The sequence below is a fragment of the Sinohyriopsis cumingii genome, chromosome 10 (assembly GCF_028554795.1).
Source record: "Sinohyriopsis cumingii isolate HCF-2022 chromosome 10, ASM2855479v2, whole genome shotgun sequence".
Lineage (NCBI taxonomy): Eukaryota > Metazoa > Mollusca > Bivalvia > Unionida > Unionidae > Sinohyriopsis > Sinohyriopsis cumingii.
In genome coordinates, this window is record NC_142970.1 from 67,032,217 (window position 1) to 67,104,305 (window position 72,089).

Here is a 72,089-nt window from a genome sequence, read left to right on the forward strand (position 1 = left end):
GTTGTCAAGTCCGAATACGTTAATACCTCCGCGAAGTAATTCACGATTGTTTTCTACAAATTTTTCAAGATCGTGTACGCGCACCGGAAAGGTTATCCCGGTTACGTTTATGACATTCTCATGTCCGCGGTAGTTTTCAACCCGGGAAGGATTATCTTTCGCGGGAAACAGCGCCGCTAAAACGCTCCACACCAGACACTTATCATCGTCGGACTTCACGTTGACGCAACAGTGAGATTTCTTCACAGCATCAGGTAGTTCAACAAATCCACCTGCGCGAAGTGGATCATACCTGAATACATCAAACCGTATCTCGATGAGTTTGTCAAATACCCAACCGGATCCAACTCCAGTGTATTCTTCGACGTCATGCAAATACGTTCTTGTTATCGCAGATGCAATCCCGGGTATGTCATCACCGGGTAGTACAATCCGAGGTCGCTGCGGTAACACAACCTCGGCTTCATGTTCGGGATTTACCGCAGATGTGAAATTTACTAACGGGGTCACAATTAATTTCATGCTGGGGACATCCCTAGTAATTATCCTAAGAAGTTCTGGCATAGCACCACTAACACTTCCACGCGGTTCCCATACGTATACGTTATCGTAATTGCCTAGCGCGGTTCTGATTCGCTGAAGATGATAACGGCGTTGCGGTGCTGCCTCATATACCGATCGAGCAAGTGCTGCTAGTGATTGTATTTGCGGTGTCGCTGGCGCTGTCGCTGGCGCTGTCGCTGGCGCTGTCGCTGCGACAAGACCGCGTAATCTTTCCAAATCTGCATTCGATCGAGGATAACGAAATGTGTTGCCTGTTTGCGCATTATAGCGCCTTAGTAATTCCTGTACTTGAATGTGGCGTAAACGACGTGCCATTTGTATATACACTACTATTTATTCAAATGAAAAAATTAATTTATTTTGTTTGAATACTATGTTTGCATTTCTGGAAATGCCTTGCATTTCTAGGATAAACTTTAATTTTGATTTAATTAAATACAAATAATAGTATAATGCGTGAAGAAATCAATTGCAAATGGTTACTTGAAGGAAGTACTTCACGGTGTGGCAAACGATGTCGCGGCGAGTACTGCTCGTCTCATGCATTCGCGATTAGAAAAAATCCTAATTCAGGCCCGCGTCCCTGCGTTGTATGCAAGCAAGGTGTACGAGGACCTTACCAACTCTGTGGGCCATGCGGCGGACGCGATTACCGGTCAATAATGATTTATTATAAAAAACGATCGCCAAAATACTACCAGCGAACATCACCGCCAACTATTGAGGAATTTCTTCAGCGACGCGCTCGGGAATCTTCGATTCCTGGAAACGCTAGCGTTGGGAATGCTTTGCATTCCACGGAAACCTAAAGTCTTGCACGTCCGCGAAGGAATCTGCGATTGTCGAATCGGAGATTCCCATGTTTACTAATCATTGGTTGTCATTAAAATCTTATTTTGTCTGCGGTATTTGTTTTACTAATCATTGGTTGTCATTAAAATCTTATTTTGTCCGCGGTATCTGTTTTACTAATCATCACCTGAAAGTCCTCAGATTTCCCCGCGGAGGCTTCCCCGTGTCCTGTTGGGTTACGTTAAAACTTAATTTCCCTCGCAGTATAATACAATATTTACCATACGCGCCCCGGTTGTGTTTTTGTTGTTAATTTTGTCTTACGTAGAAGGCTTTGTTTTACCTGATAAGGCTTTCTCGTATGGAGTGTTTTACTATCCCCTTTCTCCCATACTACTTCATCTACATTGCACAATAAAGTGCATTGGACAAATGCTATTGATATGTTTGTACTTTCCTTAAGGAATGCATTCTGGGAAAGTGTTTGAAATGAATAGTTGTATGTGATATACACTCTACTATGCTATGTACTCAGAGACTTTTCGATTTAGAGTATTAGTACATATCATTAGTACTTTCTTGACCAGTACTTCAGAACAGTCTTGGTCGAAATGGTACGAACAATCAATACCTTATCAGACAGCGCAGTTGATTCACAAGGGTCTCAATAAACTCAGTAATGTTCAGTAATGGGCAGTAATGTACATTAATGGGCAGTGATATACAGTAATGGAGTCATTAATACAGTATTGTAAGCTAAATTCTAGCAATGGATCAGTCAGCAGCATATCTAGGATATATTTGTGTCCCTATTGAAAGCTTACCGATAGGTCCCTGACTAACCTAAGAGTGAATAATTCGTGGGCCACTATGATTTGCAAACTCTTGCGATATGATAGTTATGCACCGGCAGATAATATTTAGGATGGGTTTTGATAAATTAGAGACATATCAGTTTTTGTACAGTTTGTCGTTGTTCACCCATTGACTTTAATAAGCTAAATGATGGAAATAATGTGGTTTAATATGTCGTAAGATTGACTATATCATAGTGGCAAGTATGTATGTATGTATGTATGTATGTATGTATCTATGTATGCATGTATGTAGGTATGTATGTATGTAGGTATGTATGCATGCATCCAGACTGAAGTCACTGGTTTTATTTTTCTGAATACGTTTTAAAATCCTTTTTTTAAAATAAAAATGTGCGAAAATAACATTATGTAAAAGAAACTACAATAATGGCCTATGAATATTATAAATGTATTGTATGGACTTAAATACAAAAATTACAAATAACACATATGGTAATTATGTTGTTTTTAATGTTCAGAACGTGTTTTAATGATCATATTACTAAACCAAAATATTTTATTGAATTGAAATTTGTTGGTAGTAATTTTATTATTTGACAACGTTACTGTTTGCTTATTTATACGCTTTTCTTTCATAAATTTTCGAAATAATGCTTCCCGTTCATTTTCTGTTCTTTGGCACCACACGTCAATAGAAGCTATGTGGTGCATATAATCGGATTTCTGCTTGAAACTGCATCTTCCATTCGACGCGTGTTTATTGGGAAGTGAGAATTAACTGAGGTACGAAAATAAGATCTGATTTTTCTTTAAGTTGGTCCCACTCTTCAAATAAGTATGGGCAGACTCTATTTTGTACACTGGCAGGAAACTTAAAATGATCTTTCAGACTTGGTAACATTCGTTCGAAGTATGTTTGAAAAGCCGATGCATTTTCCCAACGGACATCAGTTTAATGTTTTGCGCTAGCTCCTCCTACTAGAGAGTCATCGGCCTGTGAAAATTCCTTCGTCACCGAAAAGGGTATGAACAATTATCTTTGATTGTTGACGCCGAAAATGGTTTTGAAATATTCATGACATTTTTCTTCCAACGAAGTGTACGAACAATCTTTGTCGCTCCAGGGAATGACTGCCGTAAACGTTTAAGAATCACAGTTTCGTCATCTGAACCGACAATAAAGTTTTCTATTTTTTTCATCCGTGAAATGACTGACAATCTGTGAGAAGAAAGCATTGTACATTTCAAAATCACCCTTTTGGAAACGACGGGCCGAAATAGATAGGAATCTGTTGAAGTTAAGAGCATACCACCCAAGTTTAAATGTTTTGTTCATATCTAACACAGTAGAAACCTTCGTGCAACAGAAACGTTTTCTATTCTGTATCTGTATGTCAGAGTACAGTATGATGGATGGACAGAAAATCAACGTGTCGGACAATGGTATTGAAAGACGATAACAATACACATTTTTCTCTGCAATTATCATGTGGTCGGCAAGATTGCTGTTGTAAACGTTTCTGCAGGATTGTCATTCTTGTCATTTTTGTCGGTTTTTAATATTGTTGGACAGTCTTGATATTTTTCGGAATGTCGTAAATATTTCCTTGGTTTAATTTCTCGTACACGACTTTTGCTGAGACTTGTTTTACAATACTTGCAGCCACCGCTTTTACGCTTTGCATAGTTTTCATGCATTCTTTATTTACTTTAGATTGAAGTGCAATTCCATGAATTGTCCTCTCAGGAAATGTACCAACATATTCCATAATTGAAACAGTTGTAGACGATGCTATAGGCACATTACCTATCCAAGTTTTATGTCTCTTGTATTCTAGAGTTCATGTGTTTTCTATATGCCATATGCACAACCAACACGACCTGAAAAAAAAAAGCCGTATAACGCACTGAACAAAAAGTTCGATATCACCTTAAATTTACGCTTCATTCCAGTCAAATTTAATTTAATATTAAGCAAATGTATGTCATTGTATTATATTACTTTTATTGCAATTTCGTTTGGATTAAGGCTGCCTCCATTTCTTTACCTACTCACTAGTGCTAAAAACGTTATGCAGCGAAGTGTGATTCACAGTAATTAGTTTTAATTACTGTTGAATTTATTTTGTTTACAGCAACTGCAGCTGGTTCAGTCACCTACCCCGTTCCAGTTTCTGACCAGATGACAGCTCAAATCGGCGACGTTATAGGATGGTGCGTTACTTTATATTGGTCTTTACAGTTACATCTTCACACACACATACACACACACACACACACACACACACACACACAGACACACACATGTGGCCGGCGCTACCATATAGGCAAACTAGGCAGCCGCCTAGGACGCTGATTTCAGGGGGCGCATTTGTTTAGAAACATCATTGTGTATAAATTTTGAAATTGATATTTTCCGGGGGGGGGGGCAGAATCTAGCCTTGCCTAGGGCGCCAGATAGTCTGGCCTAGTCGGCGCCGGCCCTGCACACACACACACACACACACACGTGTGTGTGTGTGTGTGTGTGTGTGTGTGTGTGTGTGTGTATGTGTGTGCTCTATGTTCTGTTTAAAACGACATAGAATTAACATTGATCCAATAATAACATTGACCGAGCATGAGCCCTTGAACCCGTGGTCAGTCTAGTTTTGAATTCATTTTTGCACTGAATTTTGACAGAAAAGTTGACCAAATAAATAATACAGGGCTAATGTTTTATATTTAATGTTATTTTTGCGAATTACTTTACAAATGATGTAAACCATGAACAAATATTTCTTCAAGATTTCTCAAAATTAACCTCTTGTGGCAGTGGAGGCTTGTATTTTCCGTGTAACGAATTATTCGGTTTTCTAGAGCATTAGCACGAATTAAATGTTTGATTTTCAATTGACAAAGAAAATGTTAGACATAAGATAGTTTTTATTTCATTAAACTAGTTATAATTTTCACGTCGCTGAACTCTTTTGATGTTGCATACTACTTCACTCCTAGAAGCTCGCCCACATTAAGAGTTCGTGTTCAGTGTTTGATGCGAGGCGTAATGTTTTTGATTCAATTAAAATCTTTTCAAGTCAAGCTCCAGATGTTTAAAATAGACCTACGTGTGAGAAAAAGTTTAATGAAATAATGAAATAACTTTTTTTAAATTGGCATCATACAGTTAAAGCTCGAATCACAACCGATAATTGCTTATTTGGAAGTTTTCTGTTGAATTAAGTTTCGAATTCATGGAAGCACAAAGGTACAACTCTCATTTTGTAAGTTTATTGTATTAAACACATATCTTAGCATACATACATACATACATACATACATACATACATAACTATGCTCATGCATACAGACAGATTACAGAGTATTATAAATATTGTAAGTCGCGTGCTGCTGGGATGGAACGTAACGTAAGTTTCCACTGGTCGATCGAAATGGAGTCTGTCCGTCTTAACCCTGTCACTCCGGGCTCTACTTACAAATATACAGCTAAAATAAATACATACACGATCACACTTGATCACAGAGAATGTATTAGTATCAACGCACTTCTAGGCAGAGACTTTATAGTTTATCCGAGAATTTTAAACCAGAAATCATGCCTGCTGGTATTGATTCGGCTTGAGCGTGGGCGTATTAGGATGCAGGGGTCAGTTTCTATGTACAAATTAATGCTGCAATCAGCGACCTAGTATTTAAAAAAATCATAACAAATCAAATACACAAGTGAGGTCATAAAGGTCAATATTTTGGGATACCTATATTAAAACAAAGAATAAGACTATTGTCCACTTGACCAAAGAAGTCAATGGCAGTTCATAGCAGAACAAGTATATGCACCCCAATCCCAAATTTCCACCTGCAAGTTTCATATCCGAAGGTCATTTTTTTTGACACCATGTGATGGTCACAGTGCAATTCAAGCCCTTTTCCTAGATGACAATTAAGCATATCATTGTGTACTAAACAGGCTGATGCATTTGGAAATAGCTGTCATCCAAGCCGTTTTTGAGATATTTTACAAGCCCCAAACCCATGCGTTTACTGCTTTTATTTCACCTGTATCAAGATTAATTGATTTAACTAGTCGTGTTTTTTTATACATCTTCCATTTGTCCTAGTTTGCTCTTTTCACTTTGGTGATTGCTTGAAGGTTGTCTAGCCGATTGTCATTTATATCAAAATTAATATGATCGATGACAAAACCGTCATTTATCACACCGTTAAAACACTCATATATACATTTGTGCGAAAAATATTTCAAATGTTTTATTGTAGCAAATAACAATAAAAGAGAAGCCCATTTTATTGATATTTTAACCGGGTTTTTTTTAAGAAAAAAATTTCCAATGACATCGGCTCAATCGACCTCGTAGTTTCCGTATATTGGATGTTTTCTAAACTCGTCAATATCTTTTTCAGTTTTCTCAACATATAAATTTCTTTTCACTAATATAGCATTATTTTTTAGATGAAGAATCTCGCGTCTTTTATTCTGATGTCATCAGAAAATGTTTGTTTCTCGTAATTTCGTTTAAACGCACGATATTTTCGTCCACAACAAGATACACGTAATTCTTTTCCACTTTGACTCCAACTCCACATTTCTAACATGGTTTTGGTCCAGTACTGCCACGGGGAACAGTGGCCAGATGATATCCGCAGTTCTCACCACGACATTTATTTACACGTGGTGTGACTGATCCGATCATGAGCCATTGATAACTAGGTTTTTCTTGATGCATATTGTATTATATAGTAAAGTTCAATTAGAAAAAAAAATATTTGTCTTATATATAACAATGAGTCATTCTACTGTTGCAAAACAATTGCGAGAGCATTATTTTAACCTCTCTGGCGAGAGCCAGCTTTTCCAAGGTCAAAAATTGTACAAGAAAAATATTAAAAAAAAACATAAACGAATTATTAACAGTAAGTTATTTTGATATATTAGCCAAGATCGAACAGAAGTGCATCACCAAATTTGACCTCGACAGATTGCCAGCTGAAGAAACATCATCCACTATTCGAATTACAACTACACAAATTAATCAGAATTCTCAAAGATGAGTTTGCACAAGATCGAGCTGTTCGTGCTTGGTCAACATTTCGGATAGACCACGAAGATGTATTTATGGACTCGACTATGAACACGCATGCTACTATGATTGCTAATAATCTTGCAGATAACAAAAAGTGTACTTTTAGAATACAATTTATTGTACAACAGAATGGTGGTCAGGATGGCTGAACTTGGATTATTCGTGATAAACTCGACCATGTTAAGGAATCACTGTGAAATATTAATGTTGTGACAGTGGACATCAGGTACGTTTACCGGCATAGACAAACCATATTATTCAAACGCGTATCCAGTGTCCACTGCAGTTGACGCAACGAGTAAATGAGCTTACCGGATCGCGAATAAAAATTGTTGCACAATGGGAAGAGTCTCTCATCAACGGATCCAAAATGAATGACTTAGCTGTAATGGAAAAACGATGAAAATTTCAGATAGTGGTAAAAACAATAATCAACGAGATTTTGAATAATTCCTGCAACTGTCGTAGTAAAGGTTTTCCAGTAGCAAATATGGATTATACTTCACACGCGTGGACTGAAGCAATAACACAATTTCCATGAAGAAAAACAACAAGATTTTATAACAGCGATATTTTGGAAGAAATTCACAATATTAGTAAGCGTGACCCTATATCGGACTGGCTATTTCACAGCGACGGATTAGATAGTGAATCATTTGATTGATTTGTGCTACCTTCTGGTGTACTTTATCAGAAAGAATCTCTGCAACAAAATATGAAACAAATAGCATCGTCTGCTGTAGCTCCTATAGCTCAACAACAAAAAATTAATGGCGTCCAACTCCAAAATAATTTCTCGACGATACATCACGATTTTATGTGATCTCTGGAACACAACATATAATTACGCCGACATGTTATATGTTGATAAAGTCGCGACTTACCCAGCTAGTTTTCGTAGATATGGCGACTATTTGCTACGGTTCCTTCAGCTATAATATATTCTTGGCTCATCTGGTACAGGCTTGAGGTGAAATGAATGTAGCATTTTGATTGCGGTGTTTGTATTGATATTTATGTACAATAAAATGCTAGAATGACAGGAGATTAAAGAGAAGAACGAATAAATGTGTGTTAATTATGATGTAAATAAATACAGAATCAATTATGTCCTACTTTTTATTGTGTTCTCTTATTTCCTTTATCAAATACTCGCAAGATCACAATTACATTGTCATACAAAATAATAATTTTGCTTCATGACCATATGAACATCAGCTAACAAGATTAATTTTCAATACATAATTGTTCAAGTATACTTTAAGAAACAACGAATTTAGCATAAATGTTTAATAAACTAAATTTGATAAAATGAAGGTTATGTTTTTATGACATCAAAGTATACTACTATTAGTGGAGAATCCTACTAACCATATTTTTTAGAAACTCTCTACAAAATAAACCTTCAAATGAAAATCGGGTAAATTCCAAAAATTTTAGATAAACCCGAAATGTGCATCAATCAAAAATTTGGACAAATCCAAAATTCGGATAACGTACAATCTGGACAAGTCCGAAATTTGTATAACTCAAAATCTGGGCAAATCCAAACTTTTACATTGAAATAATATAGCACTTCCAGAGATGGCTTTTATCTGAATAAAATAAGCCATGACTGATAAAAATGTGGACACTCGAGTTTCTCCGATTCTGGTTAGAAACGGTAACACTACCACCTCGCGCTCAGCAACATAGAGTGCTGAAAACAATGGCGCCATTACAAATAATTATATTTTCGTACATTATGAACTTGATTGACTTTTCAGCTACACCCGAGCAAGCTTCGGCTAAGCAACCCAGCTTTACCAAACTATAGTCGACCTGGTATAATTGGTCTGTGTTTGCTTGGTAAAACTCAGTTGTTGCTCAACCTGCAACGAGATGTCTCAAATCAGACAAACTTTATTTAGTAGCGCCATCTGTGGATTACCAGCAATTCTGTAATGCTCTTAAGGAATTCAGTGAATCGGCAGCGGGTTTGGAAAACAACATTTATCGCTGACAATAATGATGCATCGTCCGTTGAAAATATTGATGGCGGCGTCAATAGTCTTTACTATAATGTCATGCTTGACAAACAATGAAATCCAGCCAGAATATTTTCACGAAGGAGGCACAAAAATGCAGACGTCATTTACGTTACACAGATTGTACACTCTGATCCCCAAAGTTATGAGAGATACCTGTACTTTTGGGGTTATTTTTAACGTTGTTGATACACATACACTGAGAAATATTCATCAGACTTGTTGTCCCGGTTACATGGACATAAATAAGATTAGGAACTCATTTCATATGCTCAAGAAACCCTATTGGATTAATCACAATAAGTTTACACGATCCAACAACACTATATAGAATAGGTCTGACAAAATCCTTTGTTTTTTTTTTTTTAAAAAATCGCATTTACTGCATAATGAAACAAGAAAATATTAACGTAATTATCTCTGAGATTGAGCAATTACAACTAGATGGACTTGCGGTTGAACTTGATGTTGAGAAAAAATCAAAGACGATTTTGAAATTTTACAACAGCGACCGGAAGAGGGTAGATATACACTAGTGGTAGGATATCACGCTATCAAATTGCTCCAACGCGAATTGGAAGTGTCCTTTGTTGGTTTAAACGATGAATACAAGATAGCTAAATTTGTTCACTGGCATGTACCATTGAGAAAATACGATCAAAGCTATCTCAGCAGTATGAAACTGTAAGTGCTGGTGCGAGACAACTAAAAAAGAAAGCTTATAGTGGAATCCAGGGCGGAATATCAGTGCCAACAGTACCCTTCCAGAAAACGAAATTAAAAAGAAAAATAAAGACAAAAAAATTATATGTAATTTTTTGTTGTTGTTATTGTTGGTTGTTTTCGTTTTTATGGTGTGTTAGCGTTCAGGTCCTGTCACGCACATACAATGTAACAGTTCAATAAATTACCGTCTTGGTCGGTTACATGGATTATGACATCGTAAATAAACAGGATTAGTTGGCATTGATACAATCAAATGTCTCGATGGGACAGCTTAAGAAAAGCTATAAAGAACATAGGCCTGCTTGGCGTGACCGTAGGATGCTTGCACAGACGCGATATAACTACGATCGACTGCGTTACAAACGACATTTACTGGAACGTCGAGGCGATACATGGCGACCACCAACATTTAGATTGTTACCTCAAACAATTACCGGCAAGGTCCCTGTTTGTTTTCTTCATGTGGCATAAATCTTCGAAAAATATTCGATATTTATGTCATTGATGTCCTGCTGTAATTTATCGATGTCAAACCTTGGTAGTTTGAATATAGGCAGCTGGTCTTCTGTGACCTGAAAATAATAAAAGAAAATATTTTTGCACGGTACTCCTCTCATTTCCCCACTTGTAAATTCCTAATTTTGCAGAGTTTTCGGAAATAATTATAAACCATATTTTGTCCCGCGCAGTCCATGTATTAGCCCAATAAGTCTTCCTTTTAAATAATTAAGAGTACGAGATTTTATCAGACATATATAAACTAAGTTCATTTATCAGAATATTTTTATATTCTGAAAAGTTCCGTATTAAACTAGACACATTCTTCTAAAATATATCCAAATGCCAAGCAGGCAATTCCACTGGTTTACTAAATCATTTTTATGACTCTAGTTTCATCTGCCATGGTACCACTATCGCACAGGATAAATACTTGATTAAAATATCTCAACCCGAAGAAGAAAATAACTAGGTACATCAAGACGATAAACCATGTGCCCTGTATAATCTCGAAATGTTTTTCAACTGTTTTTCTTTTTCTTCTCTCGAACAAATGATCAGATTTTTGTGGTTCTGGATGTTATTCAACAACTGTTGGTGCTACTAACGGCCATCCCAACACATTTCTGATCGACGACTTCTATATGTCAAAAACGTAATCAGGCGTTGATATGTCAATGGCGGCGCTCAGCGTTGACTCGTGTACTTCGAGAGCAATCTTAATTTTTTCCCCGTTATTGATTTGATTCTACGCTGAAGTTCATCAATGAATTGTTCAATATGATATGATTGAGTTGGAATGCCACCGAATTTCTAGTCAGGGGGAGGGTAGCCCATCTCCTTGTTCTTATACGCGAATGCCAGTTAATTATTTATAGGAGTTGGAAAACTAATAACGGATTCTGGCTGCGTTGACGTCGCTGATTTTGTGGTCGGTGGCGGTGTTGTGTTAGCAATAATCTGTTCCAGTCGTGTGGTTATTTATGCGGTCATTATCTTCTATACGGCAACGTCAGCGGGGGTATGGCTGAGTTCTTGTGATACCGATAATAAATATCACTAACTGCATCAAATTCCCTATCTGATATTACACTGTCGTTTAACCACGTTGACAGTATCGATGATATATTTATGCACGCATGAGTCGCCGCCCAAGTTATATCTGTGGGTTTATGTAATTTGTTACCGGCAAACGTAGATAGTTTTTTGGCGATAATATTAGGGGTATCAGCAAAGTTACAACAACAACAACAACAGTAACATCGATACCAATCACGGGCGATATCACGTGCCTCGCTGATAAGGTACTGATTGACATTGTTGTTACAGCGACCAGTGAGGACACCGCATAGACAACATTGTCGATGACGATGATACGTCTACGGTATTTTTGTTTTGTTTTGTCTTATGTTCATCGATGATTTATTCAACGTACATGCTTGATTATATCTGTAAGACTGTGTGGAATTCATTATGTTATATGCTAAGTAATCAAATGAGGTGTTGTTGCGGCGAATTCCAGACACCACTAATATGTTGCTGAGGTTAAGTTTTTATCTACTGGTTCAAGTCTGAATGTTTCCTCTGTTACGTATATCTGATTTAATTTATATTTATTTTAATTTTATTGCTTGTTTGTCAGTTTTAATTTTTTATTATTATTCAATTACATAATATCATAATATAATCTTGTTTACGTGATTTCAATTTTATTTTTCTCCAGAAAATAGTTTGACCATGACTGTTCGATTGTCAACATTTAAAGTTGACCTAGTTCCCGACCTTAATTCAAAATTAGTAACAGCCACGTGAACAAGTTATTTTTCTATTTATTTTTTTTCGTTGGAACATTAAGGGTGAGATCGAGTCTATATTGGATACGTGACCCTAGACTTGTAACTAGTTTTATTGAAGTAAACAACTTTTTACAAATTTTATTCATAGAGCAAAATTATTGGTTTTTGTCATGGCCATGTTGAGAGTACGTGATGTAAACAAGATCACGGGACCCTCATACAGGTACTTATTGTGCGTCTCAAAATTACTGTATAATCATTGGTTTAGAGGAATGATCAGTCCGGGCTTAAAACCATTGATGTTCAGTCGTCTTGTTCTGTTGTAGCCAGTTTTCGAGTTATATGTTATTTTTTCTTCAGATTATTTGGATTCTAAAAGATTAATTCGTTTCTCTGGAAATATTTTGAGAGCTCATACAGATTTCTTGAACAAAGTCATTTCTTTAAAATGTTATAAGGATTTCCAACACCGGAGTGTTATTTCTTGTGTTTCTACAAGTAATGTAGACAACAGCACTGTACAGGATACATCATACGTGATCGCCTTCCATCTTGGATTCTTCGTTGAGACTCGAACTTGAATTCATTAGAACATTTCATTATTAAGACTTCTAAAATTTTATTCGTGGATTATTCTTTGATTATTTTGGGATTTGATTCTTAAAACCGTAAGTTTTTATTTTTTCAGTTTTACAGTATTTTTCCAGGGAAATAAATTATTTGTCAAATTTGTCAAAGCTTGTTGTTTTTATTTTACTCTTTCTTTTCTTCATGTTTATTCGAGCCTAAACGCGTAATATAAGACATCATTATTTTCATTTATGAAGACTGACACGATTCCACAAAATCTGTAGGTGGAAATGTGATAAATATTCTAAATCGCTTAGCGCTGAACACGGAGAACCTGTTCACCCCGCTGACCTTTGCGGTATGTTTAATGGAATGGTATTGTTCTGACCATGTTGAAGATTCAGACTCTACTGTGTATATTGCGTTCATGAATGGATGTTTTCTTCTATTTATGTGAGCTTAATGCCGGCGACCATTGGAAGTCTATTTGTTGTTCTGCAAAAACCCATAAAGGTGGATACGCAAGTATTACACTCAGATCTGAACGTGGCCAATCCATCACTGTCTGTTATTAACGAGATCCGTATCGCGATGTCGTTTTTGTCCAAGTATTTCTTCATTATAGTCATCGTCTGATGTTGGTTCTTTCATAATAGCAGTGCAATTTCCGCTCATTTTGAGTCCCACAACAAACTGTTTGTACCGCCCCGACCCATTACTGTCGCCTTTATTCCTGGTTCGGCCGGACCCCCAAGACGGCCAGGGCCCCACAACATTCTTTACCTGCTTCCACTGTAGTTATACGCACTGTTTTCCTACCAAATGAATGATCTCAACTTGTGAATTGGTAATGTACACATCCTATTTCTTTCTAAATGTCATTCGTGCAGCAGAGCTAAAATTATTTAGAGCGCGTAAAAGAAAGGATATGTACTAAATACAAAACTGTACTGGGGAGGGGGATTCGTTTGACACAGCTGTTGGCTTCAATGTATCCCTTTCACCATATCAACCCCCCCCCCCCCATTCAGGACAAAACACGCATGCAGATTTTTCTATATATCACGTCAAACATAAATAACTTGATGCAGTTTAATATCATGCATTGTGAAGTCTAATTCTATTCTCTGTATTTGAACTTAATGTAATATAATACAGTATCGTGAAGTATAATACAAAAAGGTGAAGTATAGTAATATAAGCAACTGCAAAGGTAATTAGGTAAATTAAATTATTTGAAGTGAGATGATGTAATGAAAAGGTAAATGTTGTTGCTCTAGGGTTTAACGCCATTTTTCAGCACAAAATAGGCTATACATGGCGGCCAGTATAACTGGTGGAGGAAGAACCCTGGAAAACCCAGGGAAGAACCACCGACCAACAAAAAGCTACTGGCAGGCTTTCCCACGTACCCACGCTAGCAGAGCCTTGGACTCGAACTCGCGCAGACAGAGGTGAGATGGCAGTGATTCGGAACGGTTAGCGCTTTAGACCACTCGGCCACTCGGGGCCCCCGAAAGATAAATGTAAGACTAATTTGAATAAATTGATTAAAATGGAAAGTGATAAGATTACAGTCTCATAATTACATTCAAAGGTGGAGTTCGACCAATGTGGTGCGTCACAAAGATGGCAGTGGAGAGAATAACGGAAATCTTTACCAACTGATTACGCCAAAACCAACAACTGGAATGAACACAAATTGGTCCACAAGTGTTGCTACAAAAGTTGATAGCAGAACTTACGCTGTGCAGTACACACTTGGATCAAGTGAGTGAAACATTCAGATATTCAATGGCAAAATGTGATGGGCAGTAGACATACCTGGACAAAGTATAGACGTGATTAAATACTCTGACAAAAAGTGTGCTGGACATCTTACACATTTAAACACAGATACTGCGTATACTAAATATTTGAACACAGTACGCCATCAGAGACAAATGTGTGAAGTGTTTAGTACAGCACGCACACTCAGGCATAACAGTACACACATTAACACTTACATACGGTAGCATAAACGAATGAATGAATAGTGTGATGGTAAACCTTTGTAAATCGACGGGATGCTTGCAAGATAAAATTTGCTTGTTATTTCATATTTAGACGTAATATATATTGTTTATAATTTCTTTTTTATCTTGCATTTAAAAATGTTAGACACCAATTAAAAAGTTACCTATTATTATTGTTTGGATCGCACGTTTCAATGAATGAATGAATGAATGAATGAATGAATGAATGAATGAATGAATGAATGAATGAATGAATGAATGAATGAATGTAAACCTTTGTAAATCGACGGGATGCTTCTAATATAGAATTTGCTTCTTGTTTCATATTTAGACGTATAATATATATTTTCTAATTTCCTTTTTATCTTGCACGTAAAAATGTTAGACACCAATTAAAAAGTTGCCTGTTCTTATTATCGGATGGATCGCTCGATTGAATGAATGAATGAATGAATGAACAGTGTGAATGTAAACCTTTATATTTTCTAATTTCTTTTTTATCTTGCATGTAAAAATGTTAGGCCCCAATTAAAAAGTTATTATTGGATGGATCGCTCGTTTTATATGTAAAAATATTTATTTATTTATTTATTTTTCAGACTCGAATCCTTCATTTACTAATTTTGGTAGCCCGGTCAACATTTACAACTCCAACGCCACGGGTACCGTTGTTCATACTGTTAGTGTCACTGACCCCAACACCGGTGACATCGCCACGTTAAACGTCACTAGAACGAACACCAATTCCTTCTTTACTTTTGATTCTACTAGTAGTAAGTATTGTCGTCAAACTGCTCTCACAGGTGGCGCTTCCGCTTCCCTTGAAAATACATTACCAACATAGTTTAAAGTAAAGGAGATAATTGCAGAAATCGTGTTCCTTGATTTTTTCTTAGTCCATTGTTTGAAATTTGTTAACATTCAGTGCAACTATAACTTTAAATTATTTGCTGATTTCACTTCAAAGTTAAAAGAACTTTTACTGAAAAGCCGGTTTTATGACATGTACAAGGTAGGTATTTTTTATTTTTTGTAGGAGACATTTTTTGTAAGCTTTTATCTTCACAATCGACAACATGTCAGACACAAGGAATGTAATTACTAGTAAATGCTCCGTCCATTCCAGTTAAGAGATGTGTTGAGCGTTTATTGAAAAAAAGACTCAACATTTCGGTAGATTTTGGCAAGATTTTTATTGAAATTTGAATGTAATTTCATCTGAGTTTAAAAAGTATACGGATTATTTTAACAGTGTCTCAGAAAAATGTATCTTGCCGTTGTAAATTGTTATAAAAGGATACCAATATACCTGGAACCATAACCTGAACTATTGTCCGGTTCATGCCTTCATCTAATAGCATTAGGTTCATCCTGTTCTGAGCGATTTTATTTTCAAAACTTCCCAAATCAATTTTATTACCTACTTGAGTCGGTTGATCTAAGTATCGGCTGTGACTACGTGACTTCAGAACCACTTTTATTCAAGATGGTGAACTGAAACGAATGTTTGCATTGTTTGTACTTCAATATTTAAACTTGAAGGTCTGATACAAATTAAAGTCTATAGATTTTAAAAGAAAGGTGATATTTCCATAGACTTTAGAAAGGTAAGACTTAAACGGAGTAATCCTTTATTTAAATTTTGTCACTAAAGAACTTTTTGAATTCCAGTTTTCATGGAACTAAATGTATGAAAGAGTCTGGCTGCACTTGAGCATACAGAAAGTATATCTTTCCAAGTTCTCAATATGACTGATGCAGGCACGAGTACAGCCTCAAGGAGTATGCATGACTAACGACATTTTTACACTTGCTGTGTTACCGGGTCATACGGTATATCGTTTGGTGTATAAAATATATTCTTTTACAAAAATAAAGTTACCTTGTTGCAGAAAAACATAACTTTAAAATAAAAATATCTTTGCCAGAAAGCATAGTATAAATGAGTTCAGCTTTGATGCAGCGAGTGATGGAATGATTCCGAATACAACGGTTGAACTTTGCATTGCGTTTCAGAGCAGATATCAATAGCTTCAGTTCTATCAGGAGCTGTTGGGAACCACCTGCTAACATTCATTGTATCTGACACATGTGGCAACACAGCCACTGGAACCCTCACCATCTACGTGGCAAATATAGTAAGTAATCGTCACGTCTAAGTCTGACAACGAAGAGTGCGAAACTAGTGTCTAGCTAGCCTGAGGGCTTTCGCCTCTTCTCTAAATTTGCTTAATAGCCTATGACTACTATAACAATGAAGTATCCGGGATATAATTTGCGCTTACGTAAATTTACGTAAAATAACAGATGTCCTTATGGCTCATCAATTTCTAGGTCAATACAAATATTTTCCAGTATCAGCAACAAGCTGAAATAAACTAGCTGAAACATGATAAAGTTAAAAGGTTGAATTCCTGTAAAAACAACCATGTAAAGATTCGCAAACATAACCGTTTTTCTGTTTTATTTGTTTGTCTTGTCTATGTTTTGTATTTGTCTTTGAAAAAGACCCATTGAAGAGCCGAAAGCGCTCATGCTAACTCGATACTAGTTTCGCACTTCGTTGTCAGTTTATTGCATTTATCTTAATCAATCCCTGACACACGTGATCCCTTGATGGATCCAGTGCACTTGAAAGTATTATTATTCGCTATATGATTTGTTATATATATATATATATATATATATATATATATATATATATATATATATATATATGTGTGTGTGTGTGTGTGTGTGTGTGTGTGTGTGTGTGTCAGTATTATCAGCCAATGCGGGGGCCCCGAGTGGTCTAATGCACTCACCTCTGTCTGCGTGGGTTCGAGTCCCGGCTTTGGTCAATATGGGTATATGAGAAAGCTTGCCAGTAACTTCTCGTGTGTTGGTGGTACTTTCCGCGGTTTTCCCGGGTTCTTCCTCTACCATTTTTACTGTCCGCCATGTATAGCCTATCTTGTACTGAAAAATGGCCTTAAACCCGTCAACAACAACAACAACAACAACAAACAGCCGATGTAACAATATCGCTTCCGGAAATCCCATCATCAGTCTGGACACAACAGTACATTAACATTAGGTCCATCAAAACCAATCAGCATGTCTGTCTTCCTGCCTGTTTATCTGACCGTCTTTTGTTTTTATCTTCCATTACCTCCGTCTCTCATTCATTCTGTTGGTTTGTCTGGCCTCAGCAAGTCATTCTTGCTATTACTTTTTCTTCAATAATACACCCTAGCAAGGTGTCAGTAATGGCTTTTATCGTCTTCTAACGTCACAATGAATTTTCTCTCATCTTCAAAAGATTGTTTAAAGATCTGGCATTTTCTCACTGTTCAGAATATTACTAAAAGCTTTTAATATCTGCTCTATATGTGCAGTTGGCTACAACCATAAAGGATTAATGTTAAAGAGCACCATGTATGGCGAACTGTGGCGAACCTATAAGTTTTCCTTTCTGTTATATGAATTTATCAAACAGGTCAGTCGAACTGCAAGCAAGCAATGTCGTATAGTTTAACGTTTTAAACTCTAACTTTCTCTTTTTGTTTTCAATACTCGTTCTATTTCGGAACGAATTATAAACTTTTTATCACATCATAAACAAATTTTCCACGCGGATGTTTTTTGATGGCAACGATTTTCATTGGGTTATCAAGAATGGTATTTGCCGTAAATACTCGCTTCTAAGACGAGTCCATCTGCAAACTGCACCAACCCATATCTGCCGTTGCATAATAGGAATAATCAGTAGAACAAACAAAACAGACTTTGATATGCGGCCGCATTATGCACGGCAGATCAGGATCTGCTTACAATTTGACTCGACCTATAAGCGATTATACACGGTAAGTCCTTTTTAGTTTAAGGTATAATTATTTAAACTTACACTGCTCCGATCACCCATAGGAGTTATGCATAAACCATATACAACTACTTTGTTTCTCCTTATATATAAAACATTTACAACATAGCATATTTTCTATTTATTTCGTACTTACACTCATATAGTTTCCATTTTTGTGGAATTGTAGCGATATTTTTAACCTGAACGTCAGAGAAAGTTAACTAAACCTTCAAGATGGTTTGCAGAAGCAGCTTCAAACAATCATGTGAAAACTGTGCATCTTTTTTTTGTTTTTGTTTTAGCCTCCAACAATCCACAATCTTCAAAACTCAACGTCCATATCAGAAGACACCACGACGGCAAAACTACTCTATACTCTCAGTGTGACAGATCCTACAGACACGGTGTCATGTACACTGTCCACTTCAGATGTTCCGTTCAATGTCCGACAAGTGAATGGAACTACAAGTAATGTCATACATACTTTTAATCTCTGATGCCCAATGCACCGTGCAAAGGGAGTGGGTGTAATGGGGTCGGGTGTAAGATCTATCAGGAAGTACATTTGCACTATTCAAATCATAGTAACAGAGATCTGGAAAGACAGATAAAAGCAAAACCTTTTCAATTACTCCTTCGAGCTTCATATTCACTGTCTAACAGCAGCTGTAAAGGCATACGGATGCAATTTTCGCCCTGTCGATATCTATTCAATGATTGACCACTCAGGTGGCCTAGGTAGTTAAAGCATCCACTTAGGAGGTTGTGGTTTCGAACCCCGACCAAGTCATACCAAAGATATAAAAAGATATAAAAATGACTAGCAAGAGCCTCGCTTGGCGCTCAGCATTAAGAGGTTAGTGTTAGGACTGGTCGGCCTGATGTCAGGATAATGTGACTGGGTAGGACATAATGTTACACGTCTGCGGCATTATGCCCCAATACCAGATATTACTATAAACTGCCACACTGCAGACTTCCTAGTGATATGACTGAAAACTTGTTAAAGCTAAGTTAAAACTCAAAATCACACACACACACACAAACACACACAGATAGATAGATAGATAGAATGTACGCTGTATATATGGTATGCCATGAGATGTATACATTTTTTTTTATTGAAATGGAAACGGGGTTTGCCGAGTTTCTTTTTAATGAAAAATGTATACAACGAGTGTGTATCATTGATACAGCGTACATGCTACATATATTTTATTTATATCACATACAAATATACATATTTGCACTTTGAATGGAGATATTACTGTTCCGGGCAACTGTGTATTGACTGGGTGGATGAACTCCCCACATCCATGCGAGTGTGTCCTCTACAAAATGTAGTTCTACGATTTTTCTTGTTGTTCACAATCACGTATGCAAATTGATTAATTTATTGTTTTCTTTTTGAGTTTCCATTTTTATTCACATTTATTAAATCAATATAGGGCACACTCATGATTTAAACATGAAATATGGTTTTTATGAAGAAAGTAGTACACTACAAACACGGTTAGCCTCTTGCACACTGAACCTGAATTGTCAGGAATTCACGTACTGGTGTATGGAAATTAGCGTTGAATAGAAACTAAGCGAAATGACGAACCAGCAAGAGGTAATTAACATATTTTAATATACTGACAATTCATCTAAGTCATTGTTCTGCTTTAATTAACATTTCTAATGACTATGAAAGTCTCTCTCTCTCTCTCTCTCTCTCTCTCTCTCTCTCTCTCTCTCTCTCTCACCGCTCCGGTGGCCTAGTGGTTAAAGCGTCCGCCTTGGATGCGGGAGGTCGTGGGTTCGATCCACGGCTGAGTCATACCAAAGACTACAAAAATGGTACTAACAGCTGCCTCGCTGGGCGTCCACCATTATGGGGTTAGTATTAGGACTGGTCGGCCTTGTGTCAAGATAATGTGTATGGGTGGGACATCCTGTTACATGTCTACGGCATGGTGCCCAGTGCTAGACATCACTATAAACTGCCACAATGCAGACATCGTAGCGATATGACTGAATAATTGTTAAAGCTATGTTAAAAATTCAAATCACATCACACACAACACACACACACACACACACACACACACACTCTCTCTCTCTCCTTTTGCCGGTTTTACTAAACTTTACCATCATTTATATGTCCAGAGACTTCGTCGAATGACACAAGCGAAAATCCCCAACGCTCGTATTTTCATGCATGGATTTTTGCTCGTATCTAGTAACGATAATCCGTTGGGGGGGGGGGACCATTTGAACAGTTTTATATTTAATAACTAATACTCGATTTTTAGAACATCATACTAGGTTTCAGAAACAACAACAAAGCATGAAATATGCTTGCTACAGTATGTGTGCCGACAAATTTAAAATATAGGCCTAGTGTCGAGTGGCTCTTGCAGCTATGTGTCAATGATATTATGAACACTGTAGATAGATCCCAAGGAAAGCGTAAACATACTGTTACGACGAACCAGATAGCTGTAGGTTACTTGGCGCAAGTTCAGTTATAATGTTTTTGTCCAGCGCAATATGTTTTTCTCTCTCACAACAGATTCTTGTTTATTTTGTCCATTACGTACGAGAGGGGAATGGAAGAAGAAAGGCTTCCGATAAAATCGTGTACCATTTTAATTTCTTTAGAAAACAGGCACTATTCATACTTTTTATCGTTATTTTCATATGTCATTTATGATGAACGAATGAGTACAAATTCGTCATTGAAAGAGTGTTTGGATATTCGTATTATTGCATCATGGGCGGGTCACAATTTGATATACCAGTAGTATTGGTATATCAATTTGCTTTAAACCAACAGGTTAAATGCCATATATATATATATATATATATATATATATATATATATATATATATATATATATATATATATATATATTCACTTACCGTATATCGACCCAATCGTTTCGTAAACTCGTGTGCAAATCTCATTTAGGTGTACCTTACGTTGTCCCGGTCGTCACACTACAAGTGCCCAGACTTAAACATATGGCCATATTAACTATAAAGTTCAGGTGCATATAGATGTATATGGATTTACCCGTCCATTACGATACAATTTACTCATCAGGTACATGACATTTGAGCTCTCCATGTATATACATGTACACTTTGTACTTACATTGACTCATTCTCTGCCCAGCGGATGTCTGAGACTACGGGTAAAATCATCACTCTGAGTTACAAGTGCCCCATCCATTGTCCGACTTATGTCCCCATCTATGAGTAAACTGCTTCTTATTTCTCATTGATTGCCCGACATATATCCCAGTCAATGGGTAAACTGTCTTTAGTGTCCCATCCATTGTCTGACGTATGTCTCAATCTAATGATAAATTGTGTCACGAGCCCCATCCATTGTCTGGCATATATGTCCCAATCTATGGGTAAACTGTTTCTAGTGTCCCATCCATTGTCCGACATTTTTCCTAATCTATGTGGAAACTAATTTATCTTGTCCATCTAAGGGGACCCCGAGTGACCGAGTAGTCTAAAGCGCTCACCCTTATGGATCACTGTCATCTCACCTCTGTCTGCGTGGGTTTGAGTCTCAGGCTCGGCCAATATGGGTACGTGAGAAAGCTTGACAGTAGCTTCTCGTGAGTTGGTGGTTCTTTCCCTGATTTTCCTGGATTCTTCCTCCACCATTTATACTGGCCGCCATGTAAAACCTATACTGTGCTGATATAATGGGGTTAAACCTTATAACAACATTATCCATCTAAGTTGTGTTAATCAGTGTGTGGCACGTGTTGCAATCAACATGTAAACTTGGAAACCTTTTGTCCCAATCACTGTCTGACATTTCACGTGCTATGTATGCACATACATAGACCAGAAAATGTTCACCTGTAAATGTAAAAGAATGCTATGTTACACAGACCATGGGGCCTACAATAAATTATAGTAAACGAAATTGACGATAATGACTGCAAAAGTACAATGACGTTTGTGAAGGGAAAGATAACAAAGACTACTACCATGATATCGACAATGATAACGACTAAAATAACAACCACAGAGATGGGTGCCCCGAAATCAATGACAATAAGCATTCGATGAATATAAGGACAATGACAATAAAAACAAGGGGATATGGATGCTTGTATGGTTATGTTATAAACAAGGATAACAATGATGAGAAGAAAAAGACAGAAAAAAAGCGGAAAAGCAAAACGATGATAATACAGAACAATAAACAATAATAGAATTCGTATATGTGTCTATCATAATCATTGAGTAATAGAATTTGTTGCTTCTAGCAACTGCAGACAAATGATGGAAGTATTTTGTGTTCTCAGATTACGGTATCTTCAGCAACTCCAGCCCTGGATTTAACTATGATACCCGCAATTCGTACTCCCTGACCATATTGTGCAACGACGGCACTGACAGTGTAACAGGGAACTATACAGTGAACTTGCTCCGAAACCAGGCACCTGTTTTCACAAACTTTACAGGTATGTAACTGTGCTCTTTGCTATTTATCTATATAAGAATTTAGATCGCGACAACATGAGAGTGAGAGTGAACATATTTCGGTTTCAATGAAATATAAATCATAATGTATTTTTCTTGCAAGCCGAAAACATGATCGTTAGCAGTGACAAAAATAAAGAATTTGCTACGACTTAAATAAAATGTAGTTTTCAATTGTCCCATACACCACACGTGCAGAATAACAAAAGCTACACTGAATAGAAAATTCATTAAAGTTAAAAAAGCGGGGTTTTTTTAAATTTATTTATTTCTTTTTTTTTTTTTTTGTTTTAACTGCTGCAAACATTTTTCTTCCTTCACTTTCGTGTTTTCGGAAAACAAAGGAAGAGAAAATGTGAAATAACGCATAATTATGTAGACGTTATGCAATTCGGTTATCGTTCTTGCTTTTAAAATCTGACTGATCAGACACAAAGACATTTTATAACTGGAATTAACACAGTCGTATCGTAAAGTTAATTACATTGTTCTTTGCTCAGTCTCATGTATATTAATAATACCTATCGTTAGTGTGAAATCAAAGTATAATTCAAAGAAAGTAATTGTTCCTAATGAAATAAATTTGCCTGTCTTACACTTTCATCGGGACAATTTGAACAATAAGACGAGATATAATGTCATCATTAAAGTAAAGTATCCGCTTTTTTGTTTTGACTTCAAATAAAATATCTTTTATTTCATCAGCATATGTGGAATTGTCGAGTACAGCGACTACAGGCACCGTGGTTTATTCAGTGTCAGCGACGGATGCAGAAAATGACCAGCTGTATTACAACATGACCTGTAACTCGTCATCTTGTCCATTTACTATATTTAGTTGTAAGTGAACACATTCTTAATTTGAGTGAGGAAAATTACGACATGTAAAATATATTTTGTAGTGTTTACTTGTCTGTCAAAAACACGTATCTTGAAGAACCTTTCGTAACTTTTCTCGTGTACAACTTAATGTGACCACTATTATTTTATTGAGTATTCGTTTCTGTGACAAGAGCACTTACTTTCGTGGATTTGGACTATATTTGCTTTGAGTGATTTTTCAGTGCAATATTTTGACTGAAACATCTAAAAGTTCAAGTCAAGATTTTGGTTACGTCTGAACTCACCGATAGATAGGTATATATATTCGCACGATTTATAGTATAGGGTCAAAAGAGGATTATATAGCTTAATAAAATCAAGCTATATAAGAAAAAAAAGGGTTTCTGAGGGTAGCCAAATCTAAGGTATTAGGGTCGGTTTGTGGGGCAACTTGTCTTGTTTCACTTAGCACTTAGTTCCCTTCAGTACTTTCCTTAATATACTAATACACGCGACAGCCGGAATATATATATATATATATATATATATATATATATATATATATATATATATATATATATATATATATATATATATTTATGTGTGTGTGTGTGTGTATGTGTGTGTGTGTGTGTAATGTCTCAGATACTATGCAAACTGGCTATATATGTAACCCAGCTCACGCTCGCGTTGGTAAATTAAGGATAACTGGTACTTGCAATTAAAATAAATGGTTCGCTACATTTTAGTGATGTTAGTGTGGCCATTAAATAGCACCAATAGAAGGAATTTGCTCTAGTGCAGCCATTTGTTCGTACTATTGAAACCGTAATAAAAAGATGACGATAGTTTTACTAGATCAGATAGATGCTATTGGTTAATTACAGATGTTCAAAAACCGACGTGTGAATGTACTTTACCAATACCTGGGAAACAGGCTGTTGATGCAAACTGCATGTCTTTAAAATAATTTAATTTTAACATTCCTCATGATAACGAGAATTACATCACTAGGAGAAAATATTAGCAATGTGCGAAAACAATATCCCACCAATACCAAGCAAGTGATGATACTATCCACACTGCAGTGTGTGTTTTCGTGGAGTAAGAGATCGAGATGATTCACGTGGGACTTTAAGATGAAGAAGTCGAGATATTTGTTCAAAACGTGATTATCCAGGAAGAGCAAGTAGATTGGACATGCCTTTTTCTTCACGATTGTAACGAGCAACAGGTCCATCTTGTTGAAGGTAGCATCAAATCATGTGTGAATTGTGTGTTAGGCACATAACATCAAAGCATATGTGAATTGTATGTTAGGCACCTATCATCAAAGCATGTGTGAATTGTATGTTAGGCACATAGCATCAAAGCATGTGTGAATTGTATGTTAGGCACATAGCATCAAAGAATGTGTGAATTGTATGTTAGGCTCAAAGCATCAAAGAATGTGTGAATTGGATGTTAGGCACGTAGCATAAAAGCATGTGTGAATTGTATGTTAGGCACATAGCATCAAAGCATGTGTGAGTTAGGCTCAAATCATCAAAGAATGTTTGAATTGTATGTTAGGCACATAGCATCAAAGAATGTGTGAATTGTATGTTAGGCTCAAAGCATCAAAGAATGTGTAAATTGTATGTTAGGCACGTAGCATAAAAGCATGTGTGAATTGTATGTTAGGCACATAGCATCAAAGCATGTGTGAGTTAGGCTCAAAACATCAAAGAATGTGTGAATTGTATGTTAGGCACATAGCATCAAAGCATGTGTGAATTGTATGTTGGGCTCAAAGCATCAAAGAATGTGTAAATTGTATGTTAGGCACGTAGCATAAAAGCATGTGTGAATTGTATGTTAGGCACATAGCATCAAAGCATGTGTGAGTTAGGCTCAAATCATCAAAGAATGTGTGAATTGTATGTTAGGGATATAGCATCAAAGCATGTGTGAATTGTATGTTAGGCTCAAAGCATCAAAGAATGTGTAAATTGTATGTTAGGCACGTAGCATAAAAGCATGTGTGAATTGTATGTTAGGCACATAGCATCAACGTATGTGTGAGTTAGGCTCAAACCATCAAAGAATGTGTGAATTGTATGTTAGGCACATAGCATCAAAACATTTGTGAATTGTATGTTAGGCTCAAAGCATCAAAGAATGTGTGAATTGTATGTTAGGCACATAACATCAAAGCATGTGTGAATTGCATGTTAGGCACATATCATCAAAGCATGTGTAAGTTAGGCTCAAAGCATCAAAGCATGTGTGAATTGTATGTTAGGCATATAGCATCAAAGCATGTGTGAATTGTATGTTAGGCATATAGCATCAAAGCATGTGTGAATTGTATGTTAGGCATATATCATCAAAGAATGTGTGAATTGTATGTTAGGCACATAGCATCAAAGAATGTGTGAATTGTATGTTAGGCACATAGCATCAAAGCATGTGTGAATTGTATGTTAGGCACGTAGCATAAAAGCATGTGTGAATTGTATGTTAGGCACATAGCATCAAAGCATGTGTGAGTTAGGCTCAAATCATCAAAGAATGTGTGAATTGTATGTTAGGCATATAGCATCAAAGCATGTGTGAACTGTATGTTAGGCATATAGCATCAAAGCATGTGTGAATTGTATGTTAGGCATATAGCATCAAAGCATGTGTGAATTGTATGTTAGGCACACAATGTGAAAACAGAACACATAGTCTGCTTGCATAGTATCTGAAACTTACAAAGTTAATGGAGATATTAGTTTTACGGTGGCAAAGCTACGACTCAGATGAAAACATTGTGGCAAATTTGGATAATGCGTATATGATTACTAGATCATGTTAATTGTGGTGACGGTATCGTTTTCTTATCGGATGACATAGTTATGGAACGTACCGCTGGATACAAGCAAATATTGACAGAAATCCAAAGACTCTTCTAACCTCTGCCATATATGCCAACATAGTAAAGAAATCTTTTGGAAAGGTTGATATAAAAACTGCAAGTGCTACAAAATAAAAATAGTTAAAAAATCGAATATTATAAAGTGAGACGAAAACGTGTGTGTAGAAGAAGGATTATAACGATGATTGTTTTCAGATTTTAATAATGCCATCCGATTCACTGCTATTCCAATAATACATGGCTCTTTCGAACCTGAAACCGTAAATACTGGCTGCGTTAGGGTTCAGCTTTGGCGTTTAGCCCCAGATCATACAAAGTCTCCCATTAATGAATACGTATGTATTCTATTCCTGCCGATGGTGCGTGTACAGAGCATGATTTTAAATTTCCTGTTTTCACCCTTGATACAAAAATTAACACAGCAGTCCAATAATATGTAGAACTAGGAACGAGAAAACCATTTCAACTATTTTCCAGTGTTTCAGACTACCAATAACTACAGGCAATACTGTATTTGCCTTTACAAGGCCCCAGAAAACATCACTCCACCCAGTACCTACTAAACCTTGTGTATTATTCGTTTTAAAGAGAACAATAGTTCCTATAATCCGACATGTTTGCCTTGGATATAACAGCAATAGTAACACTTTTCTTTCAACAGATATTTGAACTTTTCAACAAATGGTAACTTTTTCTCTAGTAGATCATTTGAATATGTCTCTAACATTTCTCTTCGACTCAGTTAAATTTCCAGCTAATCGAATGTGCTTTTCTATTTTGAACACTTTCCAGCAGTTCTTTGAATGCAGATTTTTTCAGGATTGTTTGCTGATGTCTTTACCAATACATTTAAATAATCCCTTAATTTTCATGTCTCTTTTAATGTTGGGTGCATGTGTTCTACTATTTTCATGTTAATCATCTCTGAAATGTTCTGCTCCTCGAACCCAAATATAAAAGAGCTGATTTGTGTTTATTGTGTGCAACTCAGTGTGCTTATGGAGGTGTAATGGTTTAAGTACCAAAGGTTGTTGTTATCTCATTTCTTCTACAGGCTGGACTACCGTGCAGCTGGGCGTTAGCATTATTTGCCATTGCCTTCCTTGAGATTTCAGCTCTCAGCAGATTGTGTTGTTTTAACTTTTTAATTGTGTTTGTTGTTTAGTCTTTTGATATTGCATTGTAATTCATTGATGTCAATGCCTTACTTTATGTTCCCTTCTACAGGTCGATCAATTGAAGCAAAGCACAAGAATTTTCAATTGGGCAAACATCAACAAAACCATTAGAATTACTGTATCATTGACTTGTATTTGTGATTGCTGTTGTCATCGTGATCAACATCGGCATATGCGGATGTTTTTAAAGGTTCATAGCGATTTACTACGCCACCTTCCATAAACTTTTCGTAATCTAAATAGCGATGATTTTAACTTTGAAACATGGACATTAGTCGGATTCAAAACATGAACATACCTTTTCTATATATGCAAAAGTAACAAATCAATTAGCCGTCGAATTTTAGGAATACAAAAAAAGAGTTGAATATAGCTATTGCAAATGGAACATTGGAACATATAGCTTCTCGAAACGTAACTGAGAAATTTGGAAATGATAAGTTGACAGAGGTCGGGAGGACATTTGAAACATTGGTCAACGCTAGAGTTACTGAATTTTTCAATTTACTGTCAGCTTTTAATATATACACCGTAGCATCATGAATTACCGGATTCGTGTCCAATCGCTATTTTTAACAAATAGCAAAGTGACATCAAAACGGAATTAGACACGTCACTGCTTTTTATAACGTTGGATTTACCTCTATTTACACTGAGTCCACTTTGATAAGCTTCAAAACATGTTAGCTTCAAATGAAACTAAATATAAGGAGGAAAAAGAAAATTACAGAAAACATTTTTAACAAAGAAATATTTACTAATGGCGTTATTATTAATGGATGCCTACTTTAACCTTACTAGTAAACACTGGTTCCAGCACATGCTGTATTATCAGCACTACCCATGTTTCCACGTATTCGATCACTATTAATATAGACATAAGACCCCTATGTTAATTGTCACCGATATTATTATATCGACTGTCAGCCGATCTATGCTAATAGTCATCGATATTATGATAACGACTGTCAGCCGATCTATGTTAACTGTTATCGATATTATGCTATTGACTGTCTGCCGATCTATTCTCCTAAAGAGAGTTCACCAAGTTGTTTGTTAATTTGTCCTGAAACAATGTATATTATATGTAGCTTCTACCCATGGTTCAAATCCAAATGTACATAATTGTTATTACAATGAAATTTCATTATTAGACCTACATGTGTGTTAGCATCATTCCGTTAATTCTTTCAAAACTTCTTTATCTTCTTGTTCTTCTTTTTCTTGTTATTCTTCTTCTTCTTCTTCTTCTTATTATTATTATTATTATTATTATTATTATTATTATTAATTATTATTATTATTATTATTATTATTATTATTATTATTGCTAATAACTGCATGACGATACATCGTATGTGTAACAGATATCAAATTTTCTAACAACCTAGTCACTGTCATTTGCGTGGGTCAATGATATGGAAAGGGATGGGTGTCGAGTCTGGTTAAGGGTATCAGATATAATATAACGCGTAGCCATATAAGTTTGTATCATCTCATTTAAAGCTTTCTTTTTCACTTACTACCTTGGCAGCTGGAATTATACAACTCAACCAGGACATAAGCGGACAGACTACTGTGGGATACGATCTAAAAATATATGTATATGATGGGAAGTCACTCGTTGGTCCGAGGACACTCACAGTTGATATAACAAGTAAGTCAACCTTCTTTCTTCATGACTAGAAGAAGAAAAGAAGAAAAAGAAGAAAAGAAGAAGAAGAAAAGAAGAAGAAGAAGAAGACGATGATTATGTTGATATTTATAACATTCGAAGTGATTATAATCATGATGATGTTTAAGATGATGATATTTGCAATATTTTAAGTAATTATTAAAGGAGAATGCTAAATGCATGAAAGGAACAATAGTTGACATTCCTTATTCATAATCAAACAAATTATTTCAATGTTTAATTCTGTAAAAACAGTGATAGAAAATTGTTACCAATGGCATATTTGTTTCAGATTAATTTAATAATAATAATAATAATAATAATAATAATAATAATAATAATAATTTAAAATTAATAATAATCTGTATTGAAAGACAGCTGTGCAATATGGTCCTCAATTTTTTAAAGGTCATGTTATACAATTCATTTAAAATGTCCCACACATTCAAGTATGCTCCCACACATACTCACACAGATTTAGAATGAATATGTATAACTATTGTGGTCAACAGATGTATGTATGATCAATATATTATTTACATATATATATATATATATATATATATATATATATATATATATATATATATATATATATATATATATATATATATATATATATAGATTTCAGCATGACAGAAATCATATATACATACATCGAATAAAACATGCACATACTATTTCCGAACACAAAATTCTCTATTTTATCATATTGTGGTAGAAAGTTAGGCTACTTAAACATATCATTGTCATTTGCACTGGTTGAGTCAAATACAATACAGCAACGATGGGACATCTTTATCTTGCTGTTCAACAGTCTAAACTTGCCAAAAGACGCAACTACTCCACTCCCCCCCCAAAAAAAAAAACACAAAAAAACACACAAAAAAAACCACAGTAGTATCATCTCAACGTAATCATATTTGGTCAAATAATAATAATATTAATAATAATAATAATAATAATAATAATAATAATAATAATAGGAAGAAGAAGAAGAAGGTGGTGATGATGATGATGATGATGATGAATAAATAAGTAAATGAATAAATCAAGATCCTCGAGAATAGGAATGCGATCATTGTCATTTCAAGTAACTTCATAGATTTGCAGATATTCTTCGATACGTTTTGTCCATTAATGTGTCCTCTCGTCTGTCCATCCAGCCCAACATATATCGCTTTTATCTTTCTTAAACGAACTGAATCTATACGGACGAGGGATAATCTTTGCTGGTATAACGGTACCAATTGTACAACCTCCAGGTGGGCAGAGCTTTAGATGTAGGGAACGTTGAATTCAGAAATGAACAACAAAACTAGCTGTGACTGGTGCATTATGTAAGAGCTGTACTTTCTGTTAGGCTGAAAACAAACTTGAGCCTCTTGGCAACATGTGAGTTTATGTTAATTCATGTCTAGATCACATTTTGTATTTTTTATAAATTTTTTTTAAAAAAAATGAAGTACACATAACTGAAAATGTCTGTTATTATTAGATAACTCTTACCGCTGTTTAGTTCCAGTAGAGTTATCTCTCTTAAACGCAGTGGAGTACCTGGTTCCATCCTTGTCAAATTGACAATCTAATATTGTTCTCTATGACAGTATGTGACACGCATACTAAGGTAGGATAGGAAGTGTATTTATTTCACAAAACATTAGCACTGAAGTCTATGAAAAAAATAACTGGTATCGTGATACCTGCCAAAATCTCTCAGGAACACGCGTAGATGACTGCGAAATTTTCAAGTACTGAAAGAACTTATGGGCTGATGGGGCAATACAATAAAAGTGCTGAGTAAACTATTTTTGAAGGTTTCCATCTGTTATTTGCAATTGTTGCCATAGCGACCGGATGGAATTCCAGAGGAAAATTTGTCTTAGCGTCGGAAGATTGTTCCAAATGATATTTATCTTTCTTAATAGGTCATTGTATTCAAATATTGTTTATTGAGAAAGCATGATTCAAAACATACATGGAGATGGAATAACATGTGAGTGTACAGCAGAGAAATCACGGTGTAATGTGTAACGATACTTCGCTAATTTCCGTACAAATAATGACGAAAATAGCATTTTCGTCATTATTCATCAAATAAGAAAACTTTTACAGTAAAATTTGCAAGATTGGTCAACAAAGTAATATTTTAAAAATCATTGCTCACAGATATAAACAGCGCTGTTAACATAAACAACCTGCCGCTAGGATCTGCCCTTTCCGTGCCGGAAAATACAGTCCTGGGAACAGCTATATACCAGATCAGCATCTCCGATCCTGATGTTGGCAATACCCACACCTACAGTATGACGTCCTTATCCGGAACCGGGATGAGCTACTTCGCTATCAATAGTTCTAGTGAGTGTTTGCTACTACTACTACTACTACTAATGCTATTACTACTACTACTACTACTACTACTACTACTACTAATAATAATAATAACAAACAGAAGATACGTAGATACACAAAATTATATAAGATATCAAAATTCTTAGATAGGAAAAATGGGCCATTTTAAATTTTTTAATTCAAGAGTCAATTCAAAGTTTGTTCTTGCCTACATTTTGTTACGTAAAACGCGTAAAGTTCCATCAGGTCTTTTATCTTGCAGAAATTTTTAATTATGTATTTCTTTGAGATAACATTTTAATAAGTCCGTATTTTAAACCTTTTCCTCGTGACATTCGATAATTTGATAGTTCTGTTCTAGGTGGACTTGTTAGTACTTCCGGAACAGTCTTAAACTTCGAGACCCTGAGCAGCACGAGTTTTAATTTTACCGTCACCGTCAGTGACGGATTGTCAACCAACACTAAGATCTTGTCCATAGACGTTACAAACGTCAACGAGGCTCCAACTTTTAACCAGGCACTTTACTATATTTATGCAAACGAAGCATCGGTAAGGAATTTGAAAATGATGCGAGAGTGTTCGAACACACACACACACACACACACACACACACGCACACACACACACAATTATACACATCTCGTATTATTTGAAGAAAATGTGGGTTAACGACTACCGATGATGTACTCACTTGAACGTAATAAAATTAAACAATTCAGCTGACGAACTATTTATCCAACCTAACACCTAATAATAATAATAATAATAATAATAATAATAATAATAATAATAATAATATTATTATTATTATTATTATTATTATTATTATTATTATTATTAATGGCATTCTAAGTCCATGTTTTACGTAGCTTCCGCTCTTCAGTTTCGAACATTACACAGGGTTTGATCTTTTAAAGAAACATAACTTCCCATTTTTTCTTCAATGGGATATCTAAAACAATGACCTGACATCGTATCAGAGGTAAATTGGAATAAAAAGAAAAAGTAAAACAAGTTTATATATATATATATATATATATATATATATATATATATATATATATATATATATATATATATATATTGCACCTTCAAATATTGGTAGCGTCTACTATGATAGCATCCATTTAAAAAAAAAAAACTGCATAAGTTTGTGTACTTTAGACTAATTCAAGGTCATGTTCGTAAAGGCATGTTATATTGCACCTTCAAATATTGGTAGCGTCTACTATGATAGCATCCATTTAAAAAAAAAAAACTGCAGAAGTTTGTGTACTTTAGACTAATTCAAGGTCATGTTCGTAAAGGCATGTTATATTGCACCTTCAAATATTGGTAGCGTCTACTATGATAGCATCCATTTAAAAAAAAAAAACTGCATAAGTTTGTGTACTTTAGACTAATTCAAGGTCATGTTCGTAAAGGCATGTTATATTGCACCTTCAAATATTGGTAGCGTCTACTATGATAGCATCCATTTAAAAAAAAACAAACTGCATAAGTTTGTGTACTTTAGACTAATTCAAGGTCATGTTCGTAAAGGCATGTTATATTGCACCTTCAAATATTGGTAGCGTCTACTATGATAGCATCCATTTAAAAAAAAAAACTGCATAAGTTTGTGTACTTTAGACTAATTCAAGGTCATGTTCGTAAAGGCATGTTGGAACTGCCATGTCAATCACCAGCCTTCATTATGTAGTGCCTTTATTTTTCTTCCCCAGTACTATGCAAGAATACATTTTAGTCACAATATATGAACGTAGCATATCAGGATGTAAACGGTCCCACCACAGTGCCACTTGCAAATACACACAGATTTGCCTTACATCTGTCCCTCTTCCACGACTTTTAAATTACTGTTGAGTGGAACCTTAATGATGTCTGTTTTGCTTTGATAATCTGCAACCGGCTACAATATAAAAAAGGGGGAATGTTGACTTGAACGATGTTTAATTATTTTAACTATCCAAATGATTTGTTTCATTAAGCTGAAATACACCATATCCCGTGGATAATTCTAATATACATTTTTGTGTGCAAACTATGACCACTAATAATGTTACAAAGCTATTAATAATATGGGAGACGCTGTATCTCATTCGGTTGAACTATAGACTCGTAATCCAATGGATTAGCTTGTTGGATTTTCTTTCCAGTCTAGCTCGGATCGGCTGTCTCGGTGTGTGTCCCTGGGAAAGACATCCAGCTCCCATTTCTCAGCCATTATATAGCTAATAATGTGTTAAAAGGAACTCTAAAACTCAAACAAATTGTTAACAATGTGTCCTAAAGAGCATAGATGTGACACACGTACAAGTACACAGTCGTAGGTATAACACATGTACAAGTACTCAATTGGTTGCTAGATTTCGGTACAGATGTTACATATAGCACATTAATTAGGGAGTTCATCCGAATGAGCATGTAAGATTGAAATCGTCTTAGTAATAAAATGTCATTGGATAATAGAGGTTATATTTTATGTGCCAGTATTTATTTATTTATTTTTTGTTTGTTTTGAAACATCGTTATTTAGAGCGGAACAGCGTTACCAGATCCGGTATATGGCGTAACAGATGTTGACTCGGGCGAAACTAAATCTTACAACAATGACTGCGGAAGCCATACCGGACTTTTCACCATGGCGCCTGCAACTGGATTACTCACGTTCGCTTCAGACTATGATTATGATCTTGGAACACTACCAACATCCTTGCTCTGTACCGTCACCGTTACAGACAGCGGCGGCCTTACAGCAACTGCATCCCTATCAATAAAAATAAGTGAGCAGTCTTTGTAGATAAATACACTGTAGTAATATTACAGATTACGGGATTGTTTAGCCGCATAAAAAATGAAATTATATAAACTAAAGCTAAAATATTTTGCGCACTGTATGAATTAATTAACAATTCTTCTTCACATCTACATAATACAATCTCAGTTGTACAGAATATGCTTAAAATTTAGATGCGGCTCTTTTTCGATCAACATGTACTTTTCATAAACAATTGGATGACTTTTGTTAATATCTGTAGAAGAGCTTAAAGCGCATTATATTTTGAGAAGATATCCGAATAAATTCTATCGTCACTGTTTCCTCTCCCCTACCACAGTTATCATTCGTGCACGAAAGAATAACATACACGACATTGCTTTTTATTTACAATTTTTATTATCATACATGTTCAAAATATGACATCACACGACTTTGTCATATTCGCATCGTGACAATTTTGTTATAGTGTTCTTTTAATAGCATTAAAACAAATCCGAAGCAAACATATAATATGAAATTATGCATAGATAGTTAAAACATGAATAACAATAAAACATGAGGTACATATTATGTATAATTCAAATATTTGAATACATTTGTCAAGCTGGATATATTTAAAATACGTCGAAAATACAATTTACGATGATATACTAAATTTTGTATCTAAACTTTTATTAATATATATTTATTAGGATTTTTAAAAAATGTTTCAAATATTGTCTTCGTTCTAGATAACATTAATGACAATATACCCATATTTGTACCGGCATCCTACACATTTTTCGTCACGTACGGTTCTGCCACCGGAACAACTATTGGTACCGTCACCGCCACTGACGGCGACCTGGGAACATACGGAACATTGTTTTACAGCCTTGATCAATCGTCGCTAAACACGACATATTTTGGAGTTACTTCCCTGACTGGACAACTTTACGTTTCATCTTCGATCAACTCTATTGGCATTGACGGATCTGTGACATTTTTAGCCGTAGTGACCGACGGAGGTGGACTATCGACGTATGCTAGCGTAATTGTGAAGGTAGCCACGACGACAACGGTCACTACTACGACAACGGAAACACGATACAAGTCGTTTATAGAGGACGGCCGAAATATCGCCTGGTTGACATTGTCTGTCTTGACTATAGTGGTGATCTTGGTTGTTGTCCTTTGGCTTGCGTGTGACATAAACAAACACGGATTTCCTAAATTGAAAATCGAATGGTGAGTATGAAAATTGTGTTTCTCGTATTAAACAGTTTATCTTGTGCAAATGCACATTATCCTAACAAATTAAAGGAAAACAAACAAAAAATAAAATAAAGGAAACAATAAACAACTCCACGAAAGAAATGTTTCATGTCCATTTGTTTTAAAGACAATACGATAAGACAAGTGGAGACAATCTCTCGTAGCAATCATTGTAATCATTCTTATTTAGATTATCATAATAATGGTTTATATGTATCATGTAATATCTAAACTAAGACATCTATATAAATAGAGAAGACACAGGACGATTCGTGTTTTGTTAAATGTACTTATTTTAATTGCAGTGCTAGTATATGTTTCAATTATTCAATTATATTTCTGCAAATATTCAATAAACTCATTAGTGGAATCCTAAAAGACACGACTTAACGCTAGCTTATTTCGTTATATTTACACGTGGTGATGATTCCATGTAATGAACCTGATACTAAACAGTCTATGAGATATTACTAGACTGAACTAGATCACAGTGAAGTAACGTGTTGGTTAGATTAATGACTAGATTCAGTTGAGATATTACTAGACTGAACTAGATCACAGTGAAGTGAAGTGTTGGTATAGATTAATGACTAGATTCAGTTGAGATATTGTTAGACTTAACTAGATTACAGTGAAGTGTTGGTTAGATTAATGACTAGATTCAGTTGAGATATTACTAGACTGAACTAGATCACAGTGAAGTGAAGTGTTGGTATAGATTAATGACTAGATTCAGTTGAGATATTGCTAGACTTAACTAGATTACAGTGAAGTAACGTGTTGGTTAGATTAATGACTAGATTCAGTTGAGATATTACTAGACTTAACTAGATCACAGTGAAGTAACGTGTTGGCTAGATTAATGACTAGATTCAGTTGAGATATTACTAGACTTAACTAGATCACAGTGAAGTAACGTGTTGGTTAGATTAATGACTAGATTCAGTTGAGATATTACTAGACTGAACTAGATCACAGTGAAGTGAAGTGTTGGTATAGATTAATGACTAGATTCAGTTGAGATATTACTAGACTTAACTAGATCACAGTGAAGTAACGTGTTGGTATAGATTAATGACTAGATTCAGTTGAGATATTGCTAGACTTAACTAGATCACAATGAAGTAACGTGTTGGTTAGATTAATGACTAGATTCAGTTGAGATATTACTAGACTGAACTAGATCACAGTGAAGTGAAGTGTTGGTATAGATTAATGACTAGATTCAGTTGAGATATTGCTAGACTTAACTAGATCACAGTGAAGTAACGTGTTGGTTAGATTAATGACTAGATTCAGTTGAGATATTACTAGACTTAACTAGATTACAGTGAAGTAACGTGTTGGTATAGATTAATTACTAGATTCAGTTGAGATATTACTAGACTGAACTAGATCACAGTGAAGTGAAGTGTTGGTATAGATTAATGACTAGATTCAGTTGAGATATTGCTAGACGTAACTAGATCACAGTGAAGTAACGTGTTGGTTAGATTAATGACTAGATTCAATTGAGATATTACTAGACTGAACTAGATCACAGTGAAGTGAAGTGTTGGTATAGATTTATGACTAGATTCAGTTGAGATATTGCTAGACTTAACTAGATCACAGTGAAGTGAAGTGTTGGTATAGATTAATTACTAGATTCAGTTGAGATATTACTAGACTTAACTAGATCACAGTGAAGTGAAGTGTTGGTATAGATTAATGACTAGATTCAGTTGAGATATTGCTAGACTGAACTAGATCACAGTGAAGTGAAGTGTTGGTATAGATTAATGACTAGATTCAATTGAGATATTACTAGACTGAACTAGATCACAGTGAAGTGAAGTGTTGGTATAGATTTATGACTAGATTCAGTTGAGATATTGCTAGACTTAACTAGATCACAGTGAAGTGAAGTGTTGGTATAGATTAATGACTAAATTCAGTTGAGATATTACTAGACTTAACTAGATCACAGTGAAGTAACGTGTTGGTATAGATTAATGACTAGATTCAGTTGAGATATTACTAGACTGAACTAGATCACAGTGAAGTAACGTGTTGGTATAGATTAATGACTAGATTCAGTTGAGATATTACTAGACTGAACTAGATCACAGTGAAGTAACGTGTTGGTTAGATTAATGACTAGATTCAGTTGAGATATTACTAGACTTAACTAGATCACAGTGAAGTAACGTGTTGGTATAGATTAATGACTAGATTCAGTTGAGATATTGTTAGACTTCCCTATATCAGCGTGCAGTGAAATGTTGGCTAGATTAATGACTTCATTCTATATATTAATAGACTTAACTAGACCACCGTGTAGTGGAGTGTTGATATAGATTAATGACTACATTCTATGAGACATTGATAGACTTGACTAGATAACCATGTTGTGAAGTGTTGCTTAGATTAATGACTACATTCAGCTGAGATACAGATTGACTTAACTAGGTTACCGTGCAAATATTTTGTTAAAGAATCATGACTAGATTCCACTGAGATACTGCTAGACTTAACTAGATGTCCGTTTAGTGATGTGTTGGCTAGATAATTTACTAGATTCAGTTGAGATATTGATAGGCTTAACTAGAGCATCGTGTATTGAAGTGTTATATAGATTAATTAATTGATCATGTTTAAATAGTTTTAGACTTAACAAGATCACCATGCAGTGTTGTATAGATTAATTAATTGATCATGTTTAGATGTTTTTAGACGTAACAAGATCATCGTGTATTGAAGTGTTGTATAGATTAATTAATTGATCATGTTTAGATATTTTTAGACTTGACAAGATCACCGTGCAGTGAAGTGTTGTATAGATTAATTAATTGATCATGTTTAGATATTTTTAGACATAACAAGATCACCGTGCAGTGAAGTGTTGTATAAATCAATGACTAAATTGAGCTCTAGGTCTTCTTTACTTACTATTGGAATGCTTTGAATAACTACATATGTCGCTGTTAACGTAACTAGGTGACCCTGCAGTGAAGTCTAGAATGGATTAGTGACGGGATTCAGCTGAGATATGTTTAGACTTAATTGGATCAAAGCGCAGTGAATTCTGGGAATGATCCATGACTACATTCAGCACTAGATCTACCTTACTTACTATAAGAATATTTTGAATGGCTAAACATTTCGCCATTAAATCAGTTTTTCTGTAGGCTTCTAATCGTAACACACAAAACTGCACACTCAGCTTTTTCTTTCTTCTACAGCTGTAAATCGAGGGTACGACAAATAACGAGAAAACGTCCACTTCCATGTAAAAAACCTCCCGTCATCCAGTTTCCACCACGTAAGTATATTGTCAAGTGTAACTAAGATGCTGTAATGTTTTTAGATATTGATGGAATCAAACTTAAAACTAAATATCGTTTGACATAGAGAGGCATACTGAAGTTCCTATTTTGGGCAAAAACTACACGAGAGTCATGTTCCTTCATATCCTGTTAAATATTTTTCATTTGCCCCGAGTCTTTATTTCATTTGCCCTAAGTCTACATCGTCAGTATCTTAGCTTCGCAATACCAATCTGTAAAAGAAAAGAAAATGCTGAAGTTTACTTGAAATATAGAAATATATATAGTTTATATGGAATTTATGGGAATAATTTAATTTTTTATAAACTTTAAGAATCTATATAGGTTTTGCAAAACACAAAAATCTATATCAAGTACAGAAAGAGCTCATTATGGAAAAGCATGGGAAACTCAAGTAGTAAGGAATATGAGAATGTCTGTGTAGATCACAAGCTCTTATGCCTACACGAGAACACTTAAAGTTGTATTAAAAATTACTGGCGCGGTATATTTTTACACACACACACACACATATTTCTTTATGACAAAACTTAAATTTTAAAAGCAAAGTAATATTTTATAAATTGAGTACGATTATTTACATTAACATACAGAAGCAATAAAATGCAAACAATATTTACCGGCTCGACAAGATTTGACACAATTAGGACCATGAATAGAAAATTGAAATTGTTGACACATTACTAATATCATAATGCCTAAATAGCCCGGTGTTGCAGAAATTAATTGTCCGTTTGATGTAGAAAAATATATAAAGTTATATTCGACCACTGTTACAGCGCTAGTTATAGATTTCGTAAATTTCACAATGGTTCGAAGGAACAGAGATAGACGTTACGAAAAACAACGATCGATTTGAAACAGCGTTTGGTGATTTAGAATAACGAGTAAACAACCGGAATCAGCGACAGGAATGACAAAATTTGACATAAATCTGAATTCATACATACGTTAACGGGATTGAAGAAACTTTGCTAATTGCTAGAAACAATAGTAGCCGTTGTGAAAAGCCGCTGTTATGTTGGATTCCTGACACATATGCGGGCAATTTATAAGGCATGCTGTATTCAGTGGGTGGTTTTATTTCATTTTGACTGATGATCAGCATAGACAGTGGTTAATGGCGTGCGGGTCGACGATGAAAGCCCAAAGTGGTTTTGGCACCCAAATACCTCTAACGCGCAGAGTACCCTCTTGTCCCCCCCCCCTCGTTAGTACGCTACTGAGCAGAGAATAGTATTTTGCCATCTTTACTACGATCTCCGTACTCAAAAAAGAAAGCACATGTAGTGGAAAGGGTTCATAGAACTCTAAAAGCTGGGAACACGACATATTTCACTCAAAATGAAACCGAAAATGGGTTGATGTTTTACGAAAGCCAGTTGGTGGTTTCAACAACTGTCACCATTTGTTAATATATATGAAAAGCAACTTGTAAAACATATCAATGGGATGAATCAATCTACTCGCCCACACGATAATTAAGGAAGCACCACGCTATAACTTTAGCTAGGCTAAGCATGCCCACCTTCTCTTACTGACAGCTAAAGTTTACAATTCACTGTGCTTATTGTTTCCTCCGCATATAAGTATGATATTTTGAAATCTTGGGATCGTTTGTGTTTTGCAATGTAGCGATAGTATGCAACTTAACAAAAACAACGTGTGCTTGAATCGTAATATTTTGGAGACCATATAGAACATTGTCTTCACTTACCAAAAATGTTAGCTTCAGAGAATAACACTTTATTATTATTATTATTATTATTATTAGAAACTCCTCCTGTTATACCATCGCCACCGCCGTCGCCTCCTATTGGTAAGTACTTGAAAATTAAAGTGCTAATCTGTTCTAATAATTAAATCCTGATTTGTTTGAATGAATATATCCGTGCATCAGTCCAGTCTGTGCAGTATGAAACATATGCTTGGAATTCGGACTAATTTTCTATTCCTTGATGATTTTGTTTTTAGCAAGGACGTGGAACAGAAATGCAATATATATATATATATATATATATATATATATATATATATATATATATATATATATATATATAAACACACACACACACACAATAGCTAGCTAGGAAATAGTTTCTTTTCAAGCGCAAATAAAACTGATCTAGTGTTGCATGCGAGGAACGTAATGCGGCGGTTACAATACATATTGTAGATATTTACAATTTCCAGGTAGTGTTATAAGTTAAATCAGGGACGAAATGAAATGATATAACATAGATACATGTAAAGCTGAGGCTAACTACATGTAAGAATGTCTACATGCATATATACGATATACATGATAACGGCGATTACAATGTACACAAACTCCAGGTAGTGTAATTAATCACAAAGAGAATAAATGAAAGGAGATAACGTTCATGTATACGAAGCTGATACCAACTACAGGTAACAAAAACAACAACAATATACAAACACAAAGTATCGGTGATGTAAAAACTGTATGAAAGAAAGGAGATTAAAACATTATTGCAGGGAATAAGAATATTAAAAAGATAAACTGACAACGAATAAGATATATTAAAAAAAACTGCAAATAGACGCTCAAGGTATTTGCACAAACATGCCAATTTAACAATATTTGAAAAGTCTAAATAACGATATTAGTTACTGACATATATGTAGTACCGCTTTTGTATAACCCATATAAGCACCCAAGGGCTCAAGTCAAGCATTAAAAGAGTATACTTTTAAAGTAACATACTGTAGTGCTTAAGTGAGAACATTGTGGTTTCATCATGAGAAGATTGGATTTTCCAGTTTGGAGTTTCCAGTTTGAAAATGGACAAGCGTAGAGAATGAACACATCACACATTTATTTCTAGATGATAAACTTTCTGTCTGAACGTAAATACTTGTTTCTGACAGTGAAACATTTACTTATGATAACTTCAAACAATATAAGTTGATCTGCAACTATTGTACGGTTCCACCAGCATAGCTGGTGATACCGTTAAGAAAAATACTTGATAGGTAAAATGGCTTGAAGATTTAAATTAGTGGGATGCAAAGTCATCAGAGGACATCACCATGGTGATGATATGTGAAGCATACTTTTTAAAACCACAACTAGGAAATATCATATTGATTACCATAATTACTCTATAAATGCTAAATTGTATAAACTTTATATATGTGACTGATTGCATAGATATTAACCAATGTGCAAAACATTCTGCCAAACATAGTCAAATCTACACACTGTCCCCCATCAACCTTCTTGGCAACAGTTGATATATCTGAATGTCTTCAATATCCCACTGAAAGTCACTCTGTGGTTTACAGAAGGTATTAATTTTGCTTGGTATCCACAAGTAAAATATATGATTGCGTTTATAATAAAGTTAATTGCACCTGCATATGTGGAGTCACTGTATTGCTGTAGCTGTCTCTAGGACTCTCGGTACTAATTTAGTTCCCATTGTAAACCTATGCAAACATCATGATATACAATTTTCAATGACTTAAAATTTCTGAGCGCTCGTGATCAAACCTATATTTATCAGTGTAGATGCATCTTGGATGACAGCTTTTGTGCTGAGAAAAGGATATGAACCGCAGCATTTTCTGGACCTACGTGTGTTTGAAACATCTATTTTCAATTCCTTACCAAAGAGTCAGGTGCTAATTTCAGCAATGAGTGTTCCAAACTAGAGACTGTTAATGGACTGAAATTCCACCAATAAAACAATGTCTCTATTTATTTATTCAAGTTACAAATATGATAAGCTCTCAAAAGATTCTTTTCACTAAAATCTACCTTTTATTATCAACTAATCCTGGCTAGTCAAACCCATATGCACTCTATTTTATCTTCGCCCATTTCCAGACTGGTTCCTTTTTTTTTGATACAATTAGTACCTTGTGTCCTTAATGTGCCTGTGAATATTGATTTTGTTGTTTCTGTTTCTGTCTGTTTTCATTTTATTGTTGTCACTTCGGGATATGAGAGTTTATTCTAAGAAAATAGTATACTTTTTGCAAAGACTGATTTTTTTCAAATTTCAATTTTGAGTTTGAGGGTAAGAAAGAGTTAGTGTGAAAAATATTAAGATGAGCAAGTAACCTTTAAATTTAAGTTTTAGTTTTCTTACAATAGAGACTTACTGGTTGGTGATGGTCAAAACTGGCACTGTGTATATTCTCCCATATTATCTACTACTAGTCAAATTCTGTTCGGTTTACACCGCTCCGTTGACCTAAGTGGTTAGAGCGTCCGCCTCGAATGCGGGTGGTTGCTGGTTAAAACCCCGGCCGAGTTATACCAAAGACTTATAAAATGGTACTTGTACTGTCTCGCTTGGAGAAGGTGATGCTACATACTAAAACGCTACAAATATCATAGTGATATGACTAAAATTGTTAAAGCTACGTTAAAAATACAAAACACACTCGATCGGATTTCCTCAGTTTTGAATTCGCTCTTTAATATTTTTTCTGTGCGAAATATCGTTACCGAGGAACATTCAACTTCATGATTTCCGATCTTCTCCGACACGTCAGCGTTTTCTTAGGTCGAATATATTTTAAGGCTAAATTACTTTACGGAAGTACCGCACGATATCCGTGGCTAGACCGAGCATACCAGTCTTCTCTCCCGGACATGTATTTCAGTGTGATCTTTTTCTATACATTGCTTCTGTTCAAATATAGTGTATATGCTGATAAATAAACAATTTGGGCAATAGTCGAAAATCTTAGAGCCATCACTCTGAGAATCCCTTTTTTGTAAACTAACTAAAATATTGATATTGAATAAAACTTGTTTGAAATGTAACATGTTAGTGACCATAAAGAAGATTAGCTGTATTTGCCAAATAGGTTAGTTTCAGATAGTATTATCATTATTATTATTATTATTATTATTATTAGAACCTCCTCCTGTTACACCACCTTCACCGCCGTCGCCTCCTATCGGTAAGTCTTACAATTTAAACGTTCTTCTATTCGAACAAATATTTCCATGTATCATTCTTTGAGATCTAGAAAATAATATTCAAGATCGTAGTAAATTTCTACTCTGTTTTGTCTTTGTTTTTATTATAAGGACGTGGAGCAGAAATGCAAACGGTTTATCATTAGTTGCTAAGTTCCTGATTGGAATAAACTTCAAACTGCGTTCTACATACCATGACATGATGACAAAGGAATTTATTTAAGTGTCATATACCAAGAAAATAAATACAGATCTATGTAAAATTCAGTTTGCTATTGATATACAGTCTATTTAGAATTTTTTTGACTGTACAGAACTAGATATAAAAAATAACCGAACTATTAAAAAAATATTTTAATACGTTTCTCAAGAAAGAAATTTATTTCTTCAAAATATTAAGAAGTTTTAAGGCTAAGACTTGGCTCCTTTACTTTCTTCTGAATGAAAAGTACATATTTGGTTTTTATTTCTTTCATTTAAAATGCCTTTTGATATTTGGTGTTTATTTCTTTCATTTAAAATGCCTTTTGATATTTGGTGTTTATTTCCTTCATTTAAAATGCCTTTTGATATTTGGTGTTTATTTCTTTCATTTAAAATGCCTTTTGATATTTGGTGCTTATTTCTTTCATTTAAAATGCCTTTTGATATTTGGTGTTTATTTCTTTCATTTAAAATGCCTTTTGATATTTGGTGTTTATTTCTTTCATTTAAAATGCCTTTTGATATTAGATGCAAATAAAATCTATGATTATGATAAATTCTACATTTAATTCAAACAATGACCTAAGAAATCCTATGACATTGATTTACTTTCTTCAAAGGAAAAATTTAGCCCTCGCAGAGTGAATCCGAGGTTGCCCGAATTCCTTGAATTTGATACCTACACACTGAGATATTTAATGTAATCTCTCTAGCAGTTGATAATTTGTTACTATTCAGTTACCAATTCCAGGTTCTGAATGTAATTATGGGGTATAGCAGATGTCTCTGGCAGAAAAAGCGGTATGCTGTTTACTGTGAACTATTTACACTGTGATGTTGGTGAAAACACATCCACAGATCTCTGGGAGAAAAGACATAAATCGGTGTACTTGGAACTATTTACATTGTGATGTTGGTGAAAACACATCCACAGAAACTGATTCTGATATCTCTGGGAGAAAAGACATAAATCGGTGTACTTTGAACTATTTATATTGTGATGTTGGTGAGAACACATCCACAGAAACTAATTCTGATATTTCCGGGAGAAAAGACATAAATCGGTGTACTTTGGATTATTTATATTGAGAAGAGGATAAAACTATAAGTTTGTTAATCTGATAATAATATCTCCGGAAGATAATGAAAACTTTGTGTTTTGAACTATTTACTTTGAGGTATGGTGGACCCAGCATCTACATATTGTTGATGTCGAAACCAACCTCTTGAAATCTATTAAAAATAAAACATCTAAAAAATGCAACAGACGGAGTAAAATTGAACTATGTGCAAAGTACACAGTCTGGGGCGTGTCTTCTGGATATATTAGTAGAATTATATCACTTGCTTCCACGTTAACAAATAGTATGCAAATGCAAGTTTTGTTTCCTTTGTCATATATGTATTGTAAATGTGCCTTTATGTGTCCCCCGCCTTGGACTAGGATTCAATATGTTTCAAAGACTCGCTGGCAATGTTTCCATCTTTCTACGCTGTGCAATTTCATATATATACATATATATATATATATATATATATATATATATATATATATATATATATATATATATATATATACAGAGAAAGCGATAGAGAAGTTTTGTATTCATCTTGTTGTTGTTCCTTTCTATTTGTATTCATCTCGTGGTTGTTCCTTTTTCTGTAGAGTATGTGTAACGGCCGTCTTTTCATGGCAGTTTAAATATCGTCTAATACGTTGCGTACATGTACATCTTTGCACAACTTTTCTTTTTAATCTGGATTTGTCTACCCATTCCATTACCTATTTATATTCCATGTGTCTATATTGAGTAATTTATTTCCGATTTATAATTATTTCTTTTTTGCTCTTATCAAATCATATACAGAAAATCAGTTAATCCGATTGAACTAGGGCAGCGAATATTACCTTTCCAAAAATGTTTGTTGTTTCGTTGCAGTCGATGAACCTGAGAGACCATCAACATCATTTGAATTCTGGAGAGATAGAGATTTTGGAACTAAGTAAGTGTAATTGACACGTGTGTATAACTTTTAATTAAAAAGTTCTTGGGTATCAGACCACCAATTGTACTCGAGTATAAGAAAGTCCAACTGCGAACATTATACACACTGATCTGCCGTCGCGGAACTGCGTAGACACCATATATATTAGTGCCTTATGCGACAGCAGATCTGGGTCTATGTAGTATGTAACTGGACTCGACTTAGAAGCAAATGAAAACGGTATTTAAAGTTACAAGCATTCGAATTCACCTGTATTGTAGACAAAATGTTAATAACGCAACAAAATATGTTACTTCTTTCAAGCCATGCTGGAACAAATTTAGCACAAAAGTTTCTAGTATACATTGACATAAAGCCCTTGTTATTCTCCTACCAATCAATTTGATGATATTTTCTCAAAATTAGAAATGTCATGCCATCTTCATAATTAATGGTAAAATGTAATGGCGTGGTGCCCTCCGATTTCTTGCTCAACGATGGCAGAGAATGGCATTATCTAAATATTTAAAACAATTGTTACAAAATAAAATAAGTTTTTCAGGCTTACGCATGAGCCGGTAAGCCTTTATTTCGGTCTTTAGACCTTACGCTGTGCAGATAAGATCCTCTGGACAACGGCGTATTATATGGAACATGTGGAAAACCTACTCTTTGAGTGTGTTTGTGTGTGTGTGTGTGTGTGTGTGTGTCAAACTTACTGTCTGAATTAATAATGAGAGAGAGAGAGAGAGAGAGAGTCATATTACTGGTTGACTTTTACGTTTGTGTTTGTATAAACCTGCTGTTTAAAATAGATGTGTTTGTGTGGGTGCGCGAATGTGTGTGTGTGTGTGTGTGTGTGAGCCAACTGTTTGAATTACAATTTGTGTGTGTGTGTGTGTGAGAGAGAGAGAGAGAGAGAGGGTGGTCTGGTTTAATTATAAGTGTGTTCGTATGTGTGTGTGTGTGTGTGTGTGTGTGTGTGTGTGTGTGAGAGAGAGAGAGAGATAGAGAGAGAGAATATTTCTGGTTGACGTTTACGAGGATCCGTTTATTTATCTACATAATTGAAACGCCTCAGTTTCAAACCCTATCATTACTTTATGCAACTGAAAATGTTAACAGCTTCTCTACTAAACCTTGACCTTATTTAGACAAATTTCATATAGATTTCTTTTGTTATTTCAGCCTTCTGAAATGAAATGCAGATACCGGGGGACAGTGTGATGAAGTTTACATTGAAATTGAAATAAACTTTAATCGCTGCAAACGGATTATGTAAATGCTTCGAAGAAATATCTTCGAGTTGTTTTACTTTTAATAAATAAAGTTGCCATAGAACGTTCGCATGAAAACAATATTTACCTCCGAAAGAATAATTTTTCGCAGAATCTCGAACAACAAATACCATCTCTAATTCGCGTCCTTGAAATATATCCTTTTTGTGTTATTTAATGGATGTTCATTCACCTTCATTTGTAGTTCCAGCATACATTCCGGTTTCTTAGTTGCAGCATACATTCCGGTTTCTTAGTTCCAGCATACATTCCGGTTTCTTAGTCGTGATTTTTTTTCTCTTCATTCTGTAATAGTATTCTGTATGGCTTTCACTGGACGATGATATCGCAAATTGGTTATCAGAAGACTTGAAAATAAAAAGACTTTTTCAAAGCTTTTTGCACTTTCTCAAATCCTCCAAGTGGTAAATTTATCTGACTTTTAACTCCCTTCTCTCTTTCTTTCATTCTTTCAATTTCTCTCTCTCACTCTCTCTCTCTCTCTCTCTCTCTCTCTCTCTCTCTCTCTCTCTCAAATCCTCCAAGTGGTAAATTTATCTCACTTTAACTCCCTTCTCTCTTTCTTTCATTCTTTCATTTTCTCTCTCTCTCTCAAATCCTCCAAGTGGTAAATTTATCTGACTTTTAATCCCTTCTCTCTCTCTCTCTCTCTCTGATGCATATTAGTATGGCCTTTCTAAGATATATGTATAAAATCAGGAATATATATTTACAAGATGGGCACTTCATTTTACTCCGAGAAGAAAAATCGTTTACTTCACTAAAAACATTTTACAAGTCGAGGGTCACATATCCAACACAGTTTCGATCTCAACCATCCCACAAATAGTTTAAAAAACAAAAACATTGTTGACGTGACTGTTGCTAAATTTGAATTTAGGTCGAGAACTAGGTCAGCCTTATGTGTTTACAGAAATGAACAGTCAAGGTCAAATTATTTTCTGTAAAAATTATGAGTTCCTAGTAAACAGAACTGCATTATTTTGACATATAATGAAATCTGAAAAATAGAAAGATTAAAAACTTACAAGCAATTAAATCAGATATAAATTAAATCAAATATACATAACGCTTCTTACTCAGCAATACAATAATCATACCTAACCGAAAAACGTTTAAATAGCAGGACATTTGTATTTAATATTAAATTAAAAAATCTGTATTGGCTTTATAACGAAATGTCATGTGATCAGCTCTTCACAAAGTAACTTACTTAAGCAAAAAAAAATGTTTCACCGAGTCCACACAAAAATCATCAACAATATTTAGAAATATGAACTTTAAAAAGATGAAGGGGCATCAAAAGCAGTTGGGATGTAGCAGATATGTTAAACGACTTATTACAAAATAGCAGTTGAGCAACACCCTATTTCTGCGGTTTACATGAAATGCCTCAACCAAAAAAAAATAAAAATAAATTACAATTCAATAAACTAATCAATTCAATTAGTTTCACTGAGTCTGGGTTTTAGCGTAGGCTCTCTCTGCAACTAAAATATCTCTGTATCGAAACTCCCTACGCATTTAGTTAAATATTTCTTTTTCTGAAACAGTCAGATACTCTCCACGGCAAAGTGACAAAAAGTCCTAATCCAAAATCTTGTCATATATAAGGATAACCTTGTGCTGTGGGATGTACAACGTTCTACGCAGGGCAAAGAAGTTTAATTTTGTATACAAATATCTTTGCAGCATATGGTATTTACTGCCAAAAGTAGTTCAAGTCCACGTAACTGTTGGGTTGCAAATGTAGTTTGGTATCATGGCCTTTATGTATAACTAGCACAAACATATAATGATGAGTTTTACCTTTGTCTCGTCCAAAGTTCAATAGCAGATGGGTGTACAACAGCGGATTGCACATCAACCCCATTTCCGCAGTTAGATCGTTTCCGGTCATTGTAGATCTAAGGTCTCACTGGACAGTTGTTTTGGGCATATTTTCATCCGACGATGACCTATTGCAGAAAAATGATAATAATAGTACATTAAAGATACAAATGAAAACTAATGATTTTTGTTAAAAGGATGCTTGCAAGATTCTGGCTGAGGTATTTAGGTTAATTGACCTTACGCTAGAAGGTAGATCGCTCCGCCAACCGAACACCTGACTTGACAACCTTTTAACATTCGACAAACCTTCTGTGAAAATGGCGGGCGTGATAACATTAAAATATATACTAGACGATATTGGAGAGCAATATTTGCCATATGAAACAACACTGAGACAGAGACAGAAAGCGAGAACATTTATCCATCGCTTTCACTTCTCTAAGTTACGTCGGTATGCGGAGAACTCACCCCATGGAGAACTCGCCCCCACGTAGCTGGAGAAGTCGCCCCAATTGGTTGGAGAAGTCATCCCAAAACTTGTCACCCAAATAACCTTTTTATTACATAATTAAGTCATCTTTTACGCGATTCATATATATATATATATATATATATATATATATATATATATATATATATATATATATATATATATATATATATATATATACGCGATCACAAAAGAGATATTAACTAAATTAAAGCAATATCATAGTAATATTTATAAAGACGAAATTAAGTCTGTATATAAGCTAATGACTGACGACAGTATAGTGATTAAAAAGGATGACAAGTCAAACATTATTATTATTGTGAATCAAGATAAGTATGTTAGAGAAGTTGAACGTCAATTAGAAATTAAATAAAAAATTTCAACATGATTAATGAATAAAAATAATAATTCCGTACGTGAGGAATTTGATACCTTCCCTCTTAACATACGTACACCTCAAAAATAATAATTCCGTATGTGAGGAATTTGATACCTTCCCTCTTAACATACGTACACCTCAAAAATAATAATTCCGTATATGAGGAATTTGATACTTTCCCTCTTAACATACGTACACCTTAATTCTATATATTACCCAAAACTTGTAATCCGGACCACAATTTACCTTTAAATTTTCCTGGACGACCCATTATATCAGGTTTGTAATTCATATACTGAAAACCTATCCAAATTTATTGATAGTGTTTAACAACCTTTAATGAAATCACTTCCTTCATACATTAAAGATACAATTAATGATACATTAAAAAGTCGAAGTCTATTCCACATCTATCTGATTATTATTATTATTATTATTATTATTATTATTATTATTAATTTATTCATTTATTATTATTATTATTCATATTATTATTATTATGATTATTATTATTATTGTTATTATTATTATTATTTATTATTATTATTATTAATTATTATTATTATTAATATTATTATTATTAATATTATTATTATTAGTAGTAGTAGTAGTATTATTATTTTTAGTATCAATTATTATTATTATTATTATTATTATTATTATTATTATTATTATTATTATTAGAGATAGTAGCCGTATCAGCAATACTATTATATAAAGATAAAGTGTTGGATTACTTGAGAGAGTTACAAATCATCTGTGTTTAAAATTCAAGACTTCATAGGTATAATGAATACAGAGAACGTTGAAAGGTGTAAACTAAGGCAATGTTACCTGGTCAAAATTGTATATGTTCTTCCTACGTGCAGTATTCGAAATAAAAAATATATGGGGTAATATTCTTCGAAGTGTTGCTAAAGATTAATAATAATAATAATAATAATAATAATAATAATAATAATAATAATAATAATAATTTTATTATTATTATTATTATTATTATTATTATTATTATTATTACCGTAATTTTATTATTATTATTATTATTATTATTATTATTATTACCGTCATAACCATTATTTGCGTTAATAAAATGATTCATATATATATTGCCGGGTCTGAGTCTTTTGGCACAATCAGATATTGTTTCGAGAATGTTGATCTATGATTAAACAACAGACAATTTCATTTTTATCACTGGTTAAAGTTAGTGACCGATTTTAAAAACGATCTTCAGTGTTGGTTAATTACCCATTTACCAAAAATATAGTCACGATATATGTTACTAATTTTATGCCATTAATAACATTTTTTGGAGTACTTTCAAGCACCTCTTTTCTTATCGTGATTCAGGAAGGAACACGTTAATCATCGCGTTGGGGGGTGAAATGAAACACTTGATGAGGCGTTATATCCACTCCATAGAAACTGAGCCACGTAAACTATCTTTAACTGATACTGCATGCAAAATAGCTGCATTATATATATATATATATATATATATATATATATATATATATATATATATATATATATATATATATATATATATATATATATATATATATATATATATATATATTTATTTATATGTATGTATGTATGTATGTATGTATGTATGTGAGTGTGTGATTATAACAATCAGCATTTTAAGTTTTGGATCTCAGTAAAAGTCCTTTCAAATTGGAAATTAGGCCAATCCTGAAATGAAACCCACCTTTTAGAAAAAGCAAGCCAATTCCTACGACGTTGTACCCTCTAGAGTAAGACATGGAATATAGGCATCATAAATGCACGTCTTCCAAGAAAAACACAAACGTTCTAAATTATGCGTGAGAATGTACTTTTAAAATCATTCATCCAATAGGACTGAACCAACACATTCTTCACCAAAGCTTAATTAAGTCCCCCTCCAAACGGTTTTTTTAAATTCACTTTTTGTAAAACAAAAATAAATAATTATATAACACATACAGAAGCGCATACTATTTTATTCTACCAATATTCATGCTTCGAAATATGCCGTCCTCAAATTACACCGATCTCAAACTTAAGCCGATCAAACATGTATAATGATCGATATAAACAATTTAATTTCTTCAATTTAGAAATAAATAAATACGTAATACAGATTTGTCCTTTATTTTTCTTCTGTTATAGAGAATTCAATTTTTCATCTGCGCTATGTATTTCATTACATTTCTACTTTCGAACGCTCCGGTGGCCTAGTAGTGAGAGCGTCCGTCTCTTATGGGGGAGGTCGCGGGTTCGAACCCAGGCCGAGTGCTACAAAAGACTGGCGCTCAGTATTAAGATGTTAATGTAAGGGCTGGTTCACCTGGTGTCAGGATAATGTGACTGGGTGGGACATGCTGCTATATGGCTGCGGCTTGATGCCCCATTGCTAGACATCACAATAAAGTGCCACACTGCAGAAACACACACACACACACACACACACACACATTTCTACTTCACAATGCACATTCAACACATAGGCATACAAAATACAATGTAGCGTACACTAAAGTTGTTAATGAAGACGCAGATACAATCGACGATATGGCCCAAGATCTCTGTAGAAAACCAATGCATAGAAACTCACGACCCAATTTCCACAGGCTGAATCAAAGGATTTTGACTTCGTGTTTGATTCTTGGAAATCTGTACTGTTTTAGAGAATCAGTCTGAAAACACTTACTTACCCAGAGTTGGGGTTATTCATCTTCTAATAAACAAACAATGGGGTTTGAGGTCTTGACACTAAAACACGCACATGCGCATATGTACCGTTTACTGCAGTACATGAAATATTGAACAATACAATTGCTAAAACAGACACACGTACGTGAAATTATTGTGTCAACTTTATACTGCAGTGGATTGATCAAGATCCACCTTGTCATAATGTGTGGTTATATACTGATCTGCGACTATTGATATACATGTATTCGTGTGACCTCGGATGTTGATCGTACGCCAGGTACGAAATTGAATCCAAGAACAAGAACTCGACTTCAATCCATAACTTACCAAAGGAAATGATATTCTCACTTCTGCATCCGTCAAGTAGCAAAACTGATGTTTAATTTAATTTGGGTTAAACGTTATAATCTAAGTCAGAAAAGCATGATTAATTTGGATTCAGCCATTATGATCTCGGTCATGAGAGCATGTTCAATTAGAATTAAGCCATTTGTCGGAAATGATTGTTTAATTTGGGCGAAAACAATATAAATCTCAGTCAGGACAGAATGTTTAATTTGGGTTAAACCATTATAATCTCGGTCAGAAAAGCATATTTAATTTTTGAAGATGACCGTTTGTATTTAACGAAGATTTTTATACTTTTTTTTGTATCCACCGAAAGCGTAAAAAGTTACCGGCATTGGATGTTATTCGACTGACAGAGGAGTCTCCATCATGGCCGATGATAGTAAGCTCTGCACTTTTCTCTTAGAACCTTAGTATAGAAAATTCATAAACTCAGATATGCTAGCGCATTATTCCATGACAAATCTGCGGAAAAAGCTACTCACAACTGCTAGAGCTGAGATCGAATTGTGCTGCGTTTCATCGACGTCATATGCATCCACAATTTAGTCAAAATGGAAACATGGATAAAATGCGTCAGACATGATATGGCATGCTAAATTCATAAACGTCAAATTAGTTGGGGACCCCGACTGGCCGAGTGGTCTAAAGCGCTCACCGTTACGGATCACTGCCATCTCACATCTGTCTGCGTTGGTTCGAGTCTTGGGGTAGGCCAATTTGGGTATGTGAGAAAGCATGCCAGTAGCTTCTCCTGGGTCGGTGGTTCTTTCCGGGGTTTTCCCAGGTTCTCTTCTACCATTTATAGTGTAGATGGCGTTAAACCCTACAACAACAACAACATCAAATTAGCTGTGTTTTGGTTTGCTGTTGCCATAGTCTGTGAAGGCTGATGCGTTATCAAAGTTATCAAAGTATATATGCATCAAATAGTTACTTGAAGCTCAATATAGACCTAAGCTAAAAAGTATTTGACTTTATATTAGAAAGATCCAACTCCTGTTTGATTGTCACCTATTTCCCTAATTAAGTGACCGATTTATGTTCACTGACTCCATGACTTAGAAATGTGTCCTTGTATCATGAATTATGTATTCGCCCAAAATATTATAGTGACCTTCGTTGTTTCAATCACAATCTTTCTCAACGACAAGATGTAGGACAAATCTGGTTTGTTTCTGTTTCCGTTAAAAATTTTTTATAGAGATAAAGTTCCTTTTTGACATGGGAATTTTGGGGTTGCATTTTGAGAAAAACTTGCTTCTCGAATAGAATATTTTCGTTTACATCTGTATCCTCAAAACTCAATTCTATTTTTCTGATGCAATTTGAAAAAGTAATCTAAGTCTGGTAGTAAAAAAAAGATCTGGTGAAATTGATAAAGCCAGCACCGTTGGTTCATTGGTTATCGATGGGGGTTTAAGACAATAAAGATGGTTTGATCGAATTCACCCCAAACCGGTTTTGGTCATAGGGATGTAATTAGAGATAAAGGAGCTTGTCTCGAAAGCTTATAACCTATAACGTATTCACGTGTCCTTGAAGGCAACTCAGTCATTGATTCATTCGAACAAACAAACTAAAGTGATCCAATTTGTCAAAAATGTTAAGTTGTAAACCATTTCTGGCAACGTCATATCTAACAATGTTCTAAACCTTTTATGCACAAATTAATGCTTGATCAGCGACGTTCCTTCAGCAGAGAGAGAGAGAGAGAGAATAGACAATGAAATGATATTAAATGCTGCGTTTAGACAAATAAGCTACTATGCTACAAAACCAAACGTGCCCAATTAATACTCAGTAATGTAAGTATAATATATATGCCTTCATACTCCTCTCTCGTTTGGCCCACAGCATTAAAAGGATAGTGTTAGGACTAGTCTGCCTGGTGTCAGGATAATTTGACTGGGTGGGAATGATTCGATATGTGTGCGGCATGATGCATCAGTGCTTTACAACTACGCAACAAATCTAAATCACACACAAATCACTCTCTCATAAAACATATTCTGCTGTACACTTTGCCCCAGCGTTAAAAGCAGGGCAAACTGTTATATGTAAACTGTCTTCACACTGCTCTGCTCTTGTTACAGGAAGAATCCGTATTAGTTGAGCGAGTTACACACATTTCTGCTAGGTTTCTTTGAGAACTTATATAGACTACAACAGTCATTCTTCTTACATTAGATTGTAATTTAACTGAAATATGCAGACTCTTCCAAGAATAAGATACTCGTTGATGATGGAAAATTGAATACTAAAATAAGGCATCAATTAAGGAGATAGTTTTCAGAAACGTCAGCTCGAGGAAACCCAGGTATCACCGATCTTGATCGTTTGTGATTAATGTGAAACCTCTAAAGTAGAGCGATGACGGGCGATCGTGTTCAAATAAGAACGATATTGGGCGTTTCTTGTCAATTAATTTTGATGCATGTCATGTATATAGAACATTTTTTTATATGCCCGATACATTGTGCTCCGGATAAATTTCATGGATCTACGAGCAGAAACAAAGATAAGTTTTCAAGTAAATTGCTTGGTATTTCTACCACATCAAGGACTACTCCTGAATACGATATGTATGATTTCACAGACTCAACGGACCCTAATACCGCCATTGGTTCCTCTATTTGTAACTCGACCTATTCGTGCACAGAAGTTTCATTTTTACCCCGAAATTGCTTTTGCGACGAAATTTGCCGCCATCTTGAGGACTGCTGCTGGAATTACCAATATCAATCTAAATCGTTTACATCCCAACCTCTGCCACCAAAATATGTCTTCTCTTGCCTAGAGATTCCGGAAATAAATTATGGTTCTCCGTTTCTTATTGTGAACAAATGTCCATCGAACTGGGATGGCTTGCAGGTTAAGGAAATGTGCGAAGCACCCAGATTAAACAATTTTATTGAACGGATTTCTGTGACCGATATTCATACCGGTCTGTACTTTAGAAATGCATACTGTGCTTTGTGTAATTCTGTGACTGATTATATGTTCTGGAAACCAGAACTGGTGTGCAAGGAAGACTTTCACCCCGACATTGCTAGTAAAAGACCCAGTACAAGAGACTGTGATTTTCGATTTCTTCCACCAGGGCCAAACGTTACGTATCGAGCCTGCCATCAATATGACGTCATAGATACGTGTCGTGAAGCCAACAGTTATGTCAATACGTCGGTGGTATCTATGTGTTCCAATGGAGGGTATGCCGTAGTATTTCGAGGAAGGGATGCTTACAAAAGTATCCACTGTGCTTTGTGTAATGGTGTGGATGAAAATATTTTACAATGCGATCCAGTAAAACTTTCGGATACAACTACCGATTTGGATAAAGATAAAAAAAAGTTATACAGCTATCGACTTCTTGTAGATTTAAATATTGCAGTTGGTGAGAAAGACGGTGTTCAAATTGACTATAGAATGAGATGTTCTGCTGGCGAAATATATAATCCGTTTGAAAACCAGTGCCGCACTGTATTTTGCCCTGAACCATTTGTTCACAAATCTGGAAAGTGCATTATAATACAGGACTCAAATGAAATCAAGTCCAATACAACTTTTCCATTTGAAAACCAGACATGTGTCTATGTATTACTGAAATCTGGAGCATTTGAATTTCTCTCGGGGAAGAACATTAGGATTTTGTCCACCGGACAAGTTTATAAGGAAACAGAGTACCGTATTGATGGAAACCAAACCTTTGTATGTGCTGATATATCTAAACAAGGAACTGGATACATGCCCATGTTTTCTTATGAAGAGGTAACTATCACGTTGGCTGGTGGAATTTTATCTTTATCTTCCTTGCTGATAAACTTTGTCATTTATTCTTGTTTTCATCAATTACGAAACATTCCTGGAAAGATGTTAATGAGCCTAATAGCCGCGCTTTTTGTAGCGAACTTTCTCTTTCTCGTGTCGGCAGCATTTGAAATGATGAGTGAATTATGTATCGCTGTCGCCATAGCCATGCATTATTTTTTTCTTGCATCGTTTTGTTGGATGAATATCATGGACTTTGACCTTTGGTGGACATTTTCCAGACAATTTACGGTAACTAACAACGACGTAAAATCTTCAAAACGATTTTGCTTCTACTCTGCTTACGCTTGGACCCTTCCACTTTTAATTGTGATAGCGGCTGTATCTGTAAATTTTGCTAATATTGACCCTCGTTTCCAACATTGGCAGCCAAACTACGGTGCAGGTGTGTGTTGGATAAGAAACAGAGAAGCCATGATTCTGTTTTTCATGGGACCACTTCTGATATTTAAATTATTTGACATCATTGCCTTTTCTGCAACTGCCGTTCATATTTACCGTGCTAGGAAACAGTCGGCAATGGTACAGAAGAAAAACAGCAAGTGTAAATTTTTAATTTACATTAAATTATCTCTTATTATGGGATTGACATGGGTGTTTGCATTCATTTCCAATATGGCACAAATTCCGGCCTTGTGGTATGTGTTCATTTTTCTGAACACTTTGCAGGGCGTATTCATTTGTTTATGCTTTGCATGTACGTGGAAAGTGTTCCGATTGATATCGGCTAGAGCAATAACATTATTAAACACACGGAGAAAGGGATCTGAAGAATTGGTATCGTACACTGCATCTAAGTCACAATCCGGAAAAACGCTACAAACTTTAGCATAAAAGTTCACAAGACTCGGTGTAAGAATATTTCAAGACCTTGACACTTTCTTCTGTTCAATTTAAAGCAATTAGCTAGGTTCCTTTATATTGTTTAGCGCATCTGTTCTTTACACGCTCGTTCACGCACAAAGAGCACGTGACCACGCTCTGCATTGCGAAGAACACATTAGCTACCACGACATTTCACTGCACTTACCCTATACCAGAAAATGAGCGCTTTTATCTATTTAAGCTATTTTGCAAGCTATTATGCTTGAAGGATTTTTGTTTTTTATATCCTAATTTTGATAGGCAATCAGTTTATTTCAGAGTGGTTAAATCAGGAATAAAATCTTTATGTCTTTATATATATATATATATATATATATATATATATATATATATATATATATATATATATATATATATATATATATATATATATATATATATATATATATTCAATAGTAGTGTTTCTTAATAGTGTTAGCCAAATAAATAAAAACGTTTAAAGTTTATTGCATTCTTCTTATCATTTTGTAACCCTCTCTTAAACTTGATTTTTAAACTCACATCCAATTATGAAAACCATGTAAGCTATTGTAGACCTTTCTCTTTCGTTGTCTCTCTTGTTTTCTCCTAAAAGCAGCATGTCCCCTATATTTGGCGCTCATTAAAGGTTTTCTGAAAGAAAGAAAAACTCAAAGAGTGTTATTTATTTAAATATTTATTTATCTTTCAAATTTTGTTTAATGTGTAACATACGATAGAACAAACTTACGTAGTTTGTTCTATTAGTGTAATACATTTTTCTGACCGTTTCCTTCCTTTTTCTTTTCGCCGTTCTTTCGTTCTGGAGTGTTAAATTTCCATCCTTTAAATGGTGCTCTTTAGTTATATTCCAACATTTAAAAAAAAGTGTTGTGTACTATTATAAAGGCATAAATGTATGGGACATTTTTTATCCACAGGGAAGTTTTCTGTTCTTGTTAGAGCTTTAGAATATGTTGAGGTAGATAATTTTTTTACCCATTTAAGTAAATAAATTCACTCGCTCTGTCAGTCAATTCGCCTCGTAAAATTACTGACAAAATAGCAGGTTGATATAGAGTAAAGAGTTTTCTCCACCTTGACAGCACATTCAGTCCAACAATCCCCGTCTGTCCGCTCTCTCCCACGGTTCTACGTATGGACCGTACCTTTCAATACCCAGGAACGCATATTATTTTTCACCATGCATTTGTCCGTGCTGATGAATGCCCTAAGTAAATATCAAATTACCCAAACCTGTGCAATGTTTGATCTTGATGCTATTGACAATGACTCTCTTGGTGCAGCATCTGTTTATGTGTGTGTGTGTGTGTGTGTGTGTGTGTGCATATATGTGTATTTCTCTTTCGGACAGAGAGGTATTGGATCGTTGTGGAGATATCTAATAAATAAATATTTTTTTCCAGCACGTTTTTGTAGGAATGTGTAAGAGTAGCACTGATTATCAAGACAGTTTCACATCTATCTTTTCCATCTCTAAGGCAGAAATCATGTCTGCCAAAACGATCGAACTCTAATTCATGTATTCTCGAAATGTGTCGAATCCAAAATTTATACTCAAGACCAAAAGTTATAATTGTTTCTAGTTTGCGAATAAAATTAAGCATGTCAGGAGCAAACCCAAATTTCACCGAATCCTGGATGTTTTGGGATTCTTGCTCGATTCTGATTAAAGTTACAATGTGTGTTAAAAGTTAACTTTCCAGTATTGATATTACAGGGCCTGGCCCCACATCAAAAATACTTCAATTTTAGAAACAGTTTGAGTACGATCTTCCTATAGCAGAAACATTCTGAGCGCGACACTAATTTCTACAAATATTCTGAGCATGAAATTCCTATTCACCACCACCACCACCACCATCACTATCAACAACAACATATAAACACACACAAGTAATATATGGCTTTGAAAATGGATATGATACACATGAAGAGGGAGCTGGTTTGAAGTTAGCTAACCCTCAGACTCCCAATACACTACTTCCGGTGTAACAATCAATAGTATACATCCAGTCCGGACTATATCTGGGGTTAAAGCGGCATAGGCTAGATTATACCCGGGTATATTATGGCCCGGGCCATTTTATACCCCTGGGGTATATTATGGCCTAGGACAATTCATACCCTTCAGTCCAAATTATACCCCCATGATATCAATAGTGTTGAGCGATATACACAAGAATTACTTAATTTTTCAACATTTTATTGAGGATTCTGCGTTGTCAGGTAAGTTAAGTGACATGTTTCAGTCGTACTCGTAGTCTGTCAAAGTATATACATACAAGATAAGATAGTCGATTCTTCGACTTCCACTATAATATTTGAGGTTGGTGGACCCTCAAACCCCCACGATAGAGCAGATCATTTAATATTCATTACCGGAGAGATGTTGAAAGAGGGAAGGTTATTTAAATATATACATTTGATGAAATATTATCTTCAAGCAGGATCTCATATATTGTAAATATGGTTACGGTCTCAAATAATGAAACGTGTCTGAGGTTTATGCACATGCACGCGCATATTTAACTTTGAAAACTCGCGTATAACATACACACTCTGAAGTTCAAACAAAGTATATCAAACAGAACAAAGATGAATGTGAACACAATGGGTAATATTGATGTCAGAAAGCAATTAAAATGTATAAATGAAAAACAGAGTGTAAGTCAATGAGAAAACAATGAGATAACATTGGTTCGGTTGATTCACTGTCGATGTTTGAGCAAACATACCTGGTACTTTTGAGCAAACCTTTGCCAACTATTTATGTACCCACAAATGAGTAGACATTTAGCCAACTGGAATGTCCACTTTCGGACCCCACGTTTGTCCAGCTAATACAGTGGATATATTGTAAGCAATACAAATTGGTCGACGCATTCATTTCGGACCATTGGTGTTTGCATAAAGTACAGTCCGACTGATGTAGGGCTAGATATTAAGGCAGATAAAACACACTCATTTCAGTTTCTCGTGCAATTATTATCTAAAGTCAAACAGGGCAATAACTGAGTATGCAGTTTGAGGTGACCTTAAGTGACTATAACTGGGGCAGCGAAACATTAGTACTGTACATTACCACAGTGACTGACTGACAGAGTGATTGTTACAAGAGCTTAAGTGACTGTAACTGGGTCAGCGAAACAGTAGTACTATACATTACCACAGTGACTGACTGAGAGAGTGATTGTTACAAGAGCTCCACTTTTTTCAGCTGCTTGTGCTATGTGATCGCAAAGAAAATACTTCAATCTCTGTAAAGAGCTGAAGTTCATAATATACAAACCAGGGAGTGTGACCCATGACAGTCATTCACAAGACATGTATAACGGATGGTCATAACATCCGAATATAAAACAGCTAAATGAATACGTCTCTGTCACTGTAAAAAGTGCACACACACGCATCAAGTATATATATATATATATATATATATATATATATATATATATATATATATATATATATATATATATATATATATATATATATATATATATCTATAGTTGGAAACTTAGGATGAGTTTTACGTAGTTCGCCCTAAATGTTTCTTAACTTCCTTCTTTATCCCTATTAATAAGTCGTAAAACTGGGTTACTGTTAGTAAAAAGCGACCCAGTGACTGTTATTTTTTAAGAGAAATACGCTCATTAATGATAGTTATTATGACAGCTTGAAAGAAAAGGAATAAATAAATGCAAAATCATATTGTCGATTTTAATCTTAACAAACGAAAACGATGCAATGAAAAAAACCAAACAAATATTTATATTAAAAAATCCCACTAAAACAACCATTTCGTCAAGCAACAAAGATGCAGTACCATCACTGGCAACAAATGCCGAATAATATCAAGACACGGACAAGATATTTACATTTATTCACATGCCGTGAGAATGCCATAATCTGTTTCAAAATAAAATTATCAGGCTCTGAGAATCTGAGAGGGATTCATGGTCTCGTTTCAGCTTTAAAGGACTGCTAGAACACCAAAATAGTATTCTTATTCTTCTCGGACTAATAGAATATCCAGATCGCATCACAATGTTCAAATGACTTATTAAGGTCATTGTGAAACAACGTATGGTCTAAACGCAAGATAAATGAATATCAATTTCCGTCCGCAGTCAAGATATTATAATTGCCTGAGACATGGCCCGTTCGTGGTAAAGTGCGAACAGCTCTATTTACCTGACTTGATGGATTGGCATGGGCAACGTTAACTGATTTGCGAACTGCGTCTTAAAGAATGACGGAACAGAGGATCGCACCTTTTAGTTCATGATCAACTTCTTAAATAAATGGAAAATTTGTACCCAAGCATCAAAATTAGCATTCTGTAGAGAATATTGCTATTTCAGCCATTAAACAAACTCAAATCAATGTTTAGTTTACACTTTTTAACCTTCCCTTGTCTTGCAGAGCTGTAAATGATTTATGGCACCTCTTTCCGAATATTTTTGCAGTAAACGGCTTGCCATATAATTCATGCATATTCCCTAAAGTTTCTTTATTATACAGTGTCATTAAGTGTAGACCCTCTTCAAAGTTTGGCAGTGTTTACTTTTTAATGTAACTTTCCCCATTATGGCTTATGAAAGCTGTTGAAGGTATCGTTGATGCCAGTGTACGGATTGAGCCACTGTAACATCTGTCTTGATTTAAGAAATGAAATGTTTACGTTTAACACCTTGCGTTGAATTCGTGCAGTGAAACTGTTTATATTAGGAGCCTGGTGCTATTCAAGGGGCATAGAGTTTGTGTGTGTGTGTTTCTTAAATCAGTTTAAACTACGGAGCCAATATGTATATGTATATATATATATATATATATATATATATATATATATATATATATACACACACACACATTCAAAATAAGATGAGAAGAAAAGACGTGTGTAAGCGCATATGTGTTATTATGTGTGAATGCCTTAGTATATGCTGATTTCTACTTTTGGATAATTTATCTGTAATAAAGGAACATACGCTGCGGCAGCAGTTTTACTTATTTGCAGTTTTGATGGGAAAGGCAGACACAGAAAACCATAGTTATGTATTGCAGTTCTTAAAAAATAGCAAATATTCAGCAAAAATCTCGATGGCTCGAAACTGTATAGCTTATATACCATTGATTGGTCCATTTGCCGTTTAAGACTAACTATATTAAATTTCGTGGAGTCAAACTACGGATCTCAAGCATTAGTTTGATATGTTCTTTGTATCTGAAGTCGACTTTTATGACCAAAAGTGCATCTCTTTTAAATGGACATCGCTCTCTTATCTAGGTATTCGATATTGTGATCTTAGCATCGATTTATATGATCTGAAAGAGATTTGTGTTCCGCATTTTATTTTAGACTCTGTTCAATGTAATAGTAATGGAAAGTGAAACGGGCAAAGATTTTGACTTTTGGAAGAAAGCGTTGTAAAAAGATTTACCTTATTCATTGTTATATTTATTTTTTCTTGTAGTATGACAAAGAATATTTTCATTCTGTAAGAATTTTGTAAAAGCAAGATTTAATAAGATAAATACATGTAATAAATTATAGCTTTTTGTTTAAAAAAATAAAACTCACACAGCGACCACTCACGAATAGAGAATACTTCCCAATATAAATTATGTTTCTTTCAGGAAAATCTACCAAGAAAAAAACCTATCTGGCTTGGGAATAGTGTTATTAATTATTGCTAGTTGATCTGATTTTGTAGGATATGTGTCATCTCGTAAATAAGTAGTTGGACATAAGAAAACTGGGTTGGTATTTATTTAGACTGGTCGTAATGGGAGACTTGACTATAGCAACTAATCCACTATGGTTGATATGGTAACAGTCAGAACACCTGGAGAATTTTCTACCAATATCCATCTCGGCAATCATCCTTCAGACAGAGCGTTGTTCCCAACACACAGAGAAAAAGTACAATCTTTATTTTCTTTTTTTTTCCTCTTATTCTCAATCCACCTGCTTTAGAAAGAACTTGCCAACAGTTAAGCATACGTTAGTTACTCGATCGTGTTCAGGCAAGGTAAATTTATTTATTTTCAGTAAGCGTTGCATGCTCAAATAACAGTAATTACCTTTAAAAACGAAAATAGCTGCCAGAACCTTGCATCCGGATACACTGTCACACTTTTCTGTCCAGAAAACTGATCACTGACATTTCCTATAAAGTTGCATTCCAGAAAAAGGGCGAAATTTGTAAGTAAGAGTGGCTTTAAGTTTTGCCAGAAACAAGGGATCGCACAAACAATATTTTCTAACAGTAGTTTTCCTCTTGCATCATTATTCTCAAGGCCGTGCATAATGGCTCAACGTAAAACGTTTGCGCAGTAAGACCACGACTTACAAAACTGCATATAATATCACAATGCGAGAGAGAGAGAGAGAGAGAGAGAGAGAGGAAATTGTGAGAGGAAGCAATGTCATATTTTCAAGAATATAGAATAAACAATATAATTTGAAAGTATTTTCCCTTTTATAATGTACAATTTATTTGTTATATTGTACATTATGCAACTGAAACAAATTCAAAATATTTACTTACTATCAAATTTGTACTTCCCAGTGATATTATTTATTATCACTAACTGGACTATTGATTTTGTTGTAAATATACAGATTTTGACTATGTCAGGGTTAAATCGTACAACGAAATATTTTCCGTCTACTATAAGAGTTAAGGTTCTTTAGAAACAATAAGAGTTAAGGTTCTTTAGAAGCAATAAGAGTTAAGGTTCTTTAGAAGCAACATTCCAGGATTCAGACCAAAACAGCTCCATGATAGGAGAAAGGGAGAGAAGGACCCCAAATAGCAACACTCCATTCGCTGAGTCATAATGCCCTTACATACTAGGTATACTTACGGGCCTGTTTTCTTTTCTAATTCCTTAAACCGTGTTTGAATGCAGTTACCAAATAAATAAATATAAAAAAAAATCATCATTGAGACCTACGCTGCAGATATAAGTGACCGCTAAATAAACCTGGTGTTTTTCTTTCAGTTCAATAGGAACCCATTTTGTAAATTCTGGACAAGACGGCCTTTTATCAATGTTGTTTTTGTAAACAGGTTCGGATTTCCTTGCAGATAACATGCCAACAACTTAATGGAGACAAATTGTACACTCGAAATAAGTTATTGTAGTGCAATAATAGCAAACGTATTTATGACTTGTCTTCATCGTGTCTCTTTTTTATTGCACTAATCAGTTTGTAACATGTTTAGAATATTTAAGTTTTTATTACATGCATGAATGATAAGACACTAATATGTCAAGATCATTTGCAATTATATTGAAGAACCAGACTGTAATATTTGGGCTGTCAAATCAAGCAAATGGATTGAAGTAGAAACAACATTACTGCTGAATTAACAGATGAAACAAAACGTTATTCTAAGAGACTCCGAGTTGTTGGACATTTATTAATTACATATTGGAGACCGCTCCGGTGGCGTAGGGGTTAGAACGTTCGCCTCGAGGGTTCGATCCCCGACCGAGTCATACCAAAGACTTAAAAAAAATGGTACTAACTGCTGCCTCGCTTGGCGCTCAGCATTAAGAGGTTAGTGTTAGGACTGGTCAGCCTGGTGTCAGAATAATGTGACTGGGTGGGACATCATGCTACATGTTTGCGGCATGATGCCCCAGTGCTAGACATCATTATAAACTGTCACACTGCAGACATCATAGCGATATCACAGAAAAATTGTTAAAGCTACGTTACAAATCCAAATGACATCACATCACACACACATTACAATTACATATTGTACAGGTCTGAGCGTTACATTGCAAAAGAGATTTAATGCGTTACACTGCAAAAGAGATTTAATGTCCGATAAACAACGTTGTAACTGTTAATTTTAGAATTTGGGATGAGAAAAAATATCTTTATTGCGCAACACACAACTCAAACTTCCCCATTTGATATTTTACGTTTTAAAAAAAGTAGTTCTTATGTACATAGAATACGTGTAGCAACTGGCTGACATGTTTCCTGCCTGTACCGTGTACAGATACTGGTGATAATTTGAACACAACATTTACGTTTATAATTATATCATTACTTCCGAATCTTTTGAACAATACTATTACACACATGCCCTTCCTGAAAGTGATTAAATAAATCGTGCTTCGTTCAGACTCAGCTGCAATTTGTGTTTCACATGATGCAATGTGCATTACTTGTTAAAATAAAAATAAAAAGTTTTAACGAAATCACCACCCGAGCAAATTCGTGTTTTCCACATACCCTACGATCTATTCCTAGTAATACTTAGTAAAATAATGATTTACCATAACCATTGGGTACAACAGAAATTGCCTCATTGTACGGGATGGCGTTTAACATTCCTTGCTGTAGTTGCTTCAATGTTTTAATAAATATTCCAAGTTATTTATTGTATACATAAATGCAGATCTTGTGTATACTTGATTATGACATGTTGTTACAGCGAACAGAAGCTTTCATGTGGCTTAAAAATTAATCTAAACATTACAAATAACTAAAGGACTTCCATTTTTAAGCCAAAAGCTGTATCAGCTGTAAGTTTCATTTCCGTTCTGCGCTATGATAACATTATTCTCCTATGAGAACAATCACATTTCAACAGCAAATGGTACCACGTTGCTCATGTTATTTTGTTTGCTGGATGCCTCCACTAGGTAGCCCTTTTTTTTTTTTTGTAGTGGTCCTTGCCTGGGGCTAGCTTTTTAATGGCCGACCAGGGTACCAGGTTGTACAATGCTGGTACTGGCAATAACATTAACTATGTTTTTATCTCAGGAGCGGATTGCTTACATTTATATTCTTAACTGCCATGTTATCTTCGGCTTGCACTTCTTTGCCAAAAAAAAAAAAAAAAAAAACCACAAGAGCGCAAGAGGAAAAACGAAATGAAACGAAAATGGGGCTCCTCAAACGGAGAGATAAAATGTGTGCTATGAGAATTGACGAAGAACAATTAAAGATGTTATGATGAAAACACACCCGAACGTTTAGACTAAATAAATATAATATGCTAGGTTCCACAACTGACCAAAGATGTTGTTTTAAACATTTTCCTAAAATAGGATCAGTTCAAATGAAACAATGAGTTTAAAGAAGTTATGTATGTCTTCATTGTAAAAGAGTTTCAAGAAGCAAATCTATTCAATCGTAGAAAGGCATCAACAATGAAATTAAGTACAATGGGATATGACGTCAATATACTTGTGATCAAAATGTGGTGAATACAGAGATTGTATAGAGTGTTGGCGGATGTTAATTATTGTGAATTCTATTCATTACTCCCCAAAGAAAAAGATAACATCCTGTCTCCAAAAAGGAAGTTAGAACATCTTATATGAAATATGGATAGCGGGGTGGGGTGGGGGTGGGGTGGGGTGGGGTGGGGGTGGTGGTAGAGATTGAGATTCTTATTTTTTAAGTGATGTTCATTGTTAGTATTTGTGGACATTCGTAAACTGCGTAAAGTACAAAACAATAAATATATGCATTAATCCTTAAATGTTATGTTTTAAGACAGCATTGATTGAATAGTGAGCCACAAAATGTAATATAGTGGTAAAAACTAATTTGGAGTGCTGGCGTTCTGCCAATTCATGATAATGATTATCAAAGAAAGACCAAGAATATCTCTTCTCCATCAAACTAAATGACTCAATGAGTTTCAGTCAACCTTCAGTTAACAGTATAATTCAGATAAGAAATTCAATTTCGGAGTACAGGAATGGATGCATAAGTATAATCTGTGTGCTACGAACATTTTATGTACAGTTTATCATTCTGCATAAAAGTATTTTAAAAAAGTAGCAATAAACTTACATCTCATATATGTTTGTACTTAGGTTGAAACTACAATGGGCAAACTAAATATATCAAAATGAATGAATCAATGACTGTGGCTGGCAATGATTAATTAAGAAGCTGCCTTCTTGCACATCCTGGGTCAAAGTGATAACTACCCTCACTGAGAACAATTAGTCATAACTGAGTACGTGTAAACCAACACATACTTGTCTCAAGTTATAATGTGGCCACAAAGTGGTTTCATCTAAAGATATATGCTCTGCCCAATTACAAACATTTAAAAAGGTCACTGTAATAGGGAGGAAATGATCAATAATTCTGGTCAGGTGGACAGTGAACTTGATTTTGGACAAGGTCAGCTACAAGATACATGTTTATATAACCCCCATAACATATTAAGAATAAATGAATTTAAAACCCAAACATACAATACCAATTAAATATTTAAATATACATAACACAAGCAGCAACGTAAAGAGTAGATTCGTGATATTGAAACCGGTCGATTTCTTCAATTTTCTTTCATTACAATGCTATAGTAAATAAAAACATTAAAATTTAAACGTGTTTATATTTCATTTACTGTTTAATCAATATATGCGATATGTTCTTCGCATATTTAGCTGAATGTTTGTCCGCCAAAAGAACGAACAGTTTAGGAAGTCTACTACGAAGACCTCTGATTATATGTGAGAGAGAGAGAGAGAGAGTCAAAGTTATTCGACTCGCATCGGAAGTAGATGAGGATATTTCGAATGAGTAATATTGAATACATAAACCAGTCTCTTTCTCACATCAGCGTGTAATAGTAGATCATTTCACATCCGACGCGCTTGCACGGAAGCTGCAGACTGGCTGGGAAACCATACGCCAATCGAAACATCCTCAACTCTTCTGAACACCTGGTATTGATTGGTCAGTTGGACTGAAGGAAACGAGGACGACTGCAGAATCTAGTTCATGGTAAAGTCGATACTTTACCGAAATTATTTGACGTGACAGGCTTATCCTGAATGTATTTCATCTATTATCTATTATTATCATCTATATTTAGCAAAAGGTGAAAAACCTGAGGCATATATTAATTTTTAAAACAATGGCATAAAACAAGAGCATTGAACTCAGTGTATTGTCTAGTTGTACTTATCAGAAAAGGACTGGTGTTTCTGTGTTGATTACTGGAGGCTCAATGGCAGTTACCATTAAAGACTGACACCCACTTTCTCCAATTGATGTTACGTTAGCTGTACTAACAGGCACAACGTGGTTTTCCACCCTTGCTTTGAGAGGCGGGTATTGGCATATTAGTGTGACCGCCCAAAAAAATGAATGATCTGTCCCTGATTGAAGTTTATGGTTGTTTATCGTTATGACCTTCAGACTGAGAAACTCGCCTGAACGTTATGTTGAGTTGATGGAAAAGACCTTTTTGGGATGTCGTGAAAAAAAAATGCATTACACATCTCGATGCAGTTTTTTTCTTCTCATAGATTATCAATGGACAGGTAGAAAATCTGCCTCACATGTTGCAAATGATTAGTAAAGCAAACGTAGAACGTAGTACTCAGAAATGCAAACTTTTTCCGTAAGAAGTTTATTTCCACGGTCATAAAGGACTCACGGTACTAATTCAACTCCAATGGTAAACATGGGAACACTATCATATTCAAAATTCAACAACTTAAAATTTCTGGGTGCTGATGATGAGACCTATAATTCTCCATGCACATCTAACATTAGTACAAGCTTTTGTGTGGAGAACACCATATGAGCCGCGGCATTTTGTTTATCTACATATGCATGAAACACATGTTATTGATTCTGCACCAAATGAATCAGGTGCTACTTTCATTATTGAGTACTCCTGAGTCAAGCCTGTAAAAATACTAAAATTGCATCAGTAGAAATTTGTCTATAATTTTTTTTAAATTGCATATAGGATAAACTCTCAAAAGATATTTTTACCAAAATTTTAATTTTCATTATTAACCAATTATGGACCACCAAACCCGTAAATACTGTATTATTTGTTCACCCATTTCTAGACTGGTTCACAGTTATTCCGTATAATTAGTACCGTGTGTCCTATAATGAATGCAGATCTTACAAGAATATCAGCTGTGCAAGACTGACCTATACCCAAAACATTAAAGATGTTAGAGCAGTTTGGGTTTATCCGTTCCAACTATAGACGTGATGTTTATCATGTATTGCGGATATTGTTCTTTAATCGCACAAACCCTACAGAGTCCGGTCAAGCTTATCGTAATCCGAGAAATGATAAATTACATTTGAGACCCTAAAACAACGCATGACAAGCGTTTTCATCCTTGCTTATCCTAACCAGAATGGTATATTTGTCGTAGACACTGAGGCCTGTAATGAAGGCATCGATGACATTTTGTCAAAAGGACATACTGACTTTGAAAGCGGAATTAGTTCCATTTGTCCAGCTTTCAGCCCAGCAGAGAGAATGTTTAGTTGGACCAGACGGGATCTCCTAGCAATAGAAGGTTCCACCAAGCATTTACTACGTGTATTAACCTTTGTCAAGGTCCACAGCTACTACAGTACACACACATAAGATGGCTCCTCAGTTTAAAGAATCTCAGGTAGTCCGATAGCTTGGATTCTTATCTTCCTATGTTTATATCTTCGAATATCACCCGGAGCTTGTTTATATGCGAAACTGGAAAATGAAATACTCAACCCCGTCCCCCGCGACCCCCCCCCCCCCCCCCCCACACACACAGCATGTACTTACTACTATTCATAATTGCTGGCTACTGAACCCTTTGATCTGCATCATTGGTAAGTTAATTTAAAGAGATCGCGTTTTCCTATATTAATCACAGCACTGCTCAAAACACACGTAAGAATTTCTTTAGCCTAATACTAATAGAATACATGGTGGATTTTGCAGCGGGATAAAGAATTCCCGGGTTACATTATTTATCTCCTCGGGAGGCTCTTCATAGTGGATAGACAAACAATTTAACTCCGCGACTGTGATTTCTTTATCTCGGTGCAAATTTCAACGTTGATTATTTTTCTTACCAAATATTTTCGATTAACATTAAAAGAACCCTTCGTTTTTGCAATATAGTTTTGGACATTAAACATATACAGTATTCGTCAGTTACTGTTATTTCTTCACATTTTTCTGATGGTCATTCCGTCTTATAAATAATGTTTTATGAAAAATCAAAATAATCATCTCAACAGAATCCAGGTTTATTTGCTGCTTATACACACCCAGATCCAAACAACAGCAAGCCACGTAAAATTGTTTTCAAAGCATGGCGCATTAATACGAATATGTAAATGAGGGTTGTAACGTGGCCTGTCCATCCGAAGTACACAATTTGTACGAGTTTGAACTTAACAGCATACAAACGTTTGATAGTATTATTGTAGAACCACATTTAATAGATGGGTGTTATATGAAACTAACAATAAATAATTAATATTTCTTCCCAGGATAACTTTTAACTTTTATCAGTTCTAAGTTAGAAAACTTCCATGGTAAATAATGATAGTAAGATTGATGAATTATACGTTGCATTGTATAAGACTAACAAGAGACCCGTGTCACTATTGTATATAACTCCAATTTTCGTTGTAGTAGGTGAAACTGTTTGTGACATATTGGTGTTGTAATTGATAGTAAAATTATCCCGTGTATGAAAGACCTTACCTATATGATAAGCTTGTACGGAACTTTAAAGAGAACGGTTTTTGGAAAAATTATATTTGTTGTTTACATGAAAATATGGCAAGTGTTGTTATTAGTAGTGCAAAAAATATGCTTCAGA

General features: G+C 34.9%; 2 protein-coding genes across 2 annotated transcripts; both read left to right on the forward strand.

The window, feature by feature from the left end:
* Positions 1-12,490: 12,490 nt before the first annotated feature.
* Positions 12,491-48,338, forward strand: LOC149790313 (protocadherin Fat 3-like). The gene is made up of 17 exons (XM_089973198.1): positions 12,491-12,543; positions 14,488-14,660; positions 15,505-15,678; positions 16,922-17,043; positions 19,052-19,217; positions 23,072-23,230; positions 23,955-24,089; positions 29,686-29,808; positions 31,996-32,184; positions 32,540-32,730; positions 34,721-34,967; positions 35,695-36,190; positions 39,442-39,521; positions 41,321-41,365; positions 44,443-44,487; positions 46,651-46,714; positions 47,885-48,338. The coding sequence occupies exons 1-17, from the start codon at positions 12,491-12,493 to the stop codon at positions 47,895-47,897; spliced, it is 2,475 nt and encodes an 824-aa protein (XP_089829324.1). The 3' UTR covers positions 47,898-48,338.
* Positions 48,339-55,842: 7,504 nt separating this feature from the next.
* Positions 55,843-58,780, forward strand: LOC149790314 (uncharacterized). Its single transcript, XM_089972367.1, has one exon. It carries the CDS (start codon positions 56,127-56,129, stop codon positions 58,416-58,418), a length of 2,292 nt encoding a protein of 763 aa, XP_089828493.1. The 5' UTR covers positions 55,843-56,126; the 3' UTR covers positions 58,419-58,780.
* The last annotated feature ends 13,309 nt before the right edge of the window (positions 58,781-72,089 follow it).

Bases quoted from the DNA above. Each gene is read 5' to 3' on its own strand.
- LOC149790313 (XM_089973198.1), top strand. From the start codon at position 12,491: ATGGCCATGTTGAGAGTACGTGATGTAAACAAGATCACGGGACCCTCA. The intron at 36,191-39,441 runs GTGAGTATGAAA...TTTCTTCTACAG, and splicing joins CCTAAATTGAAAATCGAATG to CTGTAAATCGAGGGTACGAC. The intron at 44,488-46,650 runs GTAAGTCTTACA...GTTTCGTTGCAG, and splicing joins ACCGCCGTCGCCTCCTATCG to TCGATGAACCTGAGAGACCA.
- LOC149790314 (XM_089972367.1), top strand. From the start codon at position 56,127: ATGACGGGCGATCGTGTTCAAATAAGAACGATATTGGGCGTTTCTTGT.